The sequence below is a fragment of the Colius striatus genome, chromosome 14, assembly GCF_028858725.1.
Source record: "Colius striatus isolate bColStr4 chromosome 14, bColStr4.1.hap1, whole genome shotgun sequence".
NCBI classification, from domain to species: domain Eukaryota; kingdom Metazoa; phylum Chordata; class Aves; order Coliiformes; family Coliidae; genus Colius; species Colius striatus.
The window spans coordinates 9,048,706-9,109,653 of NC_084772.1; the positions used below are offsets into that span (position 1 = coordinate 9,048,706).

Consider the following 60,948-nt stretch of genomic DNA (forward strand, 5'->3'; position numbering starts at 1 on the left):
AACATGAAGAACACTTTTAAAGCATGTGCTCAAAAGATTCACTGAATCGGAGTTCAAAATACTGCTTTTAAAAGACAGTCCAGCACATTTCAAACCTGTACTTTAATAGCTATTTTAACAAAGAGGTGATAAGCTGTGGTATTATTCTACTGCTAGTTCTCATCATTTTCCCCTAGAAAGTCATGACTCCTATCCCTTTCAAAATGCATAAAAAAATACTAACTCCTTGAGTTCTCTCCCTCTACCTGAACCCATCTTCAGGACCTAACCTCTCTTTAACATTAACTTAAACTAAAAAACCATTCAACTACATCTGAAAAATGTGCTAGATCTAAAGGACTCTGCAGCCCACCAGTACCTTATCACTATAGGGACTTGGTAATTTAATATTTTCATATGTATAAATAGATTATTTAAATAATGAACTGTGACACACAGATGAAAAATGTCCTATGTCAGGCAAGAAAAATCCATGTTTGGAGGAAAATAATATACCTAGGAACTCTTACTAAATTTGTTCTATGGAGAAGTTTATATTAACAACTTACTTCCAAGAGGTAAGACTAAGTTCCAAATGTTTTCACCACTCCAAAAAAGAAGAGCTTATAGCACAAAACTTAAAGCTCAGAAAAGAGCAAGATTTCTTTTGGATTTTGCACATTCCTGTTCTACCATGAACATTTAGTCCATTGTATTCTGGTCAGCATTACTGGTTCTCAAAGGACACTAATCAGAAAAAGTAGTATGTTCAGCTGTAAGCTTGACATTTATATCATATGTCTCAGTGGATGGGATATGGCTTTCCATTGCTGGTCATGATCTCCATAAGAGGCAGGTCTTAAGACTTACTGTAATAGCTAAGATCACATTAACAAGGACACAAATAGCAATTACCTGCAACTCTTTGGCCAAGCTTTTTAAAAAATACCTGTGATCCAGTTGAATCTCAGAATTCTGGTTTCATATCAAGTCATAACATTTAACTTTTTTCCCCTGCCATTTTTTTTTTCTTATTTCTGGTGGAAGTACATTTTTTAATTCCTTTTTGAAAAAAGTGTTGGTTTCAAAATTTTGTGTATATTTATAAAATACATTTTTTCAATAAATGCCAGTACTGTGTCTGAATAATGAGTAATAGAAACATTATTTTTCATGTGTTTGAAGTGTTAAAATTTTGGCTTGTTTTCATTCAGATATTATTTTGTCTTTCTATCATGTAACAGTAAGGACATGAATTAATTATCGTAAATCTCATATAAAATCATGACAGTACAAAGCAGAACAAATGTGATTATGAAAAATCATTCTCTTGAAATAAATATTGCATTTTGGGAAACTACTAAAATACTTCCTTTCTTTAGGAATTTCAAAACATCAGTACACTTTCACAAAAATAGTTTGTCCTTCATAAAAAAAAAGGAAAGAAATGAGAGTTTTCTGACACACGCTCAAATATTGCAGTTGATGATTTTGATGGCAGCATATCATTGGCATTAACAAACATGATGCAGTCTTGACAGAGAAATGGTTCAAAGAAAGCCCAAACTTTTTAACTTAAAATAACAATATGTTGCTTTCAGCTGTTTTTCAAATAGGCTCTGAGGTGGAAAGGTTTGAGGCTTTCTTAGAGCTTGTTGAGAGACCCTCATTTAGTGTTTTTCTTTAACACAACGATAGCAGAAAGATGTCATGTTTATGCTAACTAATCAGTTAAAAACAAACTCTGCAATGCATTAGAAAATACACAATAAAGAGTGCTGTCACAGTGTGCCTATGAGCACACTACAACAGTCACAGGTCTTTTTTTCCACCAACTACAATGACTACATAAGAGTCAAAGACTGGTTGTTCTTCCAGAAAAATGAATTTTTCTTTTACATTTAATGCCATGTACTATACACTACAAAAAAAACCCGTTAGCACTGCATGCTCATTTGTGAGCAACATTTCCTTCCACTTTTCATGAAATGACAACACACGGACCAAAGAGAAGTGAGAAAGGCAGCCATAGTGTGCTATTATAGCAGTGTAGCTGCTCTCTGTACAAGCAAAGTACTTTATGCAGCAAAATTGTTTTGTCAAACTCAGGGGCAGCTGTGCTGGAAGAAAAATGTTATTTTAATAAAGTCACTGCTTAAAATATTTAATTGGATTAACATGAAGTCAAGTGCCCTAAATAGCTGAAATATAATTAACCATGTATCTAACAGCTTGAAACAATAAAAACAACCTTTATTGACCACGTTTGTTAGCTGCTGTGTTTTCACCATACCCAAGTTAGTTAAAAGGCAATTTAATACCAGCTGGTACGCACAAGAGTTAGAAGGAAGTAGTCACATAATTTAGTTGTAGTTAACATTCAGTAATTTGTATGAATAAACAAAAAGGAATGCTTTTTTTTTTTTTTTTGCCAGCAGTGGCTTCTTTTTGATGAGTAAAAGACTGTGGAATTTTAATTTTCAGGACACTGCACACATATCTTTCAGTATAAGGACTCTCCAGCAGAGCATCCTGATCTGTTAGGAGTGATTTTTCCTTTATCCTGATGACCAAAAGCCTTCTCAGTATAAATGACCCCCAAAATGTTCATTCTGAGATGTATCAAGGTCAGTTCTGTAATGTGAAGCATCTTTCTTAGTATAAACTGAAAACATTCAAGGTTGCTCTGCCCCTTTCAGGGTAGTGGTGATGCTAATTCCTATCTCATTCTCATTACACAATAAATATAAGAATATATTTTCATATATGTGTTGTCAGAGCTATTTCTATAAAACAACAAAAGGCAAAATTTAAGCACCTGACAGGGACTAAATTCTTAAGACTACCAAATATTAGCCAGAGGTGAGCAATGAAGATGTAATGGAAACACTCAGCTGGTGGATTAGCAGGGCTGACTGTTGGTTATGCAGAATATATAGACATCACAGTAAATATGCCTTTCTGATATTGAAAAATATGACTTTCAGATATTTCTAAAGAGAGAAATGACTCATCCAGGCACTAATTTCAATGATACAAACATTGTGCCATGTTTTTTCTTATAGAGAACAATGGGTGACAGTAAAGTTACTGTGGGTGTGTAGTAATTATGTAATGAAGTGGGGTCCCTGTGCTGTTGCTGTCCTGAACTGGCAGGCAAATACATAAAGAAACTGAGAAGAAAGATAGCCTTAAACAGCACTCACTAAAGCCAGTAAACCCTGCCTTCCAGCTGTTATGTTTATATTGCCCAGGTTCTGGCACAGGCTTGGCTGGTATAAATTCAAGACTCTGGTCTGGTCTGGATTTCTCTGCAGAGAGATGTCAGTGTGCTTGCATTTCTTCTCTGTAAAATAGTTTTCATTGTGATACAGCAAAGAGTCATTTATATTATAGGGATGAGCGTTATCATGAGAGAGAAATAACGATGTAGAGAGATCTATAAAAATCATTCTTCATCATTTCCGTTCAATAGCTCATACTAATATAATGTAGTAACTACGTGGTCTTTTTGTTTTGTACTACAATTAAAAAAAAATTAAGAAACCTAGTGTTAAAAGAAAGATGGAGCTTAATATGAGAGATTTAGGAACCCTGCAGAAATGGGATGGGAAATTCAATGATGGGTTTGACCCAATCAATTATGACTCACTGAAGTGCTGTGGAATACCATAATATCATATTGTTTTGATTATGGTCACTTCTTTGCAACATTTAACTTTAATTTTTATGTTTACCATTCAAATTGCCCAAATAAGAGAGAAGTCATATTGAACACATATTTAGAGATGTCTATATAGTAGGTAATTATGCTATTCATAATATTTTTAAAGATATCAATCACTTTTACTAGTTAGACAGACAGAAGTTATTAGTTTAAAAATGTATTTTTAGTGTTGAAAAGTAATATTCAGTAGTTGCAATAGTTAGCAAGACATATCACTCTGGTTGTTTTACCATACTAATGCCTGATCTGCTGAGTTACATAAATGTAATATCCTGGGAAAAATTAGTATAGTGTAAAATATTCTGCTTTACCTGGCAAAAAGGAGAAAAATAGATTGGAGAAAGAGGCTTAGCCTGACCAAGAACCCCTTGCAATTCTGAGTCAATGTTAGGCTTCACTGTTATCTCTACCCAGCGGCTTGACTGGTTGCTTAAAGAATCTTGTTTTTTCCCAGGCAGCATGCCAGCCTTGCTCAGCAGCAAAGAGCAACACTTTTTCTTTCAGACATGGTCGGCATGATACGGGTACAGAACCTGCACTTCTGCATGATATTAATATTTCTTGCTCCTGTTCTGCTGTGTGGGTGGAATTTCCAGTTAACTTGATTTTAGATAAAGACCTGTATACCCTATGATCATTTAGGTGTACTTAGGTCCTGATTCAAAACTGAATTCAAAGCTATAGGCTTGTTCCCATTGGCTCTGGCAGAGTTTGGCTTGGGCCTTTGCTAAGTATTTATAGGAACTATTCCCTTCCCTCACTTAGTTTACAAAATAGATCATATTTTGTTATGATGCTAGATAGGGCTGTGAAATGCACAAATAAGATACAGAGCAAATACTTAGTATTTTGAGCTAATCATAGGGGATGATAATCCTGTTCATGTTTCTCAGGTATTTTACCAGCTATGCTGATATAGCATAATTAAAATCCAGGATCATGAAAAATCCTAATGCAACCTCTAAAATTACAACATTGTATTTTCAAGTTGGATAGTTACTTTGAATTCCAGTATCTAACTTAAATCTATTCTGGCAAATTATTCCAAACAAGTGCAAATTTGTGCTCAGAAAGATTTTTTTCTTGCGATTGAACAAAGTTTAATCTCAAGTGTTGTATATTCCATATTCATCTGTTTATTTTTTTGTTATCTATGGGAATAGGACTCATTTACTTTCCAAAGATGTAAATAAAAATTCCAGTGGAATAAATGTAAAATGAAAACTCTTAAATGGATTTTTTTTTCTGAAATGTTAATAAAGCTAGTCTACTGAAACTTTCTAATCGACATTCTAAAATAAACTTTGTACTACAGAAGAAAAAAGTGATGATGTATTGATATCAAAGCAAACAGGTTTTCCACCTGAAATATAAGCATAGAGCACACGCTGAGATTACTGAATTAATTTTACCATTGCATCCCAAAACAACAAAAATACAATCTTTCTAAAAAATGTGGAAAATGCTGTAAGTATGCAACACAATTTTCTATCCTGTGTTTGACTAGAGAAACATCCAGTCACAATGATATCATAATCAAAGTACATATAGTCCTCATCCAGCAAAAGGCCAAGGATCTGGTACACAATAACTAGTGAGTCTTAACTGCTGTGTATAATTTTACTGACAGTAGAAGAATCATTCATGTCCTTGTAAAAGTCAAAAGTGGGCGTATACCATCCTTTCCTCAGAACAGATACAAATGTTTGTTTCTGTAGTGCTCAGTGGACAAGGACAAAGGGTAACAGGCACACACTAGAACACAAGAAGTTCCACTTTAGGTGAAGAAAAACTTCTTTTCTGTGAGGGTGAGGGAGCCCTGGCACAGGCTGGCCAGAGAGGTTGTGGAGTCTCCTTTGGAGGTATTTAAAACTTGCCTGGACATGTTCCTATGTGACCTCATCAAGGGGAATCTGCTTTAGCAGAGGGTTGCACTAGATGATCTCTAGAGGTCCGTTCCATCCCTGGCCATTCTGTGATTCTGTGATACCAGAGGGAATATATATATAAATATATATGGATGGATGGAGGTAGACACAAGAAATGTAGTCTGTGCACAATGTATCACAAATGAGAAGTTGGGAGCATCAAGCAATTTTCTTTTGAAGGCTTACCATTTGAATTATGAGCAAGAGCTTTTTCATTCTATTAAAATATGTTTTGTTGAGCATGTATGAGTCTAGTAGTGTTCTACGCATGCTAATAGCCCTGCTGGCTTCCCTGAAGTTGTTAAAACTTTAGTCTACAAGAGTACACTCAATAAGATTAGACAGACTACTGCCACAGTAAAGATGGAGCACTTGGTCATGTGCAATGTGAAATAAAAGCAAAAACATTTAGCAGCATGAAGGATCAAGTCCTGATTGCCGGACATGAGGAAGTAACTAGAAAACAATACATAGTCAAATCCAATTGCTTAAAGCGTAATATTTTGGGTTTTGAAATGATACAGATAAAGAAGCTCTGAAATATGCAGTATATGCACCGTGTAATTGTGTTTACCAACTCATATGTATCATAATTTGATAAGAATCACTTCAGCTCTCTATGCACCTGTGCTGTCTTTTGTGACCTACATCCATTTTGTATGCACACAACAAAAATAATTTGGCTGAAAGCTAAAGCTTTGGCAGGAAACAACTGAATCCTGTGAAATTACAAAGCTGCAGTTATAACTGCAGTTCACACAGCAAAACATCAGAGCAGCTCACAACTCCTGTTTCAGCAAAAAACTACTTTTATTCTTGTAGCCACCACAAAGATACAACATGGCCAAAGCCAACAGCAAGCTAGTGGCCAAATCCATTCCGATAGAATTATTTAGTTGAGATGTGCAGCTCAACTATTTTCATGTTCAGTCTTTTCCAGAAATCCCTGCTCTTCCATAACAAATGAAGAATAATTTTGGTTTTACCTGAAAATAGAAGTCTCAATGTAAATGTTTTGAAAGCAAATAATTTTCTACAATTCACCTTTATGTCATAACCTGTAGCTTGCAATTGAAAGTCACTACCAAATCTTCTATACGATGCATGTGTTCAATGTTTATGTGAATATTTCCTAATATACAATAATAGGAAGTACATTTCATCTATATTTTAAGGGTTCCAAATCAGGTAAAGAATGAGATGTTTTGTGCCTTCCTGTCCACATGTATATGCAAGTATGATAACTATATGTTCTTAGAAGCTTCAGCTTCATTCCTCTCCCCACTCTCTTTCTACCTCAATCTTTTTTTTTTTCCGTACATGTGACAGAAACACAGTTCTTATCAACATATTTCAGTAGTACTCTTTACTTCTATTTTACATTCTATTCATTCCACAGAAGGAGCCCTTTCTTCCTTGAGTTCCTTTTCTTACCATGGCAGTTCCAGAGAATGCCAGGACCAGTATTACCTCCCCTATCTCCCACTTCTGCCACAGGGACATATCCTTTACTCTTACCCTTGTCCTCAATGCCCACAGTATTCCTCTAACACGTGAGCTATCATATTCCCAGCATTCACCTGTCTCAAACTTCTTAACTCCTTAGTCTAGGATCATGACTCCACCAGAACAAGACTATATTCAGTCAAGCCAAAGACCCCTCTGTCTCAGTACTTTAGTTTTGGTGGCGACAATAAAGCAGATTTTTAGTGAAAAAATGAGAATGGGAGAAAGTTTATAATACCTCCCAGTCTATCAGTCTCCTAGACTCCAAAAAAATAATCACCTCAGAGGACATTCTGAACCAGATTTTCTGATTAGAAGGACCATCTCAAAGGATGTCTCTGTCTCTCCCTTTTCAAGTCCACAAATTTCTGCAACTACATCATTTGCATGTTTCCCATTCTCCCTAAAGTAATTGTTTCTCTCTGGAAAGTTTTTACCTATTCAATCAAGAGCAATGATTTCTTGGCCTGAAACACAGAGAATATGGCAACGATTTACCAATAAATGTAATACTAATTGTTACTGCAGTTTGTAGTACATATTAATAGCAATATGTATCTCGTTTCAGTTACTTTTTCAATTTACACTCTGTTTATTACCAGCACTTGATGATGCCTACAGCACTTTATCATCTCAAGTCCTTCTCCATGCCCTGCAAGCATTTATGTGCACAAGCATTTTATCTGGATCAAAAAATCTGAGAAAAACCACAAGTCTCTTGAAGAGGTTTGCATAAGTATGTGCTGAATGAAACCTTCTGTACAAGCAGAGAGCTACATTATATAGTCCCTCAAAAAGATAGCATCTTCTATTAATTAGTCTTAATTAAACTAACTGATTCTTTGCTAGTTAATTAACATTAACCAGCAAGAATTTTTCCAAAATCTAAACATCTAAGTTCTATGCTAGTGTGTGGTAATGATCAGAACCCAGTAGTTACTCTGAAGAAAATGAGGAAATTTTAAAATATCTAAGGATTATCTACAATTTTTTATGCTAGAGCAACTTTTCTAGCTAATTATGAAAACCTGCTAGTGAGCAGAAGGTATAAAGCTTGCTTAAGCATTACTCTGATTTATCCTGTCTGATAATTATTAAATATTTTTTTATTTATATCTTGTTTTAACAACACCCATAGTGTTCTAGCAGCTTACTGATATAAACCAAGACAAGTTACCAGTATAAAAAAGTTATATGAAAGGAAAAAAAAAACAAGTAGGGAAAGAAATTAACAAGGTAATCCTCTACCTTGATTCTTCAAACATTCACAAATATTCAAGTTAGATCATCTGAAGATACTGATGATACTGATATACATAAGTTCACGGATGACATCAAACTGGGAGGACTGTCTGATTCCCCAGAAGGCTGTGCTGCCATTCAGCAGGATCTCAACTTGCTTGAGAGCTGGGCAGAGAGGAATCCCATGAGGTTCAACAAGGACAAGTGGAGAGTCCTGCACCTGGTGAAGAACAGCCCCATGCACCAGTACAGGCTGGGGGTGAACTGCTAGAGAGCAGCTCCAGGAGAGGGACTTGGGAGTCCTGGTTGATAATAAACTAACCATGACCCAGCAATGTGCCCTCATGGTCAAGACCAATGGCATCCTGGGATGCATCAAGAAGAGTGTGGGCAGCAGGTCAAGGGAGGTTCTGCTCCTCCTCTATTCTGCCCTGGTGAGGCCTCATCTGGGGTCCTGCGTCCAGTTCTGGGCTCCTCAGCTCAAGAGGGAGAGGGAATATCTGGAGAGAGTCCAGTGCAGGGCCACCAAGATGATCAGGGGACTGGAGCATCTTCCTTATGAGGAAAGGCTGTGGGAACTGGAGCTGTTTAGTCTGGAGGAGACTGAGGGGGGAATCTCATTAATATTTACAAGTATCTAAATGGTGGATATCAGGAGGTTGGGGCAGCACTTTTTTTCTGTTGTATCTAGTGACAGGACAAGGGGTAACAGAAAGAAGATGGAATACAAAAAGTTCCATTTAAACATAAGGAGAAACTATTTTACTGTGAGGGAGCCTTGGCACAGGCTGCCCAGGGAGAGTGTGGAGTTTCCTTCTCTGGAGGTTTTCAAAACCCGCCTGGACATGTTCCTGTGTGATCTGATCTAGGTGGACCTGCTTTTAGCAGAGGGGTTGCACTGGATGATGTCTAAAGGTCCCTTCCAACCCCTATCATTCTATGATTCTGTGATTCTGTGAAATGTTAGTACCACTGGAGAAAAACTGACTGGACTGCTGGCTAGCATGTCTTGCAAGTTCTTGTTGGATTTTTGTGGTTGATATATTTCTACTGATTTCTTGTCAGTGTTTCAGAATTATATCATAATGCTCAAATCTTTGTTTTGATAGATAACATAAAAATATACAGTGAAACATGTCCCTGCTCCTATAACTTTATATTAGTAACAGATTATGGAGCAATCGGATTGATTTCCTGAAATGCACAGTGAACCTTTTAAATTAAACAATCATTTTAGAGACATTCATTTGTATCTAAACTCTGTATAGCTGTCAGAAGTTGCTAAATAGAAACCCTAAAGTAGTGGTCTTGGAAGGCTGGTAAAAGGGTTGTGAATGTCATGTGAAAGTGAATCTGGATTTAATCAATGTTAGTCTGACTATTAGAGAGCTCTAACAATTGAGCAGCAATAATATTTGCCTGAAACACTCCTGATGAATCTCTTGACTAACTGAAGCTTCTTATTTTTTGCCCAACTGGATATAAGCAAAAACAGCTTTAAGGGAGAAAGTATGCAGAGTCGAATATTTTTGAGCTGAGATCCTCATAAACAGCCATTTCTGTGAGGAACTAGGATGAACTCTGTCTACTTGTTACAAATACAACGAAACATCAAGTAGGAGAGAGACTTTACATAGAATGCAGACTGGATTGGTGGAGCAGGTTGGGAAATATTTCTGCTTATCATATCTCATGAAAGAATGCAGGAAGAGAAGGAAACTTTACCTATTTGATTCTTAAATGTAAATTAATTCTTTTACTTGTCAAACTTATATTGAAATCCCAGTAAATAAAACAAACTATTCTTTAAAAAGTAAACAAACAAACAAGACAGCTTTGATTTGAAATGAAAACAAACAGCTACAAAAGGATAGGCTTTCATTATTTTGGAGACCTTGGCATTGTAACAGATATATTCATGAATTAATCATTGAAAAACTTAAACTCAAATAAATCATGCATTTTCCAATGCCAACATTCTCTAAAGAGTACTGCAAATGGTTATAAAATCAAAGTTCCTTAAGCTCCTTGCATCAGGAATGTCTTTCACACAGAGTTAACAAAGAAATATGTGACATTGGAGTCCCTGTAATCTTGCAAAACTAAAGGAAATTGTGAGTAGACACTAGCAGTATGTCACCATGTATTAACAGTACTAAAATCTGTTAACAAAACTACTATACATATAGTAAACAGCAGGAGTTTTGGAATGCCATGCAGCTTTTAAATTATTAGCACTAATTAGCCAAATCAAAAAAAGATCAGGGAACACATTAGGAGTGAAGACAAGTCTACCTATATTGCTGTGTCAAAATTACATTTCCAAACAACCAATTAGTAAAGACAACCTTTCAGCCCAATAAGCCATATGTAAAGTGGGACGGCTTCATTACAGTGGCTCCCTAATTAAAATGTAAAGACTGCTGATCATTGCATAATTAAACAACATGTCATGTGGTTTCATCTGGCAATTGCAAGCAGCTAGGCCTAAAATCATTAATGACTAAGACGTTGTCTAAATGAGTCCAGAGACTGTAGAACTACATTCTGTCAGAATAGAGAGCATCCTATGGTCATTATGGAGATAATATCCTCCAAAGGGACTGTTATGTACAAAATGTTGAAGTTCTTTCTCTCAAAATGACTTTGACTTTTTTTACATCCAGTTTTCTTACTAATTAGCCTAAAAGAAAAAGGCTAGCAGGGCTAATTAACTTCCAGCTACTGTAGTCTAAATATGAAGCTGCAAAAATAAATATTTTCCCTGTAGATATTCTTAAAGTTTTTCATAAGCTGAAGATCTGCTATTGAAAAATTGTTAGGTAACCTTATGCCTTGATTGAGAATCTCTTACATGGCTTCTCACTTTACAGAACGCCTGAGGAGAAAATCCATTTTCAGCAATATTTCTCTGTGTTCCCTATACCACAGACAGTCCATTCAGCCTTCACTGATGATGCACAGAAATGCTAATAAGGAAACACTGAATCTGTAGCACTGTGAACTTCATGAAGAATTTGGGGGTTGGGGATTGTTTTGCAACCCCATCTATGCTTCTGGAGTTTTAAAGTGTAATGGACAAAAGTAACATTGGTTCAAGTTCCTCTGAAAAGCAGAGTAGATGGCATCTTTATAAAGCAGCCAGAAACAGCATATGCTCCATGTTCCAATCAATACAGTTCATCTTCTGCTCTTCTCGCATCTCCCATGTGTATCCTTCACATATACCTTCATGGTAATAGAGAATTCACATGCCCTCTTTTGATCACTTTGATGTTAAAACTCATTCAAGGGCTTTGCCGTTTGAAAGTAAAGAGCATTGGATTTAATTGCACTTGAAAGAAAACAATCTGGCAGAAAAATTAAGAAGTTCTTAGTGTTTGTGATATTTACAGATAATAATGAACTAAAATGAACTAAATGAATTTAGGGAAGAAATTATTTTAAAAAGTAACATCAATAAATATTTGAAAATAGCAATTAGATAATGATCTGACACTAAGGGTAAACATTTTATAAACAGTGCACATTTTATTTCTTATTTCACATCTTCTTTAAACTGTCAGTCTCTCACCAAGGCTTGATGAACAGTAAAAGAATCAATTTGGTTTTTTCTCTTATATGTACAATATGTACATTTTTCTTGTTACAAACCATCACAAAGAGTAGTTACAAAGTAAACTACTAAGATGAACACTAAAAGTACGAGAAACAACTTGAAAAAAAAAACATTCTCTCTTCATAAACTTTGTAGTGGAAAACTACTTCAAGGTTACTTCCAGCATTTTTACAGCTCTCTCCCTTTATAAATGCTGTGGACTTATACAGATGTAAAACTAATCCAGCTAAAATAGTTCAACCACTGTAAAGTATGTGAGAAAGACAAGAAATTGGCCCAATGCTTCTTACTGACCATCAGGCTTGAGCTTCATATGAGTAATGTAATTCAAAAAATGTAAACAAGTTCTTTCCATTCTAATCAAATGATGCATTTCCTCTTTAAAGTTTCTGTATTTCTTGCAGTTTAAATTTTATGTTGGTTCTATGGCACTCTGTCATGATTGTTTTGAATATTCCTATTCATTTCTGATACAATAATTGCAATCAACTTGATGCCAAGAACTCACCATTAGTATTTCTTCTGTTATCTCTAACATAAGTGAAGTTTTTCTATAGACAGATACAGAACTGTCCTCTTTGAACTTACTAGTGAATAGTCATCAACTGTGTGTGATTACTCTGCAGATCTTCATTTGCATAGCAAAGCAAGTCAGAAATTTATTGTAGTAGGAAATTCTACTGTTTCCTCATTCAATCTCTTGTTAACACTAACTCTTGGACTTGTGTGTCTTATTGACTTTAAGCCTTAAAAAGACTAGAGGCTCTTTTACAGTAACTCAGTCGAAAAATATTGCCAACTGAAAAAAAAGGACCACAAGACTTTTAAATACTCTGCTAGTCACAATGAAGTTTACATATAGTTAAATTTGCCTCTTCTGAGAGAGTAAGTTCATGAAAAAGAGGTATTATTGGATTTCTCACTGCTGGGAAACAATTACTTTCCCATGGATAAAATATTAAAGAATGACACTTATTTTTTCTTTCCATAAAAGACAGCACTCTTAACAAAAGAGTATATTTGTAGCCAGTCCTTTTGATTCAAAGACAACAGGCTTACAGTGAGGTTGCATAATTATTAACGTACTTCTACAAAACAGGAAGCAAATGCTCACAAATTCTCATTTGCACTCATGATCTGCCATAAGATCTGCAATTTAAAGTTTCCATTTTAAAATACAATAAAAAATAATGCCCTTTTCTGAGGAGTAGACTATGCACTTGAGAAGTCTAAACAGCAAAGGTTTTTAAAGAGCAGACCACTGCTGATTTGCTTAGTAAAAAAGACAACTATTTCTGACCCAGTTAACCAGAATTCCAGTTACTGTTTCCTCTAAGAAGACATTTTACATTGTATATTCAAATGACCATTTTATACACACTATGAATGTGAAGTGTCAAATAAGATTCTTATAGCTGTATTAAGAACTGAATTTTAGAAACATAAAATCATAAACTAAGGTTGATAGCCTCTTGTGGTTTTGTGTGAAGCTGTTTCTGGTAAGGGGGAAGGGGCTGTAAAGATGGCTCCTCTAAGAAGCTGCTCAAAACTCTCCCGAGCTCTGAGCCAAACCCACTTCTGGGGCTGAGCTAATTAAGCACCTCCATGATCACTTTTAAGAACAAGAAGCTGGAAGAGGAGAGTTCTTGTGTTCTTGTTCTTCCTTCTTTCCTGGCTGCTGGTGGTGCAAAGAGTTGGAAGAGAGAGGAGCAACCATGTGGACTCTAAGGTCAGTGAGGGGAGAGAAGAGGAGGAGGACATGTGCTGGAGCAGACTTGTCTGTGAGTTCAACAAACCATTAGATGTGCTTAGTTTATAACAGGTATATCCTATTATCACTTTCAGTTATATAAATAAATGATAAATCCAAGTCTGAATTGGCTTTGGAATTAAGTCATTCTCCAAGACAGCAGCCGTTATTTAACATGGAGTTAAATTCTAGACAAATAAAATAAATTTGCACTTGCTTTAAAATATTTAGAGTATGATCAGATAAGCTTTTTCTTTATATTATTCACTTTTTTCCACCACAATTTACACTGAATTCTTAATCTGCTAGGAACAAAGTGGCGACATTTCAGTGAAACCTTGGCAGACAAACCAGTCCCTTCCCTGTTGCATGCAACTACTTTTGCAGTTTTGAATGCGTCAATCATGCCACAGCTAATTAATGTTATCCTACAAACAGCTTTAAAAAAAATATATATAAAACCATGGTGAACAGATAGATGTGTCTCTTTTCTATATAATGTATTGCTTGCAGTAAACCATATGGTTTTTCATGCTTATTAAATGTACCTGAATAAAGTTGTCCTTCATTCATCTGCAGCAACTAAATAGGCTCATGTGTACTGTCCATACCTAACTTTGAAAGCAAATTTGTGCTATATGACAGTGTGTGCATTTCAAGACAGAAATATATGATGATTCTCATTAAAATTATAGCAGGAAAATTCCATTCAATTAACTTGGTATTTTTTTCTTTTTCCCCATGGTACACTAGAAATCTGAATTCTGGTGTCCAAATAAGGATTTTTTTTTTTTCTCTAATATACATCTTTCTAGAGAGCTAAGGAATTTAGTGGTGAAAGCTATAGTCTATCTATTTCTTTCCCACTACCACTCTTGTATAAGCTGTTGCTACACAACCACTAAAACAATACGATAGTAAAGAGCAAATGAAAAATACATACATATCATTACAAGCAAATGCAATATACTGTCACTCAGCCCTCAGAGATGGAGCAACCATATAAATTCTGCATTTGTGTATCCCTTATTTGTATTCTTTCAGTCACATTTCAGTCACTCTACTCTGCCCTAGTAAGGCCATTATCTGGAGTACTGCATCCAGTTTTGGGCTAACCAGTTCCAGAGAGACAGGGAACTTCCAGAGACAGTCCAGCAAATGGCTACTAAGATGATGAGGAGGCTGGAACATCTCTCCCACAAGGAAAGGTTGAGAGACTTGGGACTGTTTAGCCTGGAGAAGAGAAGGCTGGAAAGGGATTTTATCAATGCTTATAAATAACTAAAGGGCAGCTGTCAAGAGGATGGGGCCAGTCTTTTTTCTGTAGTATTCGGTGACAGGACAAGGGGTAATAGACACAAGTTGGAATGCAAAAAGTTACATTTAAGCGCAAGGAACTTCCTTACTGTGAGGGTGACAGAGAACTGGCACAGGCTGCTCAGTGAGGTGGTAGTCTCCCCTGGAGGTTTCTAAATGTGTTCCTATGTGACTTGATTGAGGGAAACCTGCTTTAGCAGAGAGATTGAACTAGATGATCTCTACAGGGCCCTTCCAACCCTGGCCATTCTGTGTTTCTGAGATTCCTAACAGCAGCCTGCATTTGTTAACTTCCCAGAAGAATTAGTAAACAAAGTGTACCAATACAATGGCGCTAGGCACTATTACTTTATGGGACTTTATGTTAGCAGGGTAGAGTCATGAGAAATCAGAAGAAAAGCTTTGGTTTGCCAAAGTGTGGCCAAATCATTATCCCTTGCAGTGAAGGTTCAGAATCTCATAAGAAACTACCTTTTTCCAAATCTAAATCATAACAAAGGCAGAGAAATCTACATTAAATCATTTCATTACTCGCAAAGTGTTAGCACTGCCAACATCGCAAAATGTAAATAAATTACAGTGTATAATTTCTCTATAAAACTAAGAATTCTTAAAACATATTGCATACAAAAAAGCCAGAAGGTAAACTTTCAAGAAATTTATCAATAGCAGTTCAAGCTTGTTCTGAGGAAGCTATATATGCTGCAGAGCAACTTGCACCTTCTTTTCTGTCTGCAGACATTTTCTGTAAAAGGGCTGAGCCATTGATCCAAAATCTCTTCTCAAGTAAACCTAGACAAAGCCGTTGCTGTCCAACCAAGATAACTTGTAGAGATAATCAATGAAGATTCCCTTTATACCTGAATTCTGGACAATATATTTAGAGTAAATACCCTAAGTACTCTTTTGTATCTTTCCAATAATCTTTCTCAAACATGATGACAGAAAACATATCATATTCTATACAGTGCATAAGAAAACAATGGGTTCTTAGATGGTTAAGTAAATGGGCCTTTCACAACGTTACAATACATTCTTAACAATTCTTTTTCTGAAATCAGTCAAATGGAGTGCATAGTTAACAACCTTTGTGAGCTCAAAGGTGATATACAGACGCTGAATCTATGGATTTTCCTTAAAGAAAAACAAAACTGAAACATTAAAAACCTTTCTGCAGCATAGCTAACAGATAATCTCACAAAGTAAAAGTTTGTAAATAGATGGTAGATTTTAGCATAAAATATCTGGAACTTCCTCATCCTCACACATTGTTTGCCACTTCAATCATAGCTTGAAATCTAGCTGAAAATATAACTGATATGCATTTAATTGCAATCCATTAAAATATGAAACATTAGATGCAAATATTCACACAAAACCCCCAGCATTTTAACAACCGAAATATCAGGATAATTCTACTGTACATACAGATTTTATGTTACCATAGTCCCATTGGCCTTATGGCTTCATAATTTTTTGCCTATCAGAAATTGTAATAAAAATATTTACTGACCACTCTAGGGAGAAGGGACAAAGAAAATCGTGACATTTAGTATGTGCAATGAATAGCCTTTACTCCTGAAAAATCCTATACATCACTGTATCTCTGACCATTCCAAACAATGTAATCTCCTATTGCTTCCTTTTGGTGTTCAGATTAACTGTTCAGAAGAACATTGTATTGACACTGTCAGACACTTAAATGGAATGATTTGACTTTGGCAAGAGTATTTACTAAAAAAATGAATTGCACCATTTCAAGGAATCATATAAACCAGAATTTGGTTCAGTATCATATCTCTTTATGGGCAGAGTGTCCCAAAGCACTTTATAACACAATATCTTACTGACAGCACAGTGAATACAGGAAAATGTGGCAGCCAGAGTGCTCTCAGCAAAAGCTCAGATATATTCACAGGCAATAGAAATTCTTTTATTGACAAGATATGTTGCCCAGGAACCCAGGGTTTATTCCTGTTCTTTTTCACAAGAAAGACCTGAGACAAGTTTTTCTTCAACAAGATAAGGATCCTCTTAGATTCTTCACATCAGACGTGTTAACTGGTTTCAGTTGGAAGACACATTATTTCACACCATCTAACGGAATATTGCAAATGGAAGGCTGAACAGAATTGTGATGAAAACAGTACTAAAATATAGAGATTCTGAAGAAACAGTGTAGCTTGCACTGTTTTGCTGATACCATTATATCTTCTGGAGACTGAAAAAATCCCCATATAACCCTGCTGAAGTTATTATAGACTATAAAATTCCCAGTGCAGACTCAATTTAATTTACATGAGTCAGTGACATGGGAAATGTATGCCGACAAACGGATTTGTATATATATGTATATTGCTAGCACACGTTATGTCACAGCTGTGATTCAGGAAACACTGGAAGGCAACTGGCAGTATTGAGACTGTCACACTGGAATAATTCATTTAAACTCTTGCCCAGCTCTTGAGGAGACAAATAGAGCCACAGATTTTTGGAAGGAGGAATGTATTTATCTTCTGTGTAAATATCAAGATCTACAAAGTTTTACCCTCAGAGATGTGTAGTTTGCTGCCATGTCCTGTGGAATTAGGATCATGTGCTTGTTTTACCCAGTCCACAGAAGTGATTATTTCCAAGGCCAGCTTCACCCCTTTTGCTCACATTCCCTCTATCTTCTACTACCAGTTCATCCATAGATCACTCAAATTGCTGTTTTCATTTTCTCTGAAGCAACTCGTCTTTATTATCTGATCTTGCAACAAGTTGAGGGGTTTTTTTTCCAATCAGAGTAATTTTGATTGCCAGCTCTAACTAGGTTCTTGAATGCAAAAGCATTATTACTGTAGCACGAGATGGACATCCTAGAGAATTACCAGGGTTCAGCATTGTTATGTCCATATAAAATACCCAATTCTGGCATGAAATGATATTAACATCACTTAGTGCAGTGCATCCACTAAGGGTCACAAACAGTACTCCAGGACCTAATGGCAGCCTGTTCTTATGTCAGTACCAACCAAATAATGATTTGGGTTTTTTGCTAATACAATGTATCTTCGGTGCTGCATCCAAACTTAATTACTCAGCTTCCCCCAGGGCTGCAAACTGAGGCAGCTTCAAAATGAGGGTGGCTTATATTAAATACATTTTAATTACTGTCTTCTATATCTGTAACAGTAAAGGTGGTTCTGTTAATCAAGGAGAATGAATTCTCCTTCGCTCAGGTCAGTAGTAAGTCCACTTTGGATTTTCACAGAGAGAAATTCTTGTTGATTAAAAAAAAAAAAAAAAAGCTTTCCTAAAAATTATGAACATTCATGGAAACTGGGAATCATTGGCCTGTAAACACAAATGGCACTCATATTTTCAACTATCTCCTGGCTGGTTGCATTATTATTACAAAAGAAAAGCTATTAATTCATTCTGATCTGAAGAAATTCAAGCTTCTGTGCAGAGGACCATAGTTGCAAGTTGAAACGGGGCACTGAGCTTATTCTTTTAGGATTTATTTTAAAACTTTCTTTCATAATTATTTAAATTCTTCAGTGTATCTAAAGACATATCTATGACTTATTTGACTTGAGCTGAAGAGCCAGAACAATATCCCATACTTTAGCAAATAAGATCTGTCAAGCTCCAGTTCAAATTCATCCCAGCTATCTCAACAAGTAAAATAATTCCTAAATATCAATTTCAAGTTTTTTCAGCAAAAAGCAAATCAAACAAACCTTTATAAAAAACATGAAGGTACAGAAGAACGAGTATAACAATCTCTGAAGTTCATAACTCTGTAAATAGTGCTGCTTGCTATAAAGCATGACACCACCACTCTGATATATTTGATTACAGAAGACCAAAGCAGATTTTGCTGTGCTCACTCTAAAGCAAGTAGTAGTTTAAGTGAACTTTCAAACTTCCTTTTTTAAAAAAAATATTGTTTCACAGAAGATAATTGCTTAGTTATTTGTGGGGCTTTTTTAAACAAGTATCTGCACTTGTTGCACCGTGTCAAAACTGCTAAGCAGCATTAGCACTATGTTTCCATCCCTATTTGTAATACGATATGCTAGTCTTAGGCCAGATCTTGAGGCAATTACAGGTCACAGAATCACAGAATGATGAGGGTAGGAAGGGCCCTCTAGAGATCATTCAGTCCAATCTCTCTGCTAAAGAAGGTCCCCTCAATCAGTTCACACAGGAACATGCCCAGGCACATTTGGAAACCTCCAGAGAATGAGACTTCACACCTTCCTTGGGCAGCCCATGCCAGTGCTCCATCATCCTTACAGCAAAGTTTTCCTTTGTGTTTAAACAGAATTTTTGGTGATCCAGCTTTTAGGCATTATCCCTAGTCCTGTCACTGGACACTACAGAAAAAAGTGACACCCCATCCTCATGACATCCACCTTTTAGGTCTTTGTAAGTGTTTATGACATACACCCTCAGCCTTCTCTTCTCCAGCTCCTTTCCTTGTAAGATATTCCAGTCCCCGGATCATCTTTGCAGCCCTCTGCCGGACTTTATCTAGAAGTTCCCTGTCTCTTTTGAGCTGGTAAGCCCATATAACATTGTTGCTCAGAAATTGCTCCTCCTAAAATAGCTAAAAAATAATTAAATATAGTGAAAACTAACTAATCCAAGGTTAAAAATGTCAACAAAAAAATCGAAAGAAGGTAAAGGAAGAAATAATGAGATGATTATTTAAAAATTAAAAGTAGAGTCTCCTCAGAGATAGTGAAAGTGGGAAGAACAGAATCATTTCACTTCTTAAATAACATATTTAGGAAAAAGAAAAAACCAAAAACCACAAACAATTGTCACATAGACACATATTAAAAACACTCCAGGATTGTACTGGTTAAAAAAGCTACTTGACAACTAGTGTGTAAGATGCTTAGGGAGCCTGAAACAATTCTGAAAATGATCACAGGCACAGCTTAAGTTACCTGGACATTTTTCTACATACTTTAGCCAACTCTAAACTTCACTTTCTCCAGTCATGTGAGTCAATTAACTAGAGGTTTTGTGCCTTGTCTATTAACAATCTGAAGAATTTTATTATTTCAGGGTTAACTCATTTTTCCTTAGTAACTTGGGTGGTTTTGACTTTTTGGTTTTAATAAAGTCTTTACATTAAAACAAATACATTAAAGTAGTAAGGAAAGAGAAAATTATTTTCAAGTTATTGACCAGGTAATGGTCCTTTTATGGAACTTTCTGATTATATAATTCCCTGTCTTTTGGTATTCTAGATCTACAGTGCAAAGAAAAAAAAAAAAAAAGTCAAGTGCAAAATATCCTGCACAATTTAGAATATGATTCAAGGTTCACTGAAATCACTGTCAGTCTTCATAAAGTTCTAACATTTGTCTTGATGGTCTTCAGTTCTCCATCCGACCAAATCAAAGACCAAAAGACATACTTTGCAACCTCTATTTAGGAAGCTATGCACTAGGGGGTTACCTAAAGTAAATCCATAAACTACAGTGCTCTTGTTTTCCTAATAATATGGTTAGAGATCTCTGTACAGCATTTAGTAATAAAGAACTTTCTTATATGGAAAAGAGCTGCTAAACAATGACATCTGCCGATACTGCAGCCTGTGATACATCTTATTAGAAACCTCCTATTCTCTCTTCCATTCGTATCCCCATGGTATCCTGCAGAGTGACTTCAGTGCATGTAAGAAAGGGTAAAAGCTTTGGGTTAATAATTCATTCTGAATAGTCTACATTTTCATGCAGTGTGTATCCAAGTGATACTACGCTTAATATAAATTCAAAACGTCAGCTTTTTTTTTTTTTTTTAATAAAAAAGGAAGCATTTCTGTCTTTGCTTTAAGTGTGAACCCTGGAATAATTTATTCATAGTACCACAATAAACTGTCAGCTATCTTGACAACTAAAAATGAAGTGTACTGCACTTCTCAGAAATTCCCAGAAATATTATTTTGTGTTACAAAAAGAATAGAGAGAAAAGACAACACATTGAAACCCACAGACAGACTCCACACGCACAGAAACTTCATTCAGATGCCACTGCATTAGAATCTGTAGAGTCCTTAAGTCATAACAACCTATCAGAAAAAATTGCCTGAATTGATCTCAGCATTTCTAAAAATGTTCAACTGTCCTTTTGAAGCAGTAATTCAAGTATTTAAACTCAGAAAAAAATCTTGACAGAAAATACAAGGAAAAAAGCGTGTTAGCAGAAGAGAAACTGCCTTAATTGGGTAGTTAAGAGCAAAACTGTCAGAATGCAATTCTTCTCCTGGCCACTGGCCAAGGCAGCATAGATTTTAGAGGAAAGAATAAACCACCATAATAACTACCTCAACTCCTACACAAAATATTTTCAAAACAATTCTTAGCATTTCATTTGCATGAGAAGTAATTTTCACTCAGTTTATAGTTTCTTAATCATATAAGTCTTTGCCTAAAAAAGGGAATATATTCCGATGAAAAGCCACTGATAGCCATCAGCACCAACATATATTTCTAGTGTGAACAAGCAAACGTTTTAATTGCACCAGAAGAATTTATTCTTCTCATTCCACTCATACAAAGTACCTCTACCAGAAGCTGCATCCATTTAAGTACACCAGTGACTCAGCTGCAGTTGGAGCAAATGTCCACCACAGAAGAACTTTGGAATGATTAGAGGTAAGCGGTCAGCCACAACTCCATGAGACTTTTTTTCATCTTTAGCTACCAAAGGGCTTCTCTTCTCCACATGAGTCACAACTTTCTCCTTCTCCAAACTTTAACCTGCGATTTTTAAAAGCTAACCATTCTTCTGACCTAAAAACTCTGTTTTAAGTAAGGAAAAATTCATCACGAAGGGAAAATAGAATTAAGATCCCAATACCTGTACAGCACTACTGAGATTGATTCTATTTTCAAAAGGAAAAAAACCTCTAATTACTTGATATAAACACTGCCAAGCTGTCAGAATTACTATTCACCCAGTGGAAAAAGGACTTTTTCACTTAATATAATGAAGAGTCTCATGAAAGACCTTCATGTTTTCTGGCTGTGACAGTAAGGAAGCTTTTGTTTCCTCCCTGTATGTGGCAAACTAAGTATTCTGAGATTACAACTTCTATATCAAAAGGGCACAAAAGAACATATATATGAAAAATAAGGTTGTTTATATATCAGGGCTCATGGCTACCTTTCACTTGACCTCAGCAGACATCATATGTCATGTAGACAGTTGGTATCTCAACTTTTTTCATTTGATCAAAGAAAAAAATATTTTAATTAAGAAAGAGGCTTCAGAACTATATATTTTTATAGCATCTGCAATCCAACACAATCTGAGAAAGGACTCAAGGGATGAAAGTCTAGTAATGCACAGGTAGGAGTAATATGTTCAGATCTGTATTCCTGTTTTCATTCTCTTCCCTCCTACTACCCATATGACTTTCTCAATCAACATAGGAAAGACACATTGACAGCAAAAGAAGTAGCAACTACGTTAGCAGCATTTCTGTTGAGTCCACAGGGAGAACTTCTTTCAAGTAGATGAAATGCATGGCATTCCCATATTTCTCTTTACTATTGCTTTAATAGTCAAGGCAGAACTTCTTTAGCAGGAGACATAGACAATTCAGAAGAGATATTATCTGTCTTGTGAAAAGTCCCAGGAATTTCTCTTACATTATTCTATCATAACTGCACATTAAATATTAATAACTGAAAATATGACAGACAAAAGAAACTTCTTGACTCATCCTGAGGATGGTTGCAAAGTCAGAATCATGGCATTCTGCAGTACACACCTCTCACCTGTACCTCTCCCAGTGGCAGAGTAACACTTTTAAGCAACATGCAGTATCCTTGCATTTTCTGTCCTTTATTGGAGATTTTAAGTTTCTGAATTGGGATTTCCAAACACAAAAAAATTATCAGATATCCAGAATTCTGGGGAAAATAGCTGATGCATAAAAAACATTGCCTTTTTATTGTATGTTTATGAAATAAATACTTATGCTCATGGCATGCAGAAATATTTCTATGTTTTCAAACTTCAAATTTTCATAGGTATCTTAACGACTAATCAATACATAAAGTAACAGTTTATTATCATTAGCTGAAGAATTTTCCCTTGGTTCAAGTGGAAATTACTATACCTTGACACTCCAGCACTGTGAGGAGGATTACTACTCTTTGGATTTTGTATCTAATATAAACATTTAATTTTATATGGCCTGTTATGGTATGAAGAATAGCTTAGTGCAATACATTTTCTTGGTTCAACCATGAGCACACCATTTTTCATACAGCACTGCTGTTCTCAAATACAGCAGCCCAACCTATTAAAAAATAAATGAATTTCTGTCACGTGTGACATTTAAAAAAGAAAAAATAGCACTTCCTTTCTTATTTCCTTTTTACATAAGTTACTTTCTATCACTAGAATAATTTCTTCCTCTTTGACTCACATTTAAGCATATCCTACTCAATGAAGTTGAGTAGAGTTTGAAACTAGTGTAAATGATGGTATCTTCAAGTCACACTATTACATCTTCCTTATCTAAAATAATTGAAATTGCGGTGAAATTACAAAGTATATCTATGTAACACAGGCTGTAGGAAGATTTTCAAAATTATCTTTCTCAGATTGTAAGGAATCTAATTACTTTGACAATCTATCATTGTCTATTCTGTGTCATGAAAGACAGCTGATATTGTTGGATTCATAATATTCTACCTATCTCTTACCTACAACTAGCCAGCAAGAGCTAAACTAATCCACTGTTTTTCTGTTGTGAGCAAGTTCAGCCATTTACTTATAGTAAATGAACCACTGAACATTCAAATATCGACACATATTACAAACATTTACAGCCTCTTTAATTGTTAAACAATTACTCTAAAATTAGGAGCATGACTGAAACTACTGTCAAGTGGCCTGAAGATCAAATATGGTGATCATGGGCAGTCCTGTCATGCAAATTATGTAATTGCATATGTATTTTCTATATACGGTTTCATGTGAAGGGCCCATTAATAGTCTGAGATCTTACAGCTGTGTGACTTAATATTTTTTTTCCTGCCAAAACATAAAATCCAGGATGACAAACATATTTTAGAATATTAACAACACTCCTCCAAAATAGCCTTAATAACTTTTATTTCAGTTCCAGTTCTTCTACCTTTTAACTTGCATGTACTTCCTAAATAGTGACAAATAACTTTATGTGATCGTTGTTATGACAAAAACAGGTCCCAATATCCAAACATAACATGACTTGAGATGGGAGGATGAGAGATTCAATGTTTTGATCTTACTCAGGGTCATGACCCTGAATTATTCTACCGGAAAAATCCTATCCTGAAACCAAAATGTATTTTATGAAATCAGCATACATCACACAGACCACACCCTACCTAAACATATTTGATGAATTAGCACTTCCTCATCATGGAGAAAAAGATTAAGTACTCATAGTATCCACAACTACAAAGTATATCCCTTTTCTTACTTGAAAAGCATGGAGAGTAATAAACTTGCTAGAAATTTGTTCTTTAATTACAGGGCAAAAAGCAACATAAACATTTAAAGCAAATTAAAAATCAGTGCTTTAAAATAAAATGTTACAATTGTTTCACTTACAATTGAAAGATAATGAGGTTTTATAAGATACATATACATTATAAATTAATGAGAATGGCTACAAAACCAACTTATTTACATGCCGGTAGTTGTTTAGTCTCTTTTAAACTGTCTTTGAAATTTAATTTTAAAATGCTTTCCTGATCAGAGTTACTTAGCAAGTAAATACTATGAATAGAAATACTTTACTTGCTTTGTTTCCACATTTCATAGAGTTTCTATGCATTTAGGCATTCCAGGATTTATATGTACTGTTTTGAAATCTATGTGAAGAACCAAACACTCTATGAATTTCAAAAATTGTATAACACATCAATCAAAAATGGTTATACTGTTTTAAAGACATAATCAGAGGATAAAAAACTAAGCTCAGTCAATAACTAAATTAGATTTATGTTTTGCATGTAAAGAATGTTGATATCAAGTATTCACTTGTCTCAATTTATCTTAAGCAGAAGTGAGCATAATGACACTTTAAAAAAGGCTAGAAATGATAAATTACACTTTATTGTATGAAGTCAAAGGTTAAACTTATTATTGCTCACCATAGGCCAACTTTAACCCCAGGATTGATGCCATAAACAAAAAAGATAATCAATTTGCACACACACTGCACGGGATCACGTCTCTGAAGAATTTTCAAAGTGAAATGATGCCACCTACTGCTGCCAGAAAATCTTTCTGTCGAAATACGCTGTTTCTGTTCAAAGGGAAATTATCATGTAAAAACAATGAACATGTATTTTCAAACTAACCAGTGCTCATTAGCATGACACATGCCAATGACAATTTATTTCTTCTCTGGCTTTTAATTAAAATATATGAAGGGCCTTTGCTTGTAAAGCAAACTCTCAGGGACATAAGCAGCGAGTGAATATATAATCTAAGTTTCTCAGAAGTTATGTATTTAGGCAAAGAAAGTACCAAGTTTTAACTAAATATGTTTTCTTGATGTATTTCTGAATACACTATATTTCAAACAATTACTTTTACATAATCATGCTATTTTTCAAATAGTAAAGTTGATAAGATTGGTCTTGTCAGCTAGCAAGTTGACACAAGTCATTAACAGCTGACAGAGATCATATAGTGCCTTTGAGCAGTAGAAGACTGCAGTTCAATTCCCAACTCAGTTGTTTAGTTCTGGTAGCACAGCTACTGTTGTAATGAATTTCTTGGTGGGCAGGTAAAGCAACAGGGTTATTGTTTGAAATACTTTTCAGGGAAAGAGAGAGCTCAAGTACTGAAAAGCCATTACCAAAGTTCCTTTCATTTGTTCTGCTTTTAAGCCATAAGAGATTCAATGATATCAATACTGTTAAGTCCTGATTTCTTCCAATGTAAGTGAAATAATAAAAACCCAAAATAAATCCTTAAAGGTGTTTGAAAAAAGTGAACTTCTCTATCTCAAAGCAAATTAGTTACATAAATACATATTGGGAATGTGGTTGCTCTTGATTATCCAATCTGCAGCACACTTAAGATAATTGTTAAATATATCAAACCTTAAAATTGCTATCACTTGTCATTGCTCAAGGCTTGCAGGGTAAAATGGCTACAGTTCATGCATGTTTGTGACACAAAAATATACAAAACTAAATCAATAAGCAAAGTCAATAAGCTGACACATATTGGCATACTTTTTATCACAAAGTCTTACCACAAATCCTACCACGTCTTCTGAAATTATGTAGACAATACTACTATGACCTTACCCTGGTCATTTTTAATTTAAAGTACAACAAAACATTGATACAAGAGGACCAGATTTTATCTGATTCTTTCACAGATGCTCCTGCAGTAGAGTGTGCTAAACCAAAAAACTTTCTCACTTGTTGTCAGAGTATAAGAAATTTAAATTGCAGCACTTTACAACCTATCAGCAATAGGAAAAAAAAAAAAAATCGTGATGGTTTATCCTTTAAGCATTCACCAGACTCAAGACTGTCTCACTGATGAGATTTAGTAAAACATAAATTCTATTCAAACTTGAAAGATTTTATGTCATAAGCATACATATCATGTTTCCTTAAGAGCATATTTTCTAAATAAGCTGAGAAATCAGATGCTGCCCCAGCTTTTATTTTTCTTCTGTTAATAGTTTCTGGAAAAAGATTTGGCCTTCAGTGTAGCCCAAACACCACTAGTTCAAGACAGCACAGTGCAACTACCCTCACCTAATACAAGTTACTATGGGTTAACTAGACTTAGAAGTACATACAGATTTAACTAAATACCAAATATTTTAGGCCTCGGGAGATGATTTTAAACCACTCAAGAGTAAACACTGATCAGTCAGGAAATGCTAATAATTAAATTTTATTTCCATGACATAATTGCATTTAACTGTGGTCAAATACAGCTCAAAGGCAGTTGAAGATAGCTCTGACTTATATGTATTTCTACAGATATGATGAAAGTGTGTTGCTTTAGGATTTGATAGTCTGGAGATAACCGGAGACTGATAGGACATCAGTATGAAAAAGAGGATAAGAAGACTGACAGAAGTGTCAAAAATGTCATCTGACTTATTAGAAAAAAAGAAAATTACCTCCAAGTTATTTTTCCTGATTTTTATGTAGGAGTCTTTATCATTAAAAAAAAAAAAAAAACACAACTTAGAGATGATTTCTATTACTTCTAGTGGAACAGGTTAAAACAGAATAGTATCTTCTTGGAAATGTTTTACTATTTTTCTACCACTGTGAAAACAAGAACACAAAAGGAGGCATCCTATTTCTCTAAATATGCTTTCTAAATGTTAAAGGGTTAAAGCAATTTCCAGAGGTCTCTGCCTAGAAAAAGCTCTCCACTGATATTTAATTGAACTGCCTTTCTTTGAAGCATGCAGTATAATACACTGGAATGAAGTGTAAAGGCATCATTGTTCTTTATATAAAGAAAGTCAGCTTAATCTGCTTTTTCCACCACTATTACACAAGTATAGCACGCCCAGTTGGTGCAAGTAAAATTTAATTCAAATTGGTGAAAATATTCTCATTTACAACAGCTGATGGTTAATCTCATTATTTTAGTGTGATTATATTTGACCATACTCTCACAGAAAGTCTGGGAGTCTGGTTTTTGACTGGAGTGTGTTCATATTGATCTCTCAAGAGATCAGTTTCAATGAAAATACATCAGACACATTCTACTTGAACCAAGTAGAAGTCATTGTTTGGAATGAGATGTACTGAAAGTCTGGCCCAGCCTGTTGTCGATACACAACATTTAAAAAACATGGTATATTCAGAGGAAAATAATATTCTTCCTTAATTGAAGGAAAATAGATTGTTCTGTACAAACAAAACCTTCTTTTTTAGAAAATAAATTACAATTTAGGACCAGATTCTGTAAAACCTTATTAAAGTAAATATACACCCATGCAAAAGTCCTGACAGCAAGAATAAGTTTATTCCCTTGAAGACTATATTGCATAGCCAGACAGGTACTTCTTTTCACAGCTGTAATGTTAACTTAGGATCCAAAAGTCTCTGATGACAATTCACTCAATTTTTTTCTCTTGTTTGTTGTCACTGCTTGGCTATTGCTATTCAATTTAACTATTACAGTATTATCTGTTCCTGTACATGTGATTGACAATATTGTTTACATGTGGCCCCAAAACACTATCTTGTTTCACTGCTCTTCACTTATTCATCTGAAAAACATGTAGTCAGTTTAGAAATCCCATTCAAGCCAATAGCACCATACATAAAGACGAATAACAGTAATTTCTATTGGTCTTCACCTTATAAGAGTTAGACTTTTGTGTAAGCTACCTCCAAACTGTTATCATTCAGAAATGTAAGTTTTTACACCTGTTCTCATCCTGATTTGCACAAATATAAATAGCAAAAACAAAAATCAAATTACTTTCAGTTAGGTTTACTACATGCTCTATCTTTTACAAGTGTTATGTCCTGGTTATGGCTTGGGTAAATTTTTTCCCTACTAGGTGGCACAGGACTGTGTTTTGGACTTAGTGTGAGATTCATGTTTATAACACACTGATGTTTTGCTGCCAATTAGCACTTGAGTAAAGGACTTTCCAGTTTCCCCTGCTCTGCCAGTAAAAAGATGCACAAGACACTGAGAGGGAGCATGGCCCCTCTCAGCTGACCTGAAGTAGCCAAAGAGCTATTCCATATCCCAGGACATCATGGCCGGTATGTAAACCAAGCAGGGCTGACCAGGAAGGGACCAGGAGTGGCAGAAGAGGTGCTCAGACCTCTGTTAGCAGACGGTGAGCAATTATCTTGTGCAATTATCTTGGTCTTTTTCTCAGGGCTTTTTTCTTTCTCTCTTCCTAGATTACTCTTATTATATATTTCATTATTGTTTTTATATTTCATTTTAGTTATTAAACTATTCTTATCTCAATCAATGAGTTTTACTTTTTTTTTCCCCAGTTCTCCTCCCCATCCCACTGAGTGACCAGGGGTGCACAGGTGGTGGGCACACAGGTGATGGGCACACAGGTGATGGGCACACAGGTGGTGAACGAACAGCTGCATGGTGCTTAGTTGCTGGCTGAGGTTAAACCATAACAAATTAAATAGCCATTATAGGTACATCTTTCAAGCTTACTGCGCCCCTTGTACCTTTCCACTATTAATGACACTTTCCACCAACTCTTTTATACTGCACTAAACTCCCAAAACAAGTTCCTATTCTATCAGCATTCAGCTACCACACGGGTATCATACATACAAGAACATTGCTCAGTAACTATAGATAATGCTCTACAAAAAGGATTTAAATTCCTGTAGTCAGACTAGGAGAAAAATGTTTGTTTATGAACATTCATTTTAAGAATAAGGACTCTTGGTTGCAAAAGTTTAAACCTTAATGGCACTCAAGAGTCTATGTCTACCTTTCAATCAACCGTTAAAAAATCACTTGAAAGAACTTTATAAAATCACTCATTACAAGATTAGCAAGACTATTGCTTTAATTTTTGCCATGGTCAAAACTTTTATAAAGTACATAAATTTTAACTTACAGAGTGCAATTGAGCATGGCACACTTTCTGCAGCACTTCAGCTGAAGCTGGGCCACTGATTCCTCAGAGCCAGCTGCATGTTGTTCACACCCCTTCAAATATCACTTGTCATTTCTGCAAGTAATTCAGTAGTGTTCAATCCTCACTCCCAATAAAGATTATACTCCTATAAGTTATCATTTGTTTTGTCAATCATTCAAGCGAAGCTACAATGTTTAAATACACAGCATGCACAGTGTGGAGCCTTTACATTGACTGGTGATAATACAACAAAATATTTACATTTAGAAAAAAACATCTCCTGGAACATTTCCCAGGCTAAATAACAGTCTTTGCCAATACACCTGCAGCTTTTTGTAACTAATTAAGAAACTTGAGCAAACACACTCTAAAAGCCTCAGAACCCACATGCAGCCTCCATTACATAAAAAGAAAAATATTACCCACTCTCAACAATTGATGCATGGATAATTGCAATTATTTTCTCTTTTTTTCCTTTTATAACAATTTGATTATTTACAACAGAGTCCTTTGAAAATAATTTGGAATAAAGTACTTAATTGAAAAACTAAGGCCCTGAATAATTTTCATTAATAGAAACTACTAATTGCAGAGTCTATTCTTTGGATTGTTTTCAAAAGTTTGCCTCTTGGTACTAAAGAAATAAGACCAAAGTTTTGATCTGTAAGTTCATTAAGACAACAGCACTGTAATAAGGTTTCCAAAAGGAAAACCTTAATCACAAGTGTCACCAGAGCTTCAAGCAAATACAAATGTCTGACACTGGGTAACTGAAGTCTTGAGTAAGATCTATAACTTTGTCTGTATAAATCACTGTGAAGTAATTTTATTTCAAACCATTTTGGCTTTTTGTTTTTAGTTCTGCAAGTGAGAAAACTTTAATTAAAGCTTATAATGAAATCTCCTAATGAGATCTTGATACAACCAGAGGCAGTCTGATGGTTTAGGACTATGTTCTACACAAGGGTTTGAGAGATACAGCCAAGGCTCATTTTCCTTTCTGAAATACATAGAATTTGAGGTATCATTTTAGAAAAAATAGGCTGACATTTGCATACATGATTACAAATTAAAGTTTCTGCTATTCAAATTCATGCAGGCTACATTCTATACCCTAGTATTTAGGTCTCTATCCTGCAAACCATCAAACATATATTTACATTTATGTGTGCAAATAACCCCACTGAAGACCATAGTACTAATATTGAGGATCAGAGCACCATCTCCAAAGTGAATCATCAGAGATTGAATAGCACATTTAACCAAAACAAATCTGAAAGAGAATTAAGATTCAGTTTTCATGTTGTTTCAACTAGCACAGCTCCTGTTTCAAGTATGCAACTCAAACCCAGTTGAGGGCTTGTTTTGGGAAGGACCAGTTTCAAAATCTTTTACGCAATCAATTTTCAATTGCAGAAATTTTAATAAAGAACAAGAAGTTGCACAAGACAGCTGATGCAAGCTATTTTAAAACATAAGAGAAAAAAACCCCACAACTATTTACACATTACAGTTTATCTCCAACAGTAATACAAATAATGAACTTTACAATAACTCATATTCAGGACAATCTGTAAAATATCCCACTTGTGTTCCAAATAGAAATGCAAGACCGGGCATTGGGTGTAACCAATACTTCTCACTGTTACCAGCTAAATGCTGTGCTTTCCCTTCCCTAAAATAAGCTTACAAGGTACAACCAAAGATTCGGGAAAGTTAAATTTACCCTCCAATTAAACAGAGACTATCACTTTGGATGTTTTACTGTGAAAATAGTCTGAAAAAGTCTTTCTTCCTTGATGACTCCTCTATGTAAGCAGCCTATTATAAATATAAGAGAACTTCTAGTGTTCACAACCTAGCTCACATTTGGTTTTTTGTACACTTGACTATGCGCTTCTGATAAGAGTCTCAAAATTCCTCCCAAGCATGGATTAAATTTAGGCTACGGTTTCAAATGGTCACTAAACAGAAAAATAAAAAGGCAAAGTTACTGCAATTTGCATTTTATCCTAGTCTGAGTCACAACAATGCAGGGAGAAAATTGCAACTTGTTTTAATAATTTATCTGCATGTGTAAAAATAAGAAACATTTTCAACAGCATTGGTTTTCTCCACTTCAAAAGCATCTTATTTTGTCTTGAATGTTTTCATGTCATGTACCACCTGTCCTTAGCAGACTAGGTCAGTCTTGCAGAACCATTCACGGTCACAACGACCTCAAGAGCAGTTTCAGACTGCTGTAAATTACTTTTGAAAACATATTTATACATAAGATATATAGAATTATAGAATTACTGTAAATACAGCACTGACACCAAGTTTTATAACACACAGTATGGCAAAACAGATCACAATAAAATACACACAGCACCAAACATTATCCACTTTGTTGAGAAATCAGTAAATTTTGAGTTATCCTCAGATATTCCAAAACACTGTGTTGACATAGTAGAAAGAAATTTTCTTTCAGCTTTTTTATTGATACTTTGTACCACAAAATGCTTGTAACTTCCTTTGTATTATAAAGTTCCTTGCTTACGATTTCATTTGGAATCAATAATCACAATGCAACAATGGCTGCAGTGACTACATATTAACAGTTGATGGCACTAATCACCTCAAGAAAATGTCTAGCTAAATATTAGATTACATTCTTGTGAAAGTTGCGGAATCATTTGATGGAAAAGCAAAATGCAAATGTCTAAACAGTAAAAAACGGGGAAAAAAAACCTTCAGAAAAGTACAGTAACTTCCTTGCACATGATACTCATCAAAATCCTGTCCTGTTTAGAATGCATGTATGTGTGCAAATGCAATCTGTGTACACAGATGTATTTTTTTCCATTTTACTGCACCATAGAAATGATATTGGACTCAAAGATATAGCACTTCAAATTCTGATAGAAGAATGTGCATAGCTATACCTGGAAATAAGCATTTACTCTGATTTTCCAATTTACTAAGAACTACAATCTCTCCTTTGGTTAAAAAGTTTCTAAAGTGGAATACAAGTGTCTTACAAAAATTTTATTTTATATTCATCCTTTCCTGGTGTAACACATTAGTAGATTTTAAAAATATGTGTACATTTAGATATACGAGCACAAAATATCCATCCTCCTTCAGCAAGCTGCATTTAATGAACAGCTACTAAAAAGTAACTTCATAGTGATGATAAAAATATGCACAAAATAAGTTAGAGTAAAATAGCCTTAGGGGAAGTCTAGGATGAGAAGAAAGAAACCAATGTATTAACTCCTTTGTGCAACAATTGGCTAGCATTATTGTAAAAGCATGAAAATTTTATTGAATAATTGAAAAAGTGATTTTATTGAATAATTAGCTTTAAAGAAATGTATAAGTAAGAATAACTAAGCAAAACTAGGCCTCCTTTGTGAAGCCACTCCCAAAGGAAAGAACATGCATCAGAAGTCAGGCACCATGGGGGTGTGGTAACAAGGTAGACTATTCAGACTTAAGCAGCTGCAAGTCATAAAGCATGCAAGAACAATGTTGGGAGTAACTGCTTTGAAGGAAGAAGAAAGGATTTGTTATCTCGACTATTAAAGTGCTCACTGTCCAGAAACTCCCATACCATTCAGGTCTAGAACATCAGTAGCTTAGAGGAGTTAGTTAGCCAACTCCTTTCGAAATATATATGAATACATATAGCTTGTGTAAATAAGTGATCAATGGATGAGTGATGTAATGTGTAAAATTAACGGTAACTAATCGAGATAAAGGGTAAATTTAATTAACAATTATAAGCGGGCTTTATATGCATAATAGACAACACAAAAGTGTTTGGTGTAAATATCTGTTGTTTTTGGTGCTTCATCAAGATATTCTTTGGGAATGATCCTGTGTGCCCAGTGTGCATCGTTAAAGGACATCTCTGCTTACCTAACCTCGTCTAGGTAAGTTTTCTTCCTCAGCATACCTGCAATATTGTCAGCCGCAGGAATTCAAGAATCTAGTGAAGTCCCAGAGCTACTTTTTAAGAACTAATCTTACCTGTCATATCTCATTTTAACACCTTTTACTTTTTTAAGGGGCGTGTGTGTGTCCTCTTTGCTTTCCAAGCTGTCAGAACTAAGGATCTGGGGATGGTGGCCACACAGTGAGGGATAAAACTTACGTTTCTTTTTAAATGAAATTCTAGGCGACACCACCAGAACATGGGTGTGCCAGCAACATCTTAAAACCAAACTTCTGTGCTGTGAAACGTTGAAAAAGGTTCGTTTCCTACCCCCGCAGGCAGGAGCTTCTCCCTCGCCCGCTGTGTGGCGACTATGCCTGGCGAGCGCCGAGGCTCTGCACGAGCCCCCGCCGCCCCTCAGGACACCCTGGGAGCAACCGCAGGCATCCCAACAACCTACACCCGCAGTCGCGGGTCGGATCAGCCATGGGAGCCTGCGGTCTCCGCCACAAGCTCCGCCCCAGGGCGCACAGTCCCGGGAAAGGCGGGACGAAGCGGGGGAGGAGCGCTGCTGCCCTTGCTAAAGATGGCGCCGCGGCTGCGGAGGGGCACCGCCCGCCTCCTCGCGCCAGGCGGTGACGCTGTCGCGGGCCGATGACGTCTGCGGGCCGTGTGGAGGGTGCCCGGGGATTCCCCGCGGTGTTGTCCTGTGGCCCGGTGGGATGGGCGGCCGGATCGCGGGGCGGCGCGGCCGGCGCTGATGGCGGCTCGCTGGGCAGCCCGCGGCTCCGGGCCGGCGGTGGATGAATTCACCGTACCTGCGGAGAAGAGCCGTCTTCTGGAGGGGAGCCGGGGCCGCATCGAGGGCTTGTTCGAAGTGCAGCTGGCCGTGCTGGGGTCGCAGGGGGACTGGCGGCCCGAAATCCCGCCGCCGCCCGCCCTCGCCAGGATCTGGGTGCAGCTGGCGGGCGGCGGGAAGGCCGTGCACAGCGCCAAGGTACGGGGGGCCAGGGGCAGGGTGGGGAGCGGCGCCCGGCCTTGTCCTTGGGGCCTCGGTAGCCCGAGCGGAGCCCGGGGCCGTGTTTACGTACGGAGAAGGACCCTCTCGCTGGGGTCACGGCTCGGGGCCACCACGTGCGGGGAGGAGGAAGAAGGAGAGAGGGGAAAAGCCACTGCTTGAGGAAACAGAAACGATCCTGCCTTGGCAAATAGGTGTGTGCCAGGTGCCAGGGTGTCTCCGGTGGTGTTGACAAAGGAGTGAAGGATAGAGAAAAACAATTCAGCTGAGAAGTGCAAAGTTCTTCGGTATTGCGTTGTGAAATGTTCCTGCTGTTGGCCTCTGGCTGCATGGAGGTTTTTAACGCCTGTGGGAGAGGGCCAAGTTTGGTTTCACAAAGCGATTGGAACGTATCGCTCCCCTTTTTCTTCCCAAAGTCAAGAAATTCCTCGGAGTTGTTCGAGTGTTGCCGTGTTTCACGCTTGCTTTACAGACTTCACTTTTTCTGTGGCACTTAGCAGCTATTAGCAAAGTTCTCTCTAGTAGCTTAACAGTTCGTTGAAGTAGATGGCTTTCTTTTTTAACTAAACACGTTACAAAAGAGATCCAGCTAGGCAGTTTAGGACTGTGACGCAAGTTCTGTGAAGTATCTTCGCACAATTATTTTGCTGAATCTCTCATACAGGTGACCTTTGGGGGAGCTGGGCAGTAATGATGGTATTACTCATAATGGACCTGGCAGCTATAGCTGTTTGAATCATGTGATGAGAACGGTAGTGTGAGCACTATATAGGCTGCAGGTAGCTTTGAAAAACAAAATCTTGGTATTGAGTGTTTACATATGTTTATTTGTATGTTTAAATACACAGGTTTATTAATGAGCATCCTTCACAGGTATTTTGTGACTTTATTCACAGACTTGGCAGTCCACTTTAAAAAAACTTTATTCCTTTTAACTGCGTAATGTGTAACGCTTAAAAGGAAAATGCTATGAACTTTGATTTTTATTTTTTTTAATACTTGTCTGAAATTAATTTCACCTAGTTTGCTTGTATATTTGGACTCAGAGACTCCAGAAACTGTTATGCGTAGAATAAACAGCTATTCTTCTCCAGGCAGCTGTAATACAACTTTCTTATTTTTTTTAGGAAAATTAAAGCCCAAAACAAACAGCACAATATTTATGAGTTCTAATTGCTCCTTTTCCTAAGAACATAGTTTCCTACTCCAAATACTTTAGTACTTGACTTCCCCTGCATGTAGAGCAGTTTACAGAGATTATTGTTTAGAGACTATGAGCAATTGCATATCCTTGTTTCCATTTAAAAGGTTTGATGGTAAAAATTTGTGTTTTAATTAATCAGTCACATTCATTGTATTCATCAATACTGCTGAGTAAACGTAAAAAAAAAATACCAAGAACACCTGACATATTTTGAATATCCTGTCCTATTCTATTGTCCTGTTGCTCTGCAAAAGCAGTCATAAGATGACTAAGGCATGAAAAGTAATCTTGTGGATTGCGTTGCAGAAGCAGTTTGTGCTAATATGGTCTTGAAGCAGCCTGCCTTGATACCTGTGGTGATATAACTCACTACCTTGTGTTAGTTTTCAGTTCCACTTCAAAAATAAATGTAATTTCAGAGAGTAAAGATAGATAACATAATTTAGTACACTTGGGAGTCTGCAAATACAATGACTGCAGCTTAGAAACTGGTTTCACCACACTACAGAATTGTAAATGCAGAAAGATTGGTGAAAAATAATCCTGGAAAAAATAAATACTATGCTCTATTGATAGAGTTATGAACTGTGACATATTTAAAATTATGTAGTATAGTGGGTTTACTGTCAGTGAATTTCTAGGTGACACAACAATAGAGGTTTTTTTAATGTAACTTCTAAAACACTGAACTTTTTGAATTCTGGAGGTTTCGAATGTTGTCAGGATCATCTGCTTTTTCAAAACACTGAGTTTTAAAGTCTGAAGTGGAAAGCTGGCTTGCTGTTGAGCATTTTGGATCTGTTTTTACTTGATTTTTCAGGTTCTTTTTTGGTGTTACATACTCTTTGCTAGTAGATGCTCTGGCAGTTAGTCTTAAACAGTGACTTTGTCATTTGACTGGTTTTGGTATCTCTTTATTTTCTATAGAGTATCTTTTAATGGGTACTACTATGGCTATTGGTTCTAGTGTGCCATCAAGACCACAGGACTAGTGATCTTGATTGATTGAGTCTTAAGTATGGAATAAGTAACACATAATAACAACTTAAAAATATAGGAGAGTTACTGCTGTGATGAGCCTTTGAGAATTTTCTTTAGAAACTGTTTTTAGAAGTATTGTTTTATGTAGAATCCTCAAGTGCAAGACATTTAGTAAAGAAGTCTATGTTCTCTCTGACCAATGAATGGATATAGGAAAATAAATATCTTTTGACTTGTATTTTAAATTCTTTATGCTACAACTATTTTAAAATCATTTCAGATATCTGTATTTTGTATCTATTTTCAAGTTTTCTGTCAGTATTTAGTTTCTTATGCTTCTTACATGAAACTGACTTTTTCTAATGTCCATTACTTGACTAACCAAAACTAACTTAATATATTAGCTTTTCACATGTATTCACTCTTTTTTTCCTCTTTCTAGGAGTATATTAAGGGACTCTGTGAACCTGAACTAGAAGAAAAGGAGTACTACCCAAAGGACATGCACTGCATCTTTGTTGGTGCACAAAGCTTGTTTCTCAAGAGTCTTATTCAGGATACCTGTGCTGATATAACAGTGCTGGAAATAGGATTGCTTAGTATTAAGGGTGGTGCAGAGGCTGTTGTCATGGCTCAAAGTCATGTTCAGCAGTTTGTGAAGCTTTTTGAGAATAATGAAAGCCTATTAAGTGACAATGAGTCAGAGATTAAAAAGCAATTCAGACAATTTGTGGAAGCACATGCAGATAAATATACAATGGATTTACTGATTTTGCCTAGCTCCCTAAAAAGGGAACTCCTGGCTCTCACACAAACTGAATGTTGTGAAGTGGAGTGCAGTATCATAGATCTTACAGGTCCTGAAATCCCAACAGAGCGTTTACAGGACAAAGCCTCCAAAGTAATCTGTACAAGCAGAGATGGAAGAGCAGGTGATGAGGAAGCAAGAAACAATGCTGGGACGCCTGTAACTGAGCTTACAAAGCAAATGGACACTGTGCTTTCTGATGCTCCTGAAACAGGTTTTGTTCCCATAAATGTTATGCCTCCGTTAGAGGGAGTGGTGCCTAAAGAAAGGCAGTCATGTAAAAGAAGATCTTCTGATGATGAGGAAAGACTCCCGAAAAAGCAATTCTCTTTGGAAAATGATCAGAAAGCGAAGTCTGCTTCACACAGTCATCCTTCAGACAGTGATGCAGTTATTGATCTGATTTCGGATGGCTGCAGTGACTCCCGTGACTCCAGTTACTGCCTTAAAGAAGGTGATGATATCAGTGAGGAAATGGAGTATAAAATTCTCGTGAACTTTTTCCGAACAATGGGGTATTCACAAAATATTGTAGAAAAGGTTATTGGTATTCTAGGGCAATCTGTGGAACCATTAACATTGCTAGAAGAAATTGAAAAGGAGAATTTAAGATTTCAAGAAGAACGTGAACAATCATCTCAAAAGTCTAGAACTGTCAATCCTCCTTTGGGAAGTAATGCAAGTAATTCACAAAAGGTGGAAGACAAAGGCATTTTTAGCAGTAAAAGTCCACTTAAATCCTGTCATACTTCAAAAGAGACAAAAAATGAGTATCACACTAGAAGAGATTCACCAAGCAAGCAAGTTGATGGAGAAGATAAAATGCATATGTTGGTATGCAAGCCTGCTTCTCCTTCGAGAAAAAATTCAGCTGTATGCTGTAAACAAAGAGACGTTTTTTGCCTGGGTGAGAGTCACAGTTCAAAGTCAAGTGGTATAGAAACTGATGGTGCTGTAACTTTCAGTAATGTACAAGCCAGAGCTCTAAAAGATGTTGATTTTGTAGCCAGAGGGAGCTCAGATGTGCAGCATATCTCAACTAAGACTAAAAGTGCAGCTCAGCAAAAATCTGGAGGGCCCTCAGCCGTACAGAATAGACATTCTGTAAGTGAAGACCAATTAGGACACTGCAGCTCTTCTTCTCAAGTGAAATCTCTCAACAAACGTCTTTCTCAAACCTCAAATTCTGAAAATCCAGTCACAGACCAAGTATTGTCTTCGCAAGTATATCCTTCAAATTCTGATAGAGAGACAGTGGGACCACACAGACGTCATCATGATCCTTCAGTTACTGGAGTTCAAAGATTTTTGGAATCTCTGAAAAAGCCATACAGGTTGGAGTTGAAAAATGAACCTGGGAAACCATATTTAAAACACATCATTATTGATGGAAGCAATGTTGCGATTTCGTGAGTATTGTTCTTATAAAACTCGTACAGCTATCTCTTTATTAAAAGTTTGGTGAATTTTCAAATGAAATGAAGCTAAGAGGTTGCTGTAACACATGTAAAGTTTTTGCTAGCTAGCTTTTTGGTGACCAAGTCCATGTACATATCGAGGTTTTTCAGCTACTGATAATGGCTGCAGTGGTAAGGCTTAATAATGAACAATTACGTGAGATTGACAGTAGACATTTTAATTTCCAGCATATAGCAATTTTGGTAGTTCTTATTCTTCAGTTAGTGACAGCACTCATTATTATGACTGACTTATTCAGAGTTATTATTTTTGAGGTACTGTGCAAAGAAGGAGATTGAAAAGGTTTTAGCAGGTCTACTATGACACTTGCTGCAGTACAGAAATCCAGCTGGGACAGTGTGGTTGTGGGAAATTTTACCCTGAAACAATTCTTGTAGAGTTTACTTTTAGTTTAAAGGATTACATAGTCTGACGTTGAAAAAAATGCAATAACTGGTTAAGATAGAATAAGGAAAATCCTTGATTTTTACTTAAAAGTTGGTTAGTAAATGCAATACTCAGAAAAAATACATTCTGTAAAGCCTCTTAGGACTTAACTTTTCTTCTGTGCTAGAAATTTGCAAATTTGGAACAATCAGTGGCTCAGATTTACAAAGCACAAATACTAAAATAATCACCTAAAGAGTTGAATAGAATAGTCAATGAAAACTCAAACTAGACATGTTAAAAGTAGATGAGATCCTTTTTGATAACAGGGTGTTTTATCAGTGTTTGCTGTGAAGCTTTTTTTATAGTTCTGAAATATGAAAGTGAGGAATGACAAATGCAGTATTTCTTAATGAGGAAATGGTAGATCTAAGAACAAACTAACTGTTCTTCACTCATCAGTATAAGAATAAACTTACTCTGAGAACTTTCTATTAAAGTTTTCTTTAGTGCAGAGTTCCTCTGCTGAACGTGCATAAACCCTTCTATTCTGAAACTATGCTACCAGTACCAAAATGGACTACTTGAAGCAAAATAATAAAAATTCTGAGAAATATTATCTGTATCTCTGAACTGGTAAAGGTCAGGCTGTAGAAGTGTTTTTAAAACAGTTTTGGTGTTTTAACAATAGGAATTTTAATCTTAGATATTGGAAATCCTGATAACAACTATGGTATCTTGCATTTAATTGTAACTAATTCTTGAATAGAATATTTTCTAAGAATAGGCTAGTGTACTGCCAGTGATCCCATTAGTTCTATAGCATGCTCTTGGGCTGAGAAACACACATCTAACAGGTTAAAATACTTGTGTCTTATATCATCTACTTCCAGCTGTTAGATGAAAGAGGCTTCCCAAAAGAATGGGCTTAAATGCTATTTAGGGGAAGAAAAGAAAATTTTCCAGGAAAAAAAAAGTATGTTATGTACTGTATGTGTACTGTGTTGAGGTCTATTCTAAAATGAATTTAATGTTTCAGTTGTTTGACAGCTGGTACAGTTTCCCAGAAGTGACTATGTAAACACAGATCTGTGTGTGCGTGTACACACAGTTGTGTTAATGGGGAAAAAAATGGATATATGCTGCTAGTTTCACAGTTAGTTAAAGATGCCCTTATAACCATAAAAGAAAAAATCTAAAAGATCTACTTAAGCTTTTAAACATTTGACTAAAATTCACGAAATAGCAAAACTTTCTAAATTGTTAGAGATTATACTTTTAAGTCCCTTTTCTCTGTAATACATATAAATTTTGCTTGAGAAATAACGAATTGTGGTGTTATCTTTGTGATGTGCTAGTAGAACTGTTAATATTATGTACAGTCCTCGCTTGGTGATTTTTATTCTGATACCTTGGCATTTACTGATAAGTTACATAATCTAACAGATAATACCTTGAAGTTCCTAGACATACACTTGATTCAGAAATATTTCTGCTGGTGTTTTAAACATAAATAATATAAAAATATATGTAATTTTGCCTGGTTTTTTATAGACTTCTTATGTATTTATATGTGTTTCTGCTAGATCACTCTTTTGCCCCATTTGGAATGAAATATACATTATTAAAGAAGACTAGTTCCAAATACAGTTTGAAAACCAAGGACCTAGTAGTATAGAAATGTTGGCAGTTAGTTCAGAAAGTTTCTATAGCTGTGGGGTTTTGTGTCTTTGGTTTGTTTTTTTAAGAGCAACTAAATTCATCTGAAACCAATGAATTAAAAGATGGTGAATAAACATCTGCTTAGGAGACTGCTGTAGGCAGTGGCCTCCGTAATTTTTTTGATTGAGCACTCCTATCAGTCAAAAATCCACTTTGAGCATGTGCCCCCAATATCTGTGTGGTTGTTAACTATATATGTGGATTACTGGAGCTCTCATATTTCCTGCCCCAATGTATTCTCTTGCCCACCAGTTTGTACACAACCCATATGAGAGCAGGTCATAGTAGCAGGGAAACATGGACCTACAGTCCCTAAATATAGCTTTACGACATCTGCTACCTGCTGCTCCACCAAATGATAACTGCTTGCAAAAAGCAAAGTATATAGAACTACTTCAAAATAGCAGGACCACCAAAATATTTAAATGTCCCACTAAATAATCAATGCATGGATGCCTGGGGTTTACCATAGGTTTCTGCAGCTTCCTTCTGGCGGAAGCTTCATTATTGTCTTATATTTTAGAAAGTGAAGAATTGTTTTCAATTTTGCTTTGAATTTTCATTTTTGTTTCTCAATACTTTCAGTTTACAGACACCTACTTCCCATGCTCATGTTGGTTTGGGTTTTATTGACCCCAACTGTCAGTGTTTTGGGGACATTGTATTAATGGAGTATTGCCTGCATTCTTGAACTAAGGCTGAATGGGCTTGCCTTATGTCTTAAGTCTGGAAGATGAATTTTTCCTCTTGACACGTGTGGCCTAGTATAAACCAGCACATTGATACATTAATGCTAGCTGTACCCTCAGTGTGCTGAAAGTCCAGAGTTTACTCTAGCTGCTAGCAAGTATTTTTTACACATTCCGGGGGTTTTGTGTGTGTACTGAAAACAGGCCTTTACAGGCAGACTGCAAATAAACAGATTTTACTAGAATGCAAAATAAACTCAGAATGAAATAATAATTAGATGGAATTATGTCTTTCTAGCATTAAGAAATCTCTTTGTAGAGAGTTCACAGTTTTTTAAAGAACTGGAGCAGGCCAAATTAATATTTGCAATGGCAGTTGGGGAATGGGTACAGTCTTTGAGATGTTTTGAAGAGACCACCTTACTGTGGTAGTTTGCTGACCTTCAGATGTTTACCTAGCTCAAATAAAGCATTTCATATTTCTCTTTAGTAATGATATATTTGTTCACATTATAGCTTGCCTTAATTCTACATGTTATTTGATAAAGTTGAGTAAATATATTGCTTCTGTTTTCATGCTCTTTCTTTTAAGCTGCTACAGAGCAGATGTTTGTGGTCATATAGAACAAATTAGGAGCTGCTGTTCTGGCCTTCAAAACATTTCAAAAATAGTACTGTGTGCAACTCAGGAAATTTAATGCTCTGAAACTGGAGAATGGACAAGTAGAGAAGGCATAATTTTCAACACAAACAGTTTTCCAGTATGAGTAGGACACCTAACTGAGGGGGGACATGACGACTGCATTTAAAATTGACCTAGAAGGTTCACAAAGGATAACTCTTCTGTGATAATTGCATTTCTTATTTGCTCTTGACAACAATTTTATTAGGGCAAGTATGGCATAAGACTTTTTTTTTTCTCCCTCCAGAAACTTTAGTCAGATTTCTTTTTTGCCTTTTCTAGTTCTGAGGTATCTTACTAATTTTTTTTCTTTTCTACGTAAAACAGTCTTCTCCAAATTCAGAGAACTTTAATATACTTCTGGTTAGATACATCTGTTTTCAAATGAGTTTACAAAATTGGAGAAGGATGCATGAATGCTATTAAAGGCTGTTTCACTAAAATATTTTCATGGAGATATTTTAAAGAAATCTTTGTTCAGATAGTTTCTTGGTAGGTTAAACTAGGGCTTTAAAGATAAGATTCCATTCAAAACTAATACACAGTTGCATGTGAACTTGAGACTGGTTTAAAATATAAATACCACTTTGTCCCATGATATGAGAAGCCCTTTGTACGGACTTAAAATCTAGCAAAAAACTTGGAATATGTATTTCTTGGTAAGAAATGCTTTGTCTGCTCATGCCACCAATGCTGAATCAGTATGTCTTTTCTAACTAAGTTTATCTTTGTTTTGTCTAAGTGAAGCCTCTAATCTATGAAAATGCGAAGGGAAAAAATTGTGATTTTTTTTAAAGACTGGATTTAGCATTTTCTGAGATGCCAATAGATGTTTTGTATGTCTTCTTCGATTATTCTTCTGAAGCTCAGTTCCCAGAGTCTAATTACAGTTAATTGCTAAAGGGCGACTTCCTGCCATATGTTAAATATGTATACAAGGTAAACAGGATCATTCATATTGGGAGAGATCTCACAAGGTTATCTATTCCAATCTTGGTACCACTTATTCTAGGCAGTTGATTTTTCTGGAAAGTAACTGAGTTGCAAAAAGAGGTAACAAACATGAATGTTACCACTAAATGGCACTGTTTCTAAATATAGTTCAGATGTGGTAGCTCAGATTGTTGAAAGAGAGAGGAGGGGAACTGCAATGGAACTGTATTTGGAGCTACTGTAATATTGGATTATGATCATTTTAATCTATAATCAATAGATTTTGAAAAACATCACTATGGCTTCTCTTTAAAGGTAAGCCCACTTCCGGTTACTCAAATTGTACCCATGCAACTGAAAGAAGACTGAGCTATAAAGTTGCAAAGTGGTGTTTCTGTTCTCTGCTTTTGCTGAAGACTTCTCTCTGTTTATAAAATTGCTCATCTGTAACCTCTATCTACCTTTTATTGTGGTGAGGCTGTATGTGTAACTTCCAGCTTCACTTTGCAAGGTTTTGTTCTGTTTTCTTTGTATTCCAAGTAGAAGATTTTTAGTGAATTTAATCTCCCTTCTCTTTCTTTCACCCCTAGTCATGGCCTAAGGAAATTCTTCTCCTGTCGAGGAATTGCAATAGCTGTTGACTACTTTTGGAAACGTGGCCACAGAAATATTACTGTATTTGTTCCACAGTGGAGAACAAGACGTGATCCTTCCATTACAGGTGAGGGAAATAGTTTAATAAGGAAAACATGAGGAAACTAAGTTGTAAGCATTTCTTTTGGTACTTCTGTGGACAATGAATGAGTACGTCATAAAACATGAAGTATGAGCAGTCTGGCAGCTCAGAATGAGTAATTGAGTTTCCACACACACTGTGAGATGCACTAAATGTTGTTTAGGCTTACTGATGTACCATAAGCAAAGGCCTTTGATTTGGTTTGGGTTTTGTTTGCTCTTTAATTTCTAGTTTCAACCTCTTCCTCCCTGTTTTTGTTATAGCAGTTCTTTATCTATCAGTATGTCATTGCTGTAGATTAATAGATACAAAAATATCTCATCTTCTTCTCTGCTAATTATATCTAATTGTCAAATCTATGAATAGCATAGAAGAAGGCTGTAGTTTTTAAGAACAGCTGTTTCATGTTTTAACAGAGCAGGATTTCTTAACACAGCTCCAGGATGTTGGAATATTGTCTTTAACCCCTGCAAGAATGGTTTTAGGAGCAAGAATTGCTGCTCATGATGACAGGTATGGAATATACATAGTTTTAAAGTCGTCTTAAACATTGACTAGTGCTTGTAAAAGCTGAATTCTTTGTGGTTGATTGTATTAGCTAGTTCTTCAACCTGCCTACATAGAGCTATTCATCAAACTTTAAGACTCAATTCTACAGTTGTTAGGATATTTTATTGTCCTAAGAAACATATCTGTAGTTAATTCTGTAACAATGTTTTACATATTCTAAGAAAATAATGGAAGTTTCCAAATTTTCATACCAAATTAAAAAAAAAAATCCATTTCAAATGTCATCACTTGCATTGAGGAATAAATTAGTCTTCTAGTAATGCTTTCATGCTTTCCTGATCATCAGTCTGTCTCTGAATTGCCTTGGGGAGAGCTAGCATAAATCAGCTACTGATCAGATACTGTTTTGTTCCATTTTTTATGCCATTGTGGCATACAGGCACAGATATGTATTTGGAGTAGTGTATTTGCAGCAATATGTAGGCTAGTAAATTTCCAGGTTAATTTGAGCACCAAAGTTCAACTTTAACAAGTGGTTGTGATCTTCCAATGAACAAGATAACAGTAAACTTCAGGGGGTTTTTTTGGGGAAGGGTCCTACTGTTTACATTGCTATTGCCAAATTTTCCTAGTTGTGAGACACAGTTAAAAGCAGATGCTGCTTAGGTGTTTTTTCCATGACAGCTTTCCCAATTTCCATGGATGAGTGGCCTGTAGCTTTGAAAATCTGTTTTGGAGCTAGCTATGCTTTGCTGAATTTCAGTTTCTTCTTCCCCACTAACTGTCATTCATACTTTATTTTTCTGTCTACAAGGTTGTTGAATGTTTGCACCATGGACATGCCTATTTTTGTTATATTGCTCAGTCATGCACCTGATTGCAAAACTTGTTATGCAAAAGATATGTGCAGTGGAGTGCACTTCATTTATTTGTCTTGTAAAAATACAGCAACTCTGATCTCTTAATGTAGCCAAAAAAGCATACAAGGCAGCTGAGTTGGAGTTGTTTACGCACTAACGTTTTATCTACACCCAGCATTTGGTATAGATTGCTATGTAGGTGCAGTATTTACAGTTGAGATTACTGTGGAAATACATGTTGTGTCCACCTATTTGCACTTTTCATCAAGTGTACACTTTACTATGAACAGCTAACATGCATAATATTATCTCGCAGAACACAGAAATTAATGCTAAGCAAGTACATGGAAGTAAGTCTGTGTTGAAATGTGTAATAACTATTGTCTTCTTTTGTGAAGCACACTGTTTACCTCCAAAATATTTATAATCTAATAATCCTGTGGGTTCTGAGGGGGATTTGCTTAAGTTTTCTTAGTGGGGGGAAAAAAAGCCTCCAGTGAAGACTGCTGCACTAAATAAATGCATGACTACCTAAAATGTTGTTTAAAGTTACATGATGGCTCAAAACAGAGTAACCTCCTGGTAATCAAAGTCCTTGTTCTTGTGGAAATAGATTACTCTTGGATGGTAAAATGTTTATTTTTCTAGGTCTTTGGGTAATTTTCAGCAAAGCAGACTATCTTAATGGTCTTTGAAATGACTTTTACAGGTTTTTATTACACCTTGCTGATAAAACTGGAGGTGTTATTGTGACTAATGATAACTTCAGAGAATTTGTGACAGAATCACCTGCCTGGAGAGAAATTATTCAAAAAAGGTAACTACTCAATTTATATGACAACTTAAAAAGATATCTGTCCTTAGACTTATAGACACTCTGTGGGATTGTTGATTTTTAGTTTTTAATTTGTCATGCAATTCTGATGGAGAGCAATGCAGTAGTGTGTCTCACTGCTTTGATTCATAGGATTCTATGATTTATGGCCTTATAATTGTGTATTGAATAGTTTAATGTCCCTATTATTACTATATTATGTAGTATACATCTGTTAATTGCTCACACAGATAGGAGCTTGGTGTGGCAAGAGTATACGCCTTGCAAACCATTCTCACAGGCTAGATTTACATCTCATTTCTTCAAGGAAGTTTCTCCTTCATGTAGTACAACAAATGAACACAGCTAAACAAAATAATGAACATTTGCAGGATATATCACTGTAGCCATTTCCCTGAAATTGTTCAAAGTCCTTGGGTTTACATAAGTTTACTTAGCTATTAAATATCCTTGCTGCAGCTTGTGGATTCTCTGTGCATTACAGTTTCTCCTGTGTAACTGGGTTATCTTTTCTTGTTTTATTTGATTGGGTTTTGGTTTAGTTCTTTTCCCCGTTCCAGCTAATATAGGGTCATTTCACTATTACAGTATCATATTCTGTTGTTAGGATTTCCTACTAACACCTCAGTGTTCTGTTATATTCTGAGAGTACATCTACTGCAGGGATTGTAATCTCAATAAATCATAGAATTTAAAACTGTCCTCATTCTTACAATATATCTGGGAGAACACAGAACAGGTGTTGGCTAATTGTACAGGTATTTACACTATTTCTTGAGTGAATTTTACCCAAGTCAACATCTGTTATATAGAACTTCATCAGAATTACTTAGCACATCATTCAGAGTATGTGAGTTTTTTCAAGAGCTTGTGTTAACATCTACTACTAGTTTTACTTCTGGGGAAATTTCCATTTTATCAAATTCTCTCCTTGCGGACAAATTTTAGTTGAACTGATTTCCTTTAACACTAATTTCCTCTTGTCCCAAAACGATTCCAGAAAAAAAACCTCCTTTGTGTCTTAATTGTTAACAGCTAATGCTATGTTTGCTAGTTGTGTGGCGCTCTAATAACATATACATCTTAACTAGGTGATTAAAGATCCTTACAAGGAAGAGGAGTTTCACCAACCAGCAAATCTTTAATCACCTAGTAAATTCCACTTTAGCAGTCATCTAACACTTGGTGTCAAAAAAAGAAGAAAAGACAAAAAAAAAAGAGCTTGATATTCTGCAGTGTAATGGGAGCAGTTCACATCAGGCCCCATTAATTTATTTTGACAATGTATACTGGTTCTATCTAAAATGGTTAGTAGTTAAGCTTCAGTGATTTCCTGATGTGAAGCCTCTGCTTTAAGGCAATTTAACCTATGCTACAGAGGTGAAGAGCAGCAAGAGTGTAATACATTGTTAGTAAATTTTGAAAGAACTCTCTTGCAGGTTGCTCCAGTACACTTTTGCTGGGGACATATTTATGGTTCCTGATGATCCTTTGGGAAGAAATGGACCTAGATTAGATGACTTCCTTCGAAATGGAGGCTGTTCTAGGTATGAACACTGTTTTCACTTTTGTCACAGTTATGATTTCACATTTGAAGTAAAATGTTTTCCTAGTTCACTTTAACAGCTCTTTGGATCTGTATAGTAAAGGTACAGTAAAATTAAGCAAAAACACTGTAGGAAGTAGCAGCTCAACAAAAATACGTTTTTCCTGTTACCTCGGTCTGTTCAGAAACTGCTGATGACATTTGCATCTAATCAACATCTCTCTCAGAACTAAGATAAGTAAAACAGTAACTTCCTCTGAGATTTAATTATGGTGACTTTCTTGCAAAGGTGGTCCAAACTGTTAACATCACAGAAAGCTGCTAGTGGTTTGGTTACGCAGTAGCCTGGTATTTGGTTAGTTACAGTGATGTTATTTAAAACACCTTGGTTGATCAGTTATTCATAGTGAAATAATAGGTGCTACAAAAAAAACCCCACCACTCTGCACTTATTCTGTCACTGGGGAGAGGCATTTCACTTCACACTTCATGGTACTGTACTGTTACTATAAAAATATTAATAAACCTGTTAAGATAATTGCACTTTAATACTTTGAATATTTGCATATTTTAAATTTGCTTTGTGTCAACTGACAAGACTTTAGAATGGGTTTGTTTTTTTGCAAAAGAAAGTAAGATAATCTTTGCTCTTCTTTCACCAGCTTAGGAATTACAGGTGGTAATGAGGAATATTGAGAGAGTTTTTTAAAACAAGTGAGGTCATGAAAAACCAGCAGTACAAAAGGCAAGCTACAATTAAGGATTAATACAAAAAATAAGCAGGAATCTTAGCTATTGGGAACAATTGAGGAAAGTGAGACATGTAGATATCAGTAGGTCACAGGTTGATTTGAAAATAAGCATGTAATATTGACCTAAAAAAAAGCAAGTGCAGTTCTAGAAAATTCTAAGGATAGTTCTAGGAAATTCTAAGATAGTATTCAATCTCTGATATGAAACACTTATGACATGTCATTGGAAAGTTGTGTTTTAGCTACCCGTGTCAGAGAAAAATAATGTGAAAGCAATGTGCTCTGGAAGGTGACTGATAATTAATACAAACGCAAAGAGACTTTTGAAAAGACTCTGGAAGAACTTTGTTTCCTATCTGTAAACTTGGAACTGAAACAAAGCTTTGGTTTTTGGGGGGTGTGTGGTGGTGTGTTTGTTTTAAAACCGAGAAAATGTGTCAGTGTAAAGAGTTCATTTTGTTCCTTCCCTGAGACTTTTCTACTTGAGTTAAATGATGCAGTAAGCATAAATGGTGCCTGGCATAAGATCAGAAACTAGAAGCATCTTGAGCAATCATAGAGCCTTTCTATATTGAGTAATGGTAGGTGTCATAAACAGAAGAGAGATCTGTAATGTTGATACTGTTTCCCTTGGTGGTAGGAAACTAGACTGTAATGTGTTCCAGTTCACATTTTTATGTTAGCTGGTGGTATCTGAGGTAGACTTGACTCTAAATTTTGTAGTGCTAGCAGATAAGAGCAACAACTTTTCAAAGTCTGAAATGAAATCTCAGTAATTAAGGAAGTATATTTGGGTCCTGAATTTGCTGAAAAACTTCATTGCCTTGTTAAAGAGATCATATGAGGGAAACAAGGCCTTGGTCTAAATGTCTAAGCACAGCCCAGAGTCTTGAGTAAATCCCCTTTGGTCTGTCAGTCTTTTCACATTCTCTGAGGCAGTGTGGCTGTGTTCAATGTATCTTTTTATTCATTTAACTCAATACAGATGACAATACTTCCATAAAATAAGCTTTTACCATTGCTGTGTTCTCTCAAGAACTCACAGCTTATTGGAACTAGTCTTAGGTAATGTTAGCTAATGTTGTTAGTTGCGCCAAAACCATTACACCTACTGCTTTCCTTCACTTTGAAAGAATGCTTACCACTTTGTTCCAATCAGTAGCTAGCTGAGCAATGGTGAAGTGTGGGAGTTATACAGTATTTTCTTTTCTAGGGGCAGCTAGCATCTCTTTTACTTCAATTTAATCAAATTTTATTTCATTTTATAGACCTCTTCGATCAGCAGAAAAGGCTTTACAGAGCAGTGGACAATATTCTTCTGAGACACCTTTGTTCATGCCAGTCTCCAAACCAACCAGCAGCAGTCGACAGCCTAAAAACAAAGTCCATGGACTTTTTCCACTGGAAAAAAACATGCAGCAAATAGACAATACTTGTCTGGCAATTCCACCACAGAGATCTGCCTCAGAAACAGTACAGCTAAGAGAAGCACTGATCAAAATTTTTCCTGATTATGAGCAGAGACAGAAGATCGATCAAATATTAGCTGATCATCCATTCATGAGAGATCTTAATGCACTGTCTGCCATGGTGCTTGACTGAATATTATGCAGGATTTTTATGTCACAACTTTTTAATATCAATGTGAAGAAAAATATTGCTTTATGTTAATTTGTGAATACTCAGAACTTAATTTTATTTGTATAAACAAAGACTTTTTTGTGTATGTTATGTTGCTAATAGATGCCAGTTTTTGGTAAATTAAAAACTGCTGCTACTACACACTTGTAGTAATATTTTCTATGAAAAAAACCCTATCTTTTACTTCACTTGAATTGCTTATTAAAGCAGTTTTCAGTTCTAAAGAACTGTCACCACTTTAAATAGTGCCTTAGCACTTGTTTTTAAAAATAACTTTCCTTAAAAGAGAAAAAACGTGTCAGAGGCTTGAAGTGACTTTCACAGCTTTAGGTATATTTTCCAGATGCACGTATAATATACTGTAACATCAGCCATGCACCTATCAGATTTTGTTGCTGTTTTTATCTAGAGTACAGATATTCTTTGAAAACCTGCGTTCTACTATTCACTCTTTCACTTAGGAATTTGGGAATATTTCTCTGTAGAAATAAACCAGAACTTTTTAATATTTTCAGACGTGAAGGATTCTCTGTAGTGTATATGTGAACCTGCTTTCCTTAAGCCTCTGTCGTGGATTTTGGAAACAGGCTGTAGTTGTGAGGGCCTATGGCCAGCATTGTGGGAGCAGTGTGTGTGCCTAGTGTTGTCGAAGTACCGTCACAAGGTGGCGATACGCATCTGTTGGTTTGTAACGATCAACAGGAAGGCATCCGACATTCTGAAATACTGCTTCTTAGCCAAAAAAAGTTTACATGCAAGAGAGGTAACAGTAACTGTTTGTTACAGCTAAAGGTCCCTTCCAACCCTATCATTCTATGATTCTATGATATTGTATGTATAACTTCATAGATCTTCAGCAGCCTTCTGATATTAAGGGCAGGTAAGAAACTTTGTATATATGGACAAAATCTTGGGACCCATGGAGTGAAAACGAAGAAAATACACTTTCCTACTCCTCCAAGGTGAGAGATATTACACAAGAGTAGTTAGGAGAGGGAAGGTTTCAGTTAGAAAGTGTAAATTCATAACTCTGCTCAGAAGATATTTGTAATGCCTTACAAGATCTGTAATACCTTTTTTTTTTAAGTTGGAAATTCTTTCAGTCAGTAGTCTTTCAGAATAATTTTAGTGTCCTTAATGGTCTGTGCTGTTACCTATTTGTCTTTGCCTTGCCTGGTCTAAGTCTGAACGTGATGCTATCTTGTGCAGAGCTAATACACTGCAGTTAACATCGCTTCCACACCTTTAAAACTGTTCAGGGAACAATCCTAAAAGTAAGGTGAAAAATAACATAATTTGTGAAAGCTGACCTATAGGACCACTTTCAAGAGCAGGAACAAGATTGTTGTGTATCTATGTCTCTACAGACTTAAATCCATTATACCTTCTTTGTAACCTGGCTCTGGTGTTAAGAATTCACATCAGCAAAATCAAATTAGTCCTTGAAGAAAACATGGGATACAGAGCCTACATTAAACTGCTGACATAATGAGGCTTACCCTAAAGCATAACAGCTTTCTCTGCAGTTCCCTGGCTTCCGAAATCACTCTTAAATACTGAAGAGCATTGGAATGCTTAAATGCTAAAGGACTGGAATGTACTGGAAAAAGGAGAGTGGTGAAAGTCTGTCTTCTTGCATGGCTCTTACACATGTGTATTGTGAAGTCAGAAACAGAAGGTGAAGTCTTCCTCTTTCATTAGCAGGTGCAGACTGAAAGATGATTGCATGAAGAATAAAAGTAAAGTATTAGGAATAGTTATTGCAGCATCTCAAAATACAAGTGAGGGTGAGGAAGGGTTTTGAATATGTTTCTACATGCAAGTAGAAAGCAAGAGAATCAAGGAAATAAGCTAAGAGCAGTACAAACATGTCTCCTTTGCTTTTACTCTACTCAAAACTGAAACCAACTGTGAAGATTGAAATCTGGTTTTGTTTTCATTTGTTTCTCACAAAGAAGGAAGAAAATAAAAGTTGGAAGTATGTTGTTTACTATCCAGTGTAGGAAGACTGGGTGAAGTATGTAAACTTCATTAGCTATCAATGGACTGAGGAACTGTGCTAGTTCCCCAGTAAGTGCTAGTAAATGTTGAGGTACTGTTCACTTATATATTAATCTTCGAATTTGAAGGCCATTAATGAGGAGTGTAGCAGAGTGCTAGCTGATCACTTTTGCAGACAGGAAATGACTTGCTGAGAGTAATAACTATCTAAAACTTGTAATTTTACTACTTGTTTCCAGATAAAGGACAGATCGGAGAAAGAAATTTATTTTGGTTGCAGAAGTTTATTGCTGGATGTAAAAGCAATCTATCACAGCTAAAGATCATATAAAATTATACCAAATGGCACCAAAAGTTCTTTGTTTTATAATCATCTTTGCTTTAGGTTCTATTGTCCCTTTATCTTTGAGTTTTAAACATTGTATCTCTGTTAGTGGGAAGGTGAGAAACATAGCCAGCTTGGTCTGAATTTTCCTTGAGGGAAATGGGTGGAGCTGCTGTAATGCTGTGCCATATGGTGGAGGAACATCCAGGGTGATGACTCAGCTGCACTTAAAACTGTCATTGCCTCTCAGTTCTGTTTTCATTTGTTCTTAGTAGTTCCCTATGAGTCTCTCACTGTAAGTATGATTGGTCATAAAACCCATAAACAACCTCTTTTAGTGCACAACAGAACTAGCACTGCATGAAACACAGCAACCAAGCTTTCTTTCAAAGAAAGAACAGAGCAAGTTTTTTGGTTTTTGGTTTGGGGTTTTTTTTTTTTCCAACAGCAAATATACTCTTTTTATGCAAGAAAGTTAGTCTGTGCTTTGAGTGGAATGAACAGAGGAAAAGGCCAAGTTTAAGTCTGAATGTAACCTGAACCCTCCTGATCTCTAGAATAATTTTCTGTAAAAAGTATTTGTCACTAATACAGCTTTCAATTTCTTGGTGTTTCCACTGAAATGAGAAGAATATTTATTTGATCTTGCTCCTTTCAAGGTCCCTTCCAACCCAGAAGATTCTGTGATAAAGTATTCATGATTCCAGTTAAGATACTTTTACCTGAACAGAACATCCATGAATTTACCTGTGATAGTAAAAAAAGTACCAAGACTGACAAAAAACCCATGAAAATCCTGGCTATGTGTATGATCTGCTGGCTCCGTAATAAAACAATAAAATATCATAATTGCCTGAGTGCATTCAAGTAGTTGTCTATATGATAACTGATGTCTAACTGTAGCAAGCAGTGCAGTTCAGATACCCAAGGCACTGTGGATTTGCTTGTTTGGCACCATCAGGATCCAGCTCTAAAAGATGATTTAGAGCTCTCTCCTCTGCTTCCAACGTTGTTCCTGATGCCATACAGTTCACATTTCAGATACTTCACTGGGTTCTGTGCTAAGAAAAAGAAGTGTACATTGAGTGACATGGTTTTGCAAAAAAGTCCTGCACTGAGGGTGAGCCTGAGCTTGTCATGCCTGCTGGACCTGAGCTAATGCTATGAAATGTCTTCATATTCTCTCTCCCAGCATGTTCCAAAATGTGGTATTTGGGCTTTGTTTTCCTACCAGTGTTAATGCCTTGTGTGTTCCAGGCACTTTTCCCATCATCTTGCAAGATAGGGTTGACTGAACCTAAGGAAAAAAGTGTATCAGTGTAAAAAATTGAAATATACTGTTGCATTTATTGCAAAGAATATATTTCCTAGTGCGAATTTATACAAAGAAAAAAAACCCCAAAAATTATCAAAATGGTATGGCATCTGGGAAAGCTATTCTTCATGTAAAAAAATAAGATTAAAACCGTAATATGAGTAAGTAAAAACTCTAGGAAGAGACTGTGGCAGAGCTAAACACGTTTTTTTTTGCACACAGTTACACATGAGCATTACACAGGTCCATTTACAATTTTGCTGGGGACAAAAAAGTGCCTATTGGCAACAGGTAACCCAATGGATGTGTAGCAAGTTCTCACATGTTCTTTTTGCTGGTGAAAAAAATCCTAATTGATTAATTGTAAGCTAACTTAATTTTAAATCACCTTTTGTTTAACACAGCGAGTAATTCCTATTCTTTTTACAGGCAATGCTTAGATTTTAGTGAATAGAAAACATGGAAGGGCTGACTTGAGGAACTACACAATTGCCAAGGAGTATATTTGTTTAGTATCTTTTTTTCATGTCAATGAAAGCACTCCAAACAGATGGCCAGTGTAATTGTTTTCATGTACGAAACAGAGACACTGAGGCACAAGAAAACAACAACTTGCCCAAAACTGCTCAGTATGGCAGGTGGAAATGATAACCAAGCTCCTAAACCTCACCACAGCAACAAACTCCTTGGTAAATCCCTCCTCATCCCACCACGACATCTATCCTGCCTAGATAGATGTCGGCATCATCCACTCTACAGCCAGCACCACAACAGCCCTGCTGCTGTGGAAAATGAGGCCTCTGACGGCGTCCATCTTGTTTCACCTCAGATAAGCTTTGACCTGAGGGAGAAAAGGGCATGAGGAAATGTGAAAGCTGGAAGGGTGGTTGGTGACCAACACAATGCTTGCTTAAGGGATGGCTTTGCAAGCTTGTATGACAGCATGGGCAGCAGTTTTACTAGTTTTCTGTGTCCTAGCCTGATTTTGCAGCTGAAGCAGGGAGGCTAAGAATAAATGAATACAAGATACTGAGGAGAGAGAGGCTGAAGGGAAAGCAACAGAGGATGAGGGAGCATGAGCCAAACACCTTCTCAGTGGCACACAGTGGGAACAACAAAGCCCTGAGCTGGGCACATGGCAGCTCGGCAGCAGGTACATGTTTTAGGTGAGCTTAAATCTCACCGCTCTTCCCACGCTGCTGACAAAACACAGTAGTGTCAATATTAAACTGAAATGGTAAACCACAGGTAGCTCACTGCTGAACGACCTACGTAAAAAGTGAGAAGTGTCAAAAAGGTTAAGACTTCTGTTTTTAAAGAATTGCTAAAAGATACAGTCTAATGCATTTCCTGTTAGGGCTGTGATTTAATGATGCAAATGCTGTATAATGCTGTAGCTATCTGTAGTAAAAGAGATGGGGTTCGAGCTTTCTATCTCAGGATGCTCTGTTCATATGAAGGGGTTTGCCACAACTGATGGCAGAGATTTGGGGATTTGTTTTTCTTATCGATTGAGGTATGCTTGAAAAATGTTAAGTATTGAATTATTATGCCAAAATAAATACTCATGCTTGGATTTAATCAGGAATAAATGAATCGCTTTAAAGCCACGCAATTACATAATGAAGCGAAGACAGAAGTCCAGTGTGATTTTTGGGCTTTGTTTGTTTTTTCTGGGTTTTAAAGGGCAATGGCCTTTTCTTTTTGTGCTTGGTCTCATACTAGCTATAGGCTCTCGTAAACTGCCTGGAGCCTGTGTACATGTATGAACATGCTTCCTGAATAACTAGTCTTCTTTCACTTACGTGTATCCTGCTGCATACATGTTCATTTTTTAGGTACTGGTGTGAGAATATGCACATGTTGTAATCTTTACTTATTTCTCTGAAGTCTCTTCCTGTTTGTGCTATTCAAACTTTGGTTGCTGAAAACAGGCAACTAGAAGTAGCGTTTCGAGTGAAACGTATCAGGGGCCATCCCTTATGAATAAGCAATGCAACATTCCCCTCTCCCTTCCTTTAGTGTTTTATAGAACATCTGTCTCCAGGATAAAGTCCTAAGGCCTTGATTCCTAGTGTGAGGACAACTACAAGACTTTTGTGATAAATTTAAGAGTTTAGTGTTTAAAGGATTTTTTTCCCTCTGATTTTTTGGGTAGCTATTATGTAACATAAATAACTTTATTCCAGCTGTAAACAAGCAAAGCTACAAATGAGTCTTAGAATTCAGTGCTAGTGCTGCTGGTTTTCCTTTCTTTTTCAGTCCCACATTAGGGTAGTTTGTGTTTTGGAAGAACATTTCTGAACTGCCTTTTGCAACAGCAGAGAAAGTGCCTGAGAAAGTTCCATGAAAAACAGTGAATCATGCAGTCTTTCTAATAGTGTTTCCTTCTGTTTCACAAGCTTGCAGGCTGTGTTTGATATGAATGCCTTTCTTGCTGGAATGTTTCATTGCTGCATCCAATGCTATTTTTAGATCTGGGCCTGATACATTTTCTGAGTGGCTCTGTTTTATTGGGAAGCTTGTAACTCTGCTGTAATTCATGTATAGGACCTGTTATTTTCATAAATACAATTTAAAATAATAATTACTTTGCAGATTCAAAGACTACCAAATCTGCTGTGTGAAGCAGTTTAAGTTATGATAGGATATTCTGGTATTTGAAGGAGTCTGGTTACAAAACTAGGTGTGTCTCTGACATACTCAGTTTCTCTCTTCTGTCACAGAATGCAAAGCTTACAGCAGTACAAGTAATTGTGTTCAAAGTATTTTTAAGGCTCCTGTGTGTGCTCAATTTTATATATCTATGTATATATGTTGGTATGTAATTCTGTATGTACAATGGAAATACTGTGCTGCTTGAGTAAAACAGATAGGCAATGGATGAATTTTTTAAAACATTAATTTTAGGTATGTATTTTTTCACTTGTGTGTATGCATTTATGCTTAGAATGTGGTTCCATTGTACTGTTGAAACTCTGGAGCTCTGTATGACAAACCAAGTTTTTCTGCCTGCCTTATGTCTAGCTGAATTCTGTTAAGATTGCATTATATGTTTTTTAATGTCTAATTCAAAAGAGATAGTTTTTAAGAGGAAACTGTTTTTGAATACATTCGTTCCTCTTTTCAGTCTCCACTTGATTACATTTTTAACTGTCTCAGTAATTATACTTTTACTGTACATCAAAGTGCTGAAATAGTACATATTTTAAATTTAAAGATAGAAACTGTGATACAGGAGTTCTGCTGAAATACACCAAATAAGTTTTATTTTCTTATCATTTGTCACTAAGTATAGGAATCATTGTGGTTCAAATCCAAAGTAATGCATAAGTTTTCTCCCCAGCTATTGAATGAGAATACAAAATTCGAAGTATTGAGTCTTAGTGCTTTTAATTTGAAGAGAAAACTCAGAGGCTATTATTAAAAAAAAAAAAAAAAAAACAACAAAAAATCATCAAACTGGCTTGCATATATTTTGGTATAGAAATACACACATCCCCTTTATAAAAGAAATGTTAAAGATTAATTCAAATTGTGAAGATTTCAGTTTTTTAATTTTATATAATTATTTGTATGGTCACAAAACACTTAAAACAACTTCTGGGAATACAAGAAATACCAGTACTTACATTCTTTTAACAGTAGAGGGAGCCACCTGTTAACGCTTCAGTTGAAACGTAAACAGTTGCATGCTTGGCCTCCAACGAAAGTGTAGAATGTTAAGGGATGATATATGGACATAATAAATATTTCCACAGTTACCCTGTCTTAGTGCAGAAGTTCATTTTTATGGCTTATTGTATCGTTTTAGACTTTTATTGTTATCCTTATGGCTTTATGTTTAATATGCTTCTTGGCTCAGGGTCTGTATTTTTCTTCTGTTTGTTCATAGTTCAGGTTTGAGATGCAAAATTAAATTGCTAGTAATATATTTACCTTTGATATGAGTTATTTTAATTCAAACATGCAACCAGAAAGCTGATGTTTGGACAATTCTGATTGTCAAAAGTTGAGATATCAGTGCATGAAAAATTATGTTAAAAAAAAAAAGAAAAATTCAGAGGGATTACATTAAAAATCAGAGATGGTATCACAGAGACTCGTGTAACAGTGCAAGAGCAGAGCTGGCTGTCTAGTCTTGCCAAAACCTGGTGAGCAGTAAAACAATTGAAAAACAGGCAGAAGAGGGCTAGCCCTTTCAATGGGACAGTGGCTTATGAGCACAGAGGATGAAATGATGCTGAAGCCATTCTGAGTCTGACTTTTTTATGTGAGGAGCAATACTGCACCTTGAATCCAAGTGAATCCAAGTCAATTATGTATTTTACAAGGATAGTGGAAAATTGGAAATATCTAAAAGGCAGAGCATGAAGATCTGGCAATATTTTCTGAGAGGAGAAGGAAGAGATAAATTGCAGTTTATAAATACTTTTCTGTGGGAGATCTATGCAGCAGAGGGCCTTGAATTAAAAAGAGCACATCAGAGTCCTTTGCCAGATCTCTTGCTAGCAGGACACCAAGAATATGGATAAGCACATTCTTGACTTTTTGAAGTGAGGGGGCATTAAAATAGTAATACTTTACATTCATTGGAAACAAATTAATGTTTTCATAGAATGGCAGGGTTGGAAGGGACCTTTAGAGCTGATCTAGTCCAACCCCCTGCAGAAGCAGGTCAACCTAGATCAGGTTGCATAGGAACATGTCCAGGTGGGTCTTGAAGACCTCCAAGGAAGGAGCCTCCACAACCCCTCTGGGCAGCCTGTGCCACTGCTCCATCACCCTCACAGTAAAATATTTTTTTCTTATATTTAAGTGGAACTTTTTATGTTCCAGCTTCATCCAATTACCCCTTGTCATGTTGTTAGCTACTATAGAAAAAAGGGATGTCCCAACCTCCTGACACAATTATGTTTTCTATTGTGTTTGTAGCTACTCAAGGATTCTTCACATTAGGGAATTAGAATTTGCTATATTTTAACTTGTAACCAAATTTTTACTTTCTTGGCATCCATGTCTATCGGCTGCTAGCACCTAAGTTAAAGAGAATTTTCCAGGGGTGGATGCAACTTAGTGTGAAATGGTAACGTCTGCACTCAGCTTCACAATGTTCAAACTTATTTCATTTCCAATCCTGAGCCAGGAATTACCTTGATTAAATTAATAAGGAGCTGGCACTAAAAAAAAAAAAAAAATATTTATGACCGTGCTAGTGTCATAAAATGAGTTTGTAGAGTCTTTACTGATCCGGTATGTGCACACAATTATTTTTATTGTAAACCATTCAATGCTTTAATTTTGACTAAAAATTATTTAGGGCTGTGATTTTTGAGCTATGTGAGTCATAATGGCCTAAAATGTTGCCGATGTTATTTGCAGGAGATTCAGTTTAGCTGCCCTTCCTAATGCAGGACTCCTGTGTGTTGGTTTCTCAGTTGTCACAGCTGGCATATTCGTTTAAACTGCTGTAGGTCATGAGTCAGAGCCCTCGGTTCTCTGCTGTCAACAAAAATGCAGAGAAGATAAAGTTATAGTAGCTAGATGGTTATCCTTTGTTTTATAGCATCCATCAAAGCCCTACTTTATAAACGGAAATCAAATTAAGCTTTCCAGTATTACAGCAGCTATGAGTCTTCCAAATTATGATGGATGGAAATAATTGATGCAAAAGTCCAGGATATCTCATCTGTCCCATCTGGTGGGTTTAGTCTCAGGGCCTTTCAGAGACATTATTCAAATGTTTCTGGTAGGAGGTGAATGTAATTGTTGCTTGAGGAGCTATTTGAGAGGGGAGGTTATGATTTCTTTTAATATAATATTTAATTACATACAAATAATAAAGCAGGTTAAATAAGTATGTAATGCTCCTGTAAACATGGCCCATTCTTTCTTTCCTCGCTGGTAGGCTCTTGCCTGTCTTTTGTTTGTCTCATAGTGCACTACGGTGAGTGATCCATAGCAAGACAGATGTAATGGCAGTCTGTCTTAAATTGTGCATATTTGTTCATAAGCTCTTAGGTAGGAGAAGTGGAGAGTTAGCAGGGTTGCCAATGGTTACTCAATGCTGTAGTGTCAAAGATAGAAATAGAATCTACCTCTTTTTTTTCCCATCTAAGGTGTATGTGACACTCTTGTTACTAGGACTTCTATTAACTAGTGTTGCATGCACGTATTCTCTCCCTTCTATAAAATAAAGGGTAGGCATACTTTTAAAAAAGTTTTATTAAAATAATATCTCCTAATGTTGTGGACATAAAGAAACACTCACACAAATTAAAGAAAGCAAGTTGTTGGGCAAAGAGAATACCTTGTTTAATATCAAAACAAACAGTAGAAGTTGTATGCTGTTCTGTCTAGAAAGGTCTTTCCAGTCCAAAGGATAACAACCTTACACCATAGAGTAAATAGTTCTGCACTGTGCTATAAAACAAGGGTTTTTTTAAAAAATAGGAACATTTGTGATGGTGTCTTCCCAGTCTCTTTCTGGGTGAAACAAAGTCTGTCAGAATCTTGTTTTAGACTATCTTGTGGTTAAATGTGTGTGAAGGTCTATATAGGGGCCTATCATGCAGCTCATAAGGGCAACATTTGCAATCCTGCACTTGCAAAAAGGTAAAGCTGCTTCCAAGGCTTTTCCTGCTTTAATTTTTTCATCTTATTCCCTGAAGCTTTCTGTGAGTTTGTATTGAAGATATTTATGATTCCCTGCTCCCCCTTGACTCCTAAAGCAAGGCTATGCACTAACAAGGTCATTTATCTCACAGGTGAACAAAGCATATACTGGAATGACTGGTAACTGTTGTTATGGAAACACCTGATAGACCCAGCTGAATTAAGGTTTTGTTATGCCATTTGACCTACAAATTCAGAGTAAAAGATAGGCCGTGTAATAAAGCCTCTGTATC

At 36.2% G+C, this 60,948-nt stretch overlaps 1 protein-coding gene across 1 annotated transcript; it reads left to right on the forward strand.

The window, feature by feature from the left end:
- Positions 1 to 34,226: 34,226 nt before the first annotated feature.
- N4BP1 (NEDD4 binding protein 1) lies at positions 34,227 to 50,921 on the forward strand. Its single transcript, XM_062007299.1, has 7 exons — positions 34,227 to 34,634; positions 37,283 to 39,057; positions 44,110 to 44,240; positions 44,672 to 44,768; positions 46,335 to 46,442; positions 47,900 to 48,007; positions 50,027 to 50,921. Exons 1-7 carry the CDS (start codon positions 34,398 to 34,400, stop codon positions 50,358 to 50,360), a joined length of 2,790 nt encoding a protein of 929 aa, XP_061863283.1. The 5' UTR covers positions 34,227 to 34,397; the 3' UTR covers positions 50,361 to 50,921.
- Positions 50,922 to 60,948: the final 10,027 nt, after the last annotated feature.

What these genes read in the sequence shown, in the direction of transcription:
- N4BP1 (XM_062007299.1), top strand. Translation starts at nt 34,398, where the DNA reads ATGGCGGCTCGCTGGGCAGCCCGCGGCTCCGGGCCGGCGGTGGATGAA. An exon ending in AGAGAAATTATTCAAAAAAG is followed by an intron (nt 46,443 to 47,899) that starts GTAACTACTCAA and finishes ACTCTCTTGCAG; the next exon opens with GTTGCTCCAGTACACTTTTG. An exon ending in CGAAATGGAGGCTGTTCTAG is followed by an intron (nt 48,008 to 50,026) that starts GTATGAACACTG and finishes TTCATTTTATAG; the next exon opens with ACCTCTTCGATCAGCAGAAA.